At 37.4% G+C, this 71,392-nt stretch overlaps 3 protein-coding genes and 1 long non-coding RNA gene across 8 annotated transcripts in view; 1 reads left to right on the top strand and 3 right to left on the bottom strand.

The window, feature by feature from the left end:
* Positions 1 to 7,759: 7,759 nt before the first annotated feature.
* LOC131697576 (uncharacterized) lies at positions 7,760 to 8,941 on the bottom strand. The gene is made up of 2 exons (XR_009307390.1): positions 8,901 to 8,941; positions 7,760 to 8,649 (listed from the first exon to the last, which is right to left on the bottom strand). It is a non-coding gene; the product is annotated as an uncharacterized LOC131697576 (long non-coding RNA).
* A 2,866-nt stretch (positions 8,942 to 11,807) lies between these two features.
* On the bottom strand, positions 11,808 to 51,948 carry aspg (asparaginase homolog (S. cerevisiae)). 5 transcript variants are annotated; one of them, XM_034037393.3, is made up of 18 exons: positions 51,750 to 51,946; positions 50,937 to 51,219; positions 45,966 to 46,095; positions 40,634 to 40,745; positions 39,314 to 39,439; positions 36,440 to 36,523; positions 36,136 to 36,262; positions 34,524 to 34,636; positions 32,464 to 32,649; positions 30,946 to 31,059; positions 30,179 to 30,298; positions 29,292 to 29,387; positions 27,111 to 27,274; positions 19,621 to 19,707; positions 17,960 to 18,059; positions 16,950 to 17,015; positions 16,313 to 16,336; positions 11,808 to 13,705 (listed from the first exon to the last, which is right to left on the bottom strand). In XM_034037393.3, the coding sequence occupies exons 2-18, from the start codon at positions 51,214 to 51,216 to the stop codon at positions 13,655 to 13,657; spliced, it is 1,980 nt and encodes a 659-aa protein (XP_033893284.1). In that variant the 5' UTR covers positions 51,217 to 51,219; positions 51,750 to 51,946; the 3' UTR covers positions 11,808 to 13,654. The 5 variants fall into 5 exon arrangements, with proteins under 5 accessions (XP_033893284.1, XP_033893286.1, XP_058843453.1 ...); XM_058987470.1 differs by lacking the exon at positions 11,808 to 13,705 and adding an exon at positions 14,426 to 15,790 and having other exon boundaries at positions 51,750 to 51,948; XM_058987471.1 differs by lacking the exon at positions 11,808 to 13,705 and adding an exon at positions 15,797 to 15,927 and having other exon boundaries at positions 51,750 to 51,947.
* Positions 51,949 to 59,208: 7,260 nt separating this feature from the next.
* On the bottom strand, positions 59,209 to 64,470 carry LOC131697575 (60 kDa lysophospholipase-like). The gene is made up of 8 exons (XM_058987469.1): positions 64,177 to 64,470; positions 63,617 to 63,729; positions 62,692 to 63,206; positions 62,456 to 62,581; positions 61,923 to 62,006; positions 61,115 to 61,300; positions 59,535 to 59,645; positions 59,209 to 59,368 (listed from the first exon to the last, which is right to left on the bottom strand). The coding sequence occupies exons 4-7, from the start codon at positions 62,528 to 62,530 to the stop codon at positions 59,547 to 59,549; spliced, it is 444 nt and encodes a 147-aa protein (XP_058843452.1). The 5' UTR covers positions 62,531 to 62,581; positions 62,692 to 63,206; positions 63,617 to 63,729; positions 64,177 to 64,470; the 3' UTR covers positions 59,209 to 59,368; positions 59,535 to 59,546.
* Positions 64,471 to 68,841: 4,371 nt separating this feature from the next.
* Positions 68,842 to 71,392, top strand: part of LOC117973988 (C-1-tetrahydrofolate synthase, cytoplasmic-like) — a 33,696-nt gene continuing 31,145 nt past the window's right edge. The window contains exon 1 of the mRNA XM_058987468.1: positions 68,842 to 69,228. Within this exon, the coding sequence (XP_058843451.1) occupies positions 69,191 to 69,228 (38 nt within the window). The 5' untranslated portion in view covers positions 68,842 to 69,190. The remainder of the gene's footprint in view (positions 69,229 to 71,392) is intronic.

The following is a 71,392-nucleotide window of genomic DNA, read 5'->3' as shown; positions in this document are numbered from 1 at the left end:
ATGCAACACACTAATCATGGAATCATTAAAGCATTAATTGCTATAATGCTATATTCCTAATCCTATCACAAACTGCAGAGCATAGTTTAATTGGAGGTGAATTCGATTTGCCCTACTCTCGGCCACTGTGTAACTTAATCGCGTGTTTCTATAAGGAGTAAATAAACATTGATTTAAAGTAAAGGCTATCTAGACGTATTCCACTCCCTCGTACACGAGGGCTACGGGGGAAAACCCCTCCTCACGTCTTCCCCAATAAACAAAATCTGGAACCAATGGGACACGTATCATTCTTTTCGCGAGGCACCCAGGCCACATAAACGATAATTAGAATTCGTTGTAAAGATGATTCATCTTGTCCATCATCCTGCTTGAAAAGGCTGGGTCACCCGTGAATGCTGATGAAATTCCAAAGATCTTATCCCTGAGGACTCCTCACATCTGCTGCCCTCAGAGATGGAGGAAATTGCCCAGGGCGAGCATCTCATTACTAGCACCGCAATATTTTGTCAGCCAAGTCCTAGCATGTTGCTACCAGAACGTTAGAAAGATAGTTATCAAATGCACATCTTTTCAAGCAAAGTGTTGTTGAGGTCAACTTAAAAAAGCAAATAAATAATATCATGCAAACGAGAAGAAAAAGATAAATAGAAGAAAAAGAAGCTCATCTCGGGTATTTTTTAAATTAATAATGTTAAATAAATGCATACAAATCATATTCGATTGATATAAATAGAGCACTTCTCAATGTAAGTGCACACACACACACACACACACACACACACACACACACACACACACACACACACACACACACACACACACACACATTGATAAGTTCTGTTCGATTTTTAAGGAGGCTACAACTTAAATATTCACATTAATGAATGCATACTCGTTATAAAGTGATTATATTAGAGATTTTACATATTAAAGTAATACCAGTATGGGTAGCCTGGACTTATCAATTTGATTTTTGTATTGTTCTAGATAGAGGGACACTTGACCATTCATCAGTGATTTTTGCCTCGAATTCCCAGTCTCTAGTGAAAATATCTGTAGTCTTCGACAAAGAAGCCTCCTCTCAAACGAGCGCATTCTATCAGAGCCCAATCAAATTCAGATATGCAAGCCCATCGTAAACGAAGCTGGGACAGACCGTATAGGGACAGACCATTCACACACATATGCGCGTTACATTTCGCGGGTGTTGTTTGCCCAGTTGTTTGTCCAACCCCTGTATTTTATAAAGCGGTAGGATCCGCGGTGGCTTTTTTGTTTGTTTCAGAAACAGCCACAGGTCTATTTCTGTTATCGCTCTCACCAACGATCCGCTTCAGAAAGGCGATTTACTGTTAAACAAACAATCGCTGAAGGTCAGGGGGGGCAGAGACTGACATTTACTAATGAAAGACAGTTACATGCAATAGTTTGCTCAGTTGCCCGTGTCCGAGAGGCGTGTGGAATTCTGCATCTAAGCTTTTCAATTTCCATTTACAATTCATGAAGAGAAAGCCAGTTTGTAATCCTCGATCCTCCATTTAACGCTCGGTTGCTTGCTTGGTTGCGCTCAGTGTTTTTTGGCAACTGGCATTTAAACACTGCGCCTTAAACATCATACACTTATCAACAACGACATTTTATAGTATTTTATTGCTCTATTAATTTAGATTGTTGAGCTTTAATAATAGTTAAATAACCTCTGACCATTTTGATTTTGTGCAGAAGGCTGTATCAAGGAAAGGAACATATCTTTGGCATACTTTCTGCTCTGTTTGTGTACGTCTCAATGTGTAACGTGTATGCTTAGTTTGCTTAGTTTAGTTATAACGTTGTATAAGTATAAGCCTATGTATATACCATCCAGTAGTATACATTATATATTTACAATAGCATACGTTTTTCTCATATAACAAATATGTGTTGCAACACGAACATTATAGTTCAAACAAGACATTATCCTAACATTCATCCATAGTGTCAAACTCTTACTCATAAGATTATGATCCTAACGTTGCTGACATTTCCTTGCAGTATTAAGCTTTTACATTGTAAATATTAAAAACATTGGTTCTTTACTTAACACAAGCCAAACTACTGTATGCTACTGTGATCGTGCCAGCAGGGCTGAAGTGGACGAGACTGGATTTCAGCACCATGGTCAGCGCAGTCATTTCCGCTTTCATTACGTCGCCCATACCACGAAAACCTGCCCATAAACCACTACATCAATATTTATTGACTGCTTGACAAGAGGAAGCTAACCGTATCCGGGTGATTACAAGCGATTAATTACTTCCTTTTGAATAATGTGTTCGTGAATTAAAACTGTCCATGCGTTTAAAATCTGTTTTGCATGTCTCTTAAAAAAAAGTTATTTTTAAAATATATAAACTATACATTAGTTGAAGGTAATACAATATAAATGAAAACATGAATGTAAAAAGGTGAAGTAGTTTTTTTTTCAACATATACAATAATATAGTACCGATATGCTCCTAATTTTCAACGTACAGTATGGTGTTCTGCAAAACGATCTGCCCTTCGAGAACGGTGTTCAATACTTGCAATAACAAGCCGCTGTGGTACTGTGCTAGCTTTCCCCGCCAATATGCTTCAGGCTCTAACCAGCACTAGAGGGTGCACACGCCTTTATAATACTACTGACTACTTTCAAACGCTAGCTGCAAATATGGTTGTTTTGTGCCAGTTACGAGTGTGGTTGTGTGGTGTAGATGTATACTTTGTGATGTGAAGTATATTTCCAGAGTTGTTGATCTACTTTTTTTTCGCAAATTCTGTTTCTTAACATTCTTTAGTAATGGCCAGTGAATACTTAGAATGGAAACGCCTAATAATGTGATTAATTCTACTCATATGAGAAAGGTTAGGTATTGATTGACTGACACACCATCTCTAGCACATGTAACCCGGCTAAGACACTGTACTTGTTTAACTCTGTAGGGGTTCCACGTTACCGATCCAAATTCAGTCAAGATCTTTCTCTTTTGCTGCAGTAATTCACTTCCTTTCAATCCCTAGATTTCCACTTGTGATGACCACCAATTACTGCAAACCAGTTTTCCACAAACACGTTCCATTTCATGCAGATACTAGCATATGATGTGGTACATTTTCCATTCTTCCATAGTTTACTCTTTTGTGCAGTTCACCTAATCAGAAACCAGGCTTTGTTGACTGCCCAGTACCCTAAGGATAATTTTAACTGCAGTTGCTTCCCCACTTAAAGGACAAGTTACTGACAGACTTCCAGAAACACATCATTTAAAACACACCGTTAGTTGCAGGTTTTCTGTCTCTTTGAGAACATTACAGCCTTGCTCCAGCGTCCAACCCGATTGGACGATTTTAGTAAAACTCCCTATATTATTATTATTATTATTATTATTATTATTATTATTATTATTATTATTATTATTATTATTATTATTAATTTATTCAGCAGACGCCTGTATCCAAGGCAACTTACAGAGACGAGGGTGTGTGAACTATGCATCAGCTGCAGAGTCACTTACAACAAAGGCTCACCCGAGAGACAGAACACAAGGAGGTTAAGTGACTTGCTCAGGGTTACACGTTTAAAGTTAAAAAGTTAACGTTAAAAGTTAACATTGATTGATGTGTGGTTTACATAACCAATTTGCAACATTTCAAAACTGAGGGAAATTATTTCCGTTGGTATACCCAGTGGTTGCTTGAGCTTTTGTTACTTTATATTTGAACAATAGTAGAGCAGTTTATATAGATAGATAGATAGATAGATAGATAGATAGATAGATAGATAGATAGATAGATAGATAGATAGATAGATAGATAGATACAGCAGGTGGCGCCATAAATTCACCAATCATTGCCTTGGATCGTTTCAGCAAATAACCTATTTAGTGCCTACATTTCTTAATGTATATCACTCTTAGTCTGTAAAGTGATTTAAAATGAACACAATTAATTCAGATATGTGTTTTGTTTGTCTATCTACTATCGTTTAAAAAAAATACTATAAATATGAGTCGAAAAAGAACACAAACAACCTGCAGCAATTTAACACAATTCGTTACATAGGACAGTATATGTGAGTCTATTAAGTGTATTTGTCCCCCAAAATAATGTTGAATATTTAATATTGCAACAGTATTGTAATCTGCTGTCCTTTTGATTATTAAATTAGGCCCTACATGTTGCTACTATTAGCAGCAATACTATAACACAGAGGTGAGATTTATTTATTTGTTGCAGGAGCTTAAGAAAAAGCTATATTGACACTTTATATTGGGTTGTTAGAATGGCACTATGTGAAGCACTTTAATTGTATGTGTATCAGTGGCTACAGGGGTTTGCCTCTTTGATGAGCTCTCTTTGATTTTAACCAGGTGCGTTGTTTTTGTTAATTACTGTATTGGTTTGTTCTTATTGAATTCTTACATGGCACTGCTGTGTTCATTTTACTTTATTGAAAGTACATGTTTGCCCTTGTTAATCATCATTCATGGAGTTAATCTGCTTGTTATCGCTCCCCTATTTAATGGTGTTTGCGGAGAGGCTTGGGATATTAAATCATTTATCAGTATTTACTGCAGAGTTGCTGGCAATTCTTATGGCCATAGACAAAATAGGAATTTAAAGAAAAGGATATTGTGATTTTTACAGATTCTCTAAGCTCGATACAGGCATTAGAATCTGAAACAGGACATAGGATATCATATATGAAAATATTCAGAAATTACATTCTAAAATGGTAAAAATGTTCTGATAGCCTGGATTCCAAGTCACTTGGGAATCTTAGGAAATTAAATTGTGTATTTTAATGCAAAAAAGAGAACTCTAAATAAACAAATAGACATAATACCACAGAGTCCTTCAGAGGTGAATGCTGTGGCTAAAGCAAAGATAATGATGTATGGCAAGAGAAATGGGAAAACAGCAGAAAGGGAAGAATTTATCACTATAAAAATCACTCAAAAGTAGGGGAATAAAAACATATGGGGAAAAGGAAAAACAGAGAGGAAGAAACTAATATGAATAGACTAAGGTTAGGAAATACAGCATTAAATCATAATGTATACAGGATTGGGTGTCACAAGATGGGTTATGTAATAATTGTGGGGAACAAGAAACAGCGGAACATATATTCATGGAAAACAATACATGTGATCAGCAAAGAAACAGAGTAAATAGCAAGTTCAGGGATATGGAAATTGAAGTAGCAACAGTAATGTAGAAAGAGAAGTGTATATTCAAATTTATAAAAAGCATAGAGAAATGGGAGATAGATAGATAGATAGATAGATAGATAGATAGATAGATAGATAGATAGATAGATAGATAGATAAAGTTAGAGGGTGGTCATCATCTCCATTTAGATGGCATGGCAGAAGAAGAAGAAGAAGAAGAAGAAGAAGAAGAAGAAGAAGAAGAAGAAGAAGAAGAAGAAGACTCGAGTGATTGCAATCTGGTTGAGAGGGAACAGCAAGGATGGGCTGGAGTCGAGTTTGTGACGTCTGTGTTAAGAAAGTGAAAATATTCATTCTTTTACTTTTGCGTAAATAGAAGTTTGGTTATTTGTTAGTGGACCATCTTCTGTAGAGCGGCCGACCTGCTTGCGGGTGGTCCCGTAGGCTTTAGATGCGCTCTACTGAAGTCCTCTGCTGCTGTCATCTGCGCTTCCTCTCTCTCGGTCTCTGTTGTCAATGTGGGAAGGCTTCTCCCCATTGTGAGCTTGTTTAAAATCTTGTGTGTGTGTGTGTGTGTGTGTGTGTGTGTGTGTGTGTGTGTGTGTGTGTGGTTTGTGTTTTGTTTAATATTTTTATCAAGACCCAGACCTGGGATGTAAATTAAAACTTACTTATAGCCTATGTACATTTCCTTTAAAAATACAGTATTTCTTAAATAAACGCTATATAGTTAGCAGGCATCTTGGCTTTTGTTCGCCCTAGAGGTATTGGCTGGTACTGCAGCCCTGTCAGTTTCACATGTTCACTTTATTTTATTTATTTATTTATTTATTTTTGCTTTTTATATTAAGTGTGGATTTTCTTTATTATTATTTTTAGGACAATTTCTATGTGTTTTGGGGTTTTATTCACATTTACTGGAATTGAAATAAAACCTGTGTTTTACCTGTTTTGTGACCCCCACCTGATTGAATAAGGACCTGTGGTTGTGTATAATACAAGTAATTTTTCCTGGGTTTGAACTCACCCCCAGGGGGTGTAGTTGGCTACAATAACTTTTTATATGGCCCTGATTGGCCTGGTGTTATCATTATTATTATTTATTAGCAGACCTTATCCAGGGCGACTTACAATTGTTACAAGATATCACATTATTTTTACATACAATTACCCATTTATACAGTTGGGTTTTTACTGGAGCAACCTAGGTAAAGTACCTTGCTCAAGGGTACAGCAGCAGTGTCCTCCATTTGGGATTGAACCCACAACCCTCCGAGTCCAAAGCCCTAACCACTACTCCACACTGCTGTTACACTATATTAAGATTTTGTTAGGAATTAAATACATCAGTGAGCACTACTAAAATGGCATGCAAAAGGAAGTATGTCAAGAAGGTTCAGGTAAATCTTGACTTTATTGAACTGTAACAATACTATACTGAACAATAGAGGGTTCTATAGTATTAAGTTTTTTTTTTTATTTATATGATTTTTTAATAGAACCTAAACCAGTTAGGAACATTATGGTTCAATATAGAATGCCCAAGAAGTCTCTTCTAAAAGATTCCAGAATCACAAATGCATGTGGGCAGTTTTGGATACAGAAGAACCTAGCCCTGCTGTGTTTCTTGTAAAGGGAAGAAAAACAAATGTAATGTAAAATGTCCCTTACTGGGGTTGTTTTTGTGAATGACAGCCCCTTTTATACTTTTCTTATTTTACTAAGAAAAGTGATTAAGTTAAAAAATGTAGAATACGTATCATAACTTTAATGAGCTATTTACTTACAACGGTGATAAAACATTTTCTTTAAAAAAAAGTATATATAGTCCAAGGAGGGAGCTGTAGGACTACAACCCCCAGAATGCCACGGGAGGGAGTCAGGGTGGGTTCACCTGGCTCCAGCCTGTAATCATTATCACCTGCCTGCAATTAGCAGACAGGTATTTAAAACGGAAAAAATGAACCCGATATATGATATAGGTTATAGTCCTTCCTTTAAATTTAAAATAAGCAAATATTTGTGTCCTTTACTTACTTGATCCATTATTATTATTATTTATTTATTAGCAGACGCCCTTATCCAGGACAATTAATTAAAAGACCAATCTTATTCTCATCATCAATAAGAATCTTCAAAATAATACATTTATTTAGAATTTGTTCCAGCTTATTACCTCTTTCAGATGACACTTTGCTATCTTGAATAGACCATTCCATAGAGGCAAAACCCAAGAAACCAGGTTTCTAACTGATTAAAGCAATTCAAATTCATCTCAGAAATGGTCAAATATGTCATCAGATCACTTTTACACACATAGGTCCAGTTAGAAACTGATGATAAAAAAATATATATATTTTTAATATTATGGATTGCTTATATAAACCACAACTTATAGCAATGGTACGCCTGTATAAAGTCATTGATATCGAAGTTGATATCTGTGATGGCAATGACAAATTAAAAGTATATTTATTTATTGTGCAGACATATATTATACACTTATTCTTGGTATGCTAAAAAAAAAAAAAAAACTTTCAATAAAAAAATGACTACATCTTTAATCCCTGGTTGGGTAGATTTTATTTTGATTACAAGTATATATACATAAAATATAATCAATAAATAAATAACAACGCATGTTTGTAAATTAAATAAATAAAAATAAAAACACAATCAGATTTACTTCTACTGTACTGATTTTTATCAGCATGAATCTGATTTCACATTTACAGAAGATACTGTAAATGTGAAATTAAAAATGAACATGCTTAACCCATACAAATTCACCATCAACACAATTATTAAAATACGGATAATTTATGGATCAATGCTTCCAGTACTCTGGGTGCAATTTACAGTTATGCTACAGTTTAGATTTTATTTGACTAAATTACACAAACTAGGACGACAACATTAAAATGCTAATGTCAGCCTCTATGACGGGACTGCATAATGTTTAAAATATATAGTACATTATTTAATTTAAGAATCCATTTAAGAAGGTAATGTTTTTCCTTGCAGAGTTTATATTGATCCACTACTTTTCTGTATATGTTTGCTGGCATATCTTGGTTCAGTCAAATCTGCTTAGCAACTAAACATTGTATACCAGTGCCCACAGTCTTACATGTTGGGACTTTTTAATAAAAAATTAGTTGAGAGAACTACGGTACAGCTGAAGGAATATGATGCTAATCCTAATCCCGCATGTTAAGCAGCTAAAGATGGTTTATACCTGCTGCATCTCCCCTTCTCGTCACTCTCAATTCTCCGCCTGTGTCTTCTGTATTGACGTTACTGCCACCCTGATCAAGTGGTCCTAAACATTTCACAATTAAGCTAAAGAACTGTTGAACTGTTTAGAACCACTGCACCAGAAAAGCCATCCTCAATTTCCAGAGCAAGTGGACAGCAGTCTTTATCCAACATCCAAGTAGCAAAACTCTGGTTATGTCTATTTAAAAAAATAAAATAAATAAGTATAAGTACATTAGTTTAATAAATCTTATCTTATTGTTTGTGATTTAATTTTACAAAGATGACCTTTAAACTTTAAAAATAGTTGCATTATCACCATTACAGTGATGTAAAACAGTTATTAAAAATAAGTACACATTTTAAGTATCTGTAAATGCTTCCTAGTTTGTAATCCATATCTGTCATTTATTTCCCACCTGCATTGTATATTTGTTGTAGGCCACTTACCTTGCAAGAGATTAGCTTGTTGCGTTCAGATACTGCTCACCACTCAACTGTTGTTCTTGTCTGTGGCTTGCCTCTTTTTATACGTTCTCTTGATGGTAGGCAGAATGCCTTGCCCTTATAATCAGCAAAGGAATGAAGTTGTTGCTTGACGTGAGCAGTTTTTCAAGGTTCCAATGGAATTGGCAGGAGACATCACCTGCCAGGTGAAACCAAACTAAAACAGAAAAACTGTCAGACAGGTTTGGGAGTGTGCAGTACTTCCCAGGAGGGGGAGAGAGAAACCTCACCCACATATGTGGCATTAGCTAAGAGACAATGCATAGTAATTACATTTTTACAGGTACATATATAATACATTGGATGTTCAAAACATTCACCCACAGAACACTATGGGCCCATGGTGTGGGGTTAAGGTCCAGGTTAAGCTTAATGTTAGGTTAACATTACAGAGAGGACTAGGATTCTTTTTTTGCCAATATTGTTTTAAATGGGGTATTATTTCTATTGTCCTACTTAAGTACTAGTGCTTAAATATACACATACCCTCCCCCACACACGCAGCCTCACAAACAGGTCTGGCAGCCCCTTGCTAACAATTCTGCGTTTTATTTTTGGCTGCAACATTGCAAGTCTGACTGGAGAAAGTTAAAATACTATGCTACATTTTAAATTGTATTTTAGCCTCACTGTAGTTCCGGAGGAGTGAGGGCTCCCCCCAACTAAATTAATTAGAGCCCCTGTTTATCCATTGTCTGAGCATTCACATTTTGTCTGTTTCTTGTTCAGTGCTAGCTGTCCCCTACTACCTCTGCAGCTGTATCTTTCTGGGGCCCCTGGCTTGGAGCACCGACTTGATGGTGCTCCCAGCAAAACAGAGGAGACACACATAACCAACCGTAACAGCCATTGCTGCAGCCTGATGAACAGTATGTGAACAATAGTAAGACCAAACATAGATGCATGGGTCCATATGTACTAAATGCAACTTGAAGGATATTTTATGTGACAGAAAAGCTGATTATGTTACATTACAATGTAGGCACAGTGTACACGTGGTTTGTTACTTGTTTTGTAATAACACCTTGATAAATCTGGTCCATAATACCTTAAACCAATCAATGCTGTAAAGCATTAACATGATAAGACATACACATGCTCTAAAAATTGACAAAACTGAAAACAATGCTGTGTAATGCTGGTCTGTGGATTCTGATGACCTTAAAAAAAATATGCACAAGCTACAGGCCTACAGAGCACTCAACACAGATGGAAAAATAAGAATGTGGCAATAGACAAGTTCATTTCTGAAATGAACCATATGGTAGTTCAGTAAGAGTTTAAACATATTGAAATTGTGTCCATCACTTGTGGGCTAAATTCTCCTCTTATAGACCATTGTCCTTTCCCTTTAAAATTGATTGGAGATGGGGTCCTTTTACTTTTACAAGTAATTTAACAAAATATATTTTGGGTTAAAATGTGCAATCCCAGTGTTTTGCTATTCACTTTTCATTTGTATGCTGTTTTGTGTTTTCATGTCTGTCAGATACTGTATTTGCCTTTCATGTTACCAGGTAAGAACGAGTTGGGATGCAATCCAACCACCCATAAAGTTGCCCAGGGTCTTGTCACACTAATTTGTCAGTATTTTATTACCACATTTTTTGGGCTGAATTTGGGTTGCTTTTTGACCTGAACTTGATCTATTAGCATTCCGAGCATTTCTTGCATGCTCTCTGCAGTTAAACTTCCACCTATGTTGTTCCTCAGGCATTTGTACATCTTTGTACCCGAGCATCCCTGAACGGCAGCAGTGTGGAGTAGTGGTTAGGCCTCTGGACTTCTGACCGGAGGGTCGTGGGGGGGATGGGGGGGATGGGAGGGGAGGGGAGGGGAGGGGAGGGAGGGGATGGGAGGGAGGGGGAGGGGACTGCTGCTGTACCCTTGAGTAAGGTACTTTACCTAGATTGCTCCAATAAAAAGCCCAGCTGTATAAATGGGTAATTGTATGTAAACATAATGTGATATCTTGTAATAATTGTAAGTCGCCCTGGATAAGGGTGTCTGCTAAGAAATGTAATCATCATAATAATAATAATATGCATTGCGTACTATAGAGCAGATGGACTATCACAAGTTGAATTACAGTGGATATAACTCACAGGTCTGCAGTCTCACAATATGACAGATGGGGAGTCACATTCCAAATATGAGGCCACTTTTACTCTTGGCCTTTGAACAGTAAGGAATGGGTTTATTTAAACCACTGCATATTGATCAAAAGAATGAGAGTGACCAAAGCTTGTGTCTCAGGGCTTTTGTGACAGTTTAGGTTAAACAGCCAAGGCCAGATGTGTTTGCATTGATTTCATTATATTGTGTTCTCAAAGACACAGTGGACTCGCAGGTCTAAATGCTCAAAGCTTTTTACTCAAAATCATCATTAGCAATTTTTTTTTTCAGACTAGAGAAACACACCCAATAAAGACAACTACGACTTTGAACTTTTAAGTAGTCTTAAGTTGTTTCTTTTTAGTTGTGTAATTGTAATGGTGTTTTCTTCCTTTCAGATAAACATTGCAGTAATGATGATTTGGAGTAAATGGCTTTGAGAATCTAACCCAGTGTTAATAAAGCAGAGTAAAAGTTTTATACTATACTTGTCAATGTTCATGTTACTGCAGTGTACTATATTTGTATTGGCAAACACATCCGTGAAATTAATCTTATACATCGCTTGATAGATAATTCAGTTACATGTAAATTAGATACAAATTACACATTTTATTTTTAATATTAGCCCATTTATTTATTTGATCTATGCTCTATGCAGATACAAGCATTATTCATGAATCTTACAAAAGGATTCTTTCCTCCTCCAAAACCATCATGACACACAAAACAAAGTCAATTGAAATCTTTATTTTATTTTTATTTGAACAAATACACAATACACTTTCTTACGATGTAAAATCAATCCATTATAATACTAATAAAACATTTAAGTCTGAATGTTTTTATATTTGTTGGGATAACTGTGAGGTCAACTGAGGGCAAATCATAGACAGTCTCCTTGTGCATGAAAAACACAATTCTAAACATTTAGAATCATTTAGAAATAATACCATTTAGATTAAACACTCGGTTTACAGCATATAGGTGTTGAGAGAGGAACATTACATAATGAAACAGCCACACAAATTAAGTCACAGTACACAATAAAATTACTTGAAATAACAAATCTCAATAAAAACATGTTACAATCTGTGTTCACCAGTGACACAGGTCTACAGGACCAAGTACAAGCAGAAAGGGCAGTTTCTATATTAATTCTGCTGTCCAAATATAATTTACATGGTGACATCATATATAGTAGAATGTCTAACAGAATACTATGCAAGTGCAGATTTAATCCATTCAAATAAAAACATGTAGCTGACTTATGACAAGAGCTTTAGTTTTTTCAAACTTTGTGATTTAGATCTTGGCTAGTAATAGAATGGTTGCTTTTATACTAAACATGATTGTTAGTAATGATTGTCTCCAGTCTGGTAGGTTATTTTTTAAAATATGCATTAATTCTCATACTTTTACCCGTTTGACTTTTTGTGAGCAATTTCCACAATAATATACAGTAAACTCTGGATTATCCAGGGTAATGGAAGGGAGGGATACCCTAGATAAAACAAGACGACGGATAATGCAAAACCTAAAAAAAAAACATATATACTATACTGTACTTGCTTTATAGTTTCTTAAAGTAGTCAGTCATCCTTGATTTTTTCATTGATTTCCTCTTAGACAAACTGCTTGAAGAATCAGAGCTACTCGTGTATGAAATCAAGTGTTCCTTTTATAAAATCATGACCCATCTGTTCACCAATTCCATATTTCAAGGTTTTCTTGAATTGAACCACACGTTGCCAACATGTTTGAGTCATTGACCTAATAATGGAGCCCATATATGCGTAAAAGAATGCGTACTGTATAGCATGCCTGTATTTTAATTCCTTTTTTGCAAGCATGCTTAATACGCAACCTGGATAATCCGCCAATGGATAATTAAGAGTTGACTGTAATGCAAATATAAATGTGGTATTAATAAACCAGGTTTGTTCCTCATTTCTTCTGGTCCAATGGGTTATTCCTTCATAATAAATCATCTTCTTGTCCGTAAGTCCCTGCAGACTCCACCTGGCTCTATCTACTGGCCTTAATACAGAATACCTGCTTCAACTTACTGTAATTACAGCATTTAGAACTGCATGCACAATCCTTCTTTCATTTCCAAATATATATGTATTGATTTATTTGTTTATTATAACCTTCCCCTTGCAAATTCATGTTTGTAATCATTCTGAGTAGTTCCACCTGACAACAAATTTGATTTAAAAAAATAAAATAAAAACACAAGTTCAAATGTTTTACATGAACAAAGTTCTTTTTTAAAGACTTCTGTCTACACCTTGTTTTAAACAAATCAGCAAATACTGCTGCACCCTGTTTAGTTGACTTTAAGGTTATATATAACAGAAACGAAAGCAGTCTTTCAGCTTCTACTTTTTTCACAAATGGATACACAAGACTTCTATTACATTCAGTTTGGGCTTAGGATAGTGTGGCGCTGAGCAAGTATTCCACTATAGTGATGACAGCGATCTACAGTAGAGTCTATTTGAAGCTGATCTCCTATAAGATTATAGATGAACAGCAGCACGCAGATTCCATTATCTTGATGTTGCTACAGTAGGTGTTCAGGATCTTCTAGGGTCGGTGAACTCAATACATTCTCCATTCTGAAATACCTAAATGAAAAGAAAATAAAGTCAATATGAAGCAGAGAGATTTATTAGTTTCCACAGAGTCTGATCCAGGTTGTTATGAGGACCACATACATGTGTTGGGGGAAAATGTTTAGCACCCAGGATGGCACTTTGTCCTGGAGGAACTGCAAGGTGTTTCAATTGTTCTTTATTGAGCAGTAATTTGAGTAGTTTTGAATACAGAAGCCCCTGCTGACAGAATGTCTGAAACGTGTTTTTTTTTTCTTTTTTTCTTTTATATATTAGAGATTCTATTAGCACAATAATTTAGTTATGTGTGACAGAGCTCACTTACACAAAAGTATGTGCTACATAGGTCGGGTGTTTCTAATTCTTATAGGTTCTAATATTTAGAAATGGCATTAGAAATTTAGTTAGATGCAATGAGAATTGGCTTAAAAATGTCAAAATGCCATTTTGTTTTCAAGAAGTCACCCATGTATCTCTTTAGTTTCACCAAAAAAAGACAGTATCATGCCGAGATCAATGATTTAATCCCCCCGCCCTCAAGAACCCCCCTCAGATTGTACCCAGATTCCACCAGAAAATCCACCACCAACTGCCAAACCATGTTATTAACCTGCAGAAATAACATTATTACTGTATAAAATTATATATATAGTTAAATATATATATATATATATATATATATATATATATATATATATATATATATATATATATTATATATATTTTTTTTTAACTTGCACTTAATTTACTTCCATGATCCTGTCAGCTTCCCTAAACATATAGAAGAAATCTATATGCTTTTACATTTTTTAAAGCTTAAATTTTAAATACTGCACATATACATGTTTAAATTACCTATTGTAACGCTTGGGTTTTACAAATTGAACTGCATGGAACGGCAGGACCGGGACACGAACCTGCGACCACGTGGTTAAAAGACAAACGCCTTACCAGTCAACTAAAGAGCAAGATCTAGCTGATGGTAGCGTTTTAAACCCATCAGCCACTAGGAGGGGGGATCATTACAGTATCATTTGATGTCCCAGTAGATACATATTTCCGAACCAACTTATTAGGGATTCTGAGACTGTCAAAGTTTTTAAAAATACTTTGTCTGACTTCATTTTTTTTAAAAATTTAATTTAAAGTGCATTGGGAAGGCCTTGGTCATGATAGGGGCTATCAAGTGAAATGTTGTTGTTAATGTTCCACAGGCTGCTAATGTAACTACATCATGGCCTGTATTTTCCACTATGGGCAACCTGCAGGCAATCGTCCACTTCATAGCAAATGTAAAGTAAGAGTAACTGGCATAGCTACGTCTTCATTGTTGTTTGCAGTATATGTTTACCTTTCTGAAAACATCACAAGTTCTTACAAACTACAGATAGATTGCTAGAACTGTAAATTAAAGTATTTCATAAACCTTTTATCCAGCTGTGACTGAAGTACAGAGAAAAAAAATCTTTTGCCCGCCCTTACAAAAGTTTGTCATAGTAAAAGCAAAGGAAAGTTTAATAAAGCACAGTGAAAACATGGCAAAGCAGAGGTAAGCATTGCAAAGCCCAGAGAGTTATGGTAAACCATATTAATAAACATGGCAAACTATAGTAAACTATGGCAAATGCATAGTATAACCATTAGGAAATCCTGTGAAAACTGCAAAATTACCCTGAAGATAACTTTTTATAACAGCAAGCTATACCCAGTATAAGTACTGTAGCATGTAGAGGACACCAAGGCTACTTTAAAAAAAAGAAAAAAAAAATTAGACTATTAAAAGTAGCGTCGGGGCTCCCGAGTGGCGCATCCAGTAAAGGTGCTCTGCATGGAGTGCAGGATGCACCCTATAGCCTGGAGATCGCAGGTTCGAATCCAGGCATTGTCAATGCCGACCATGACCGGGGATTCCTAGGGGGCGGTGCACAATTGGCCAAGCGCTGCCCGGGTAGGGAGGGCTTAGGTCGGCAGGGCAATCCACGATTCACTGCGCACCAGCGACCCCTGTGGCCGATAGGGCGCCTGCGTGTCTGCAGGGGAGCCATTCAGATCTGTGTTGTCCTCCAGCACTATAGGTCTGGTGGCTTCACCATGGATCTGCAGTGCGAAAAATGACGGATTGGCAGAAACATGTTTCGGAGGACGCGTGTTTTAGCCTCCATTTCCCGAGGGGGTTACAGCGGTGAACCGGGATACAAAAAATAATAATTGGGCATTCCAAATTGGGGAGAAAACTGTGGAATAAATAAATAAATAAATAAATAAATAAATAAATAAATAAAAGTAGTGTAGAATCATTTAGACGTTATTACACATCAACTTTGTATAAATCCATCAAATGTTATGTTAAATCTATGTATTGGTCCATATCTTGCATCGTATTGTAAATTTCCATTTTCTGTGTACAAATATACAGTCATGTATAATAAACATAGCCTTTTTCGTATGCGTCAAAGTATAACAAAGCTATGGGTATCAAACTTTCCAGATTCATTTAGATTCCATAGTATAACCTGCTTTATAAAAGGTGAAAAAAGGCAAGCCTCTTAGGCAGAAACAGTAAGTGCTGACAGATGTTCGTATTTAGGGGCAGTATTTTAGAACAATTGTTTGTTTTACCTTGTTATTTTTATCTGGCAGTAGCTGTAAGAAAGCATAAACAAGTGTGTTAGATGTGTTGAAATCCTTCATTTCAATCTGAAGTTCCATCTTGGTACAGTGCAGAGTAACCTGTTGGACCTGATTGGTGGTTTCACTGTAAAAAAAATTAAATTCTAAGCTCAATAAGATTAAGGATGCCGTGATGTAAAATGAGGTATGCTGGTCATAGCTCAGAGTCCCAAGATTGCATATGTACAATTTGTGTAAATCTACCATGCCCTTATAGAAAACCTCACAGACTTAAAGCACGTAAAATTTACCATTTTCCACCATGCCTGCATGTGTGCAAGCTCTGGGAAAATAAATACGCAGACATCTAGAAACGTGTGGTGGGCAATCTCTTTGCAGCCACAAAAAAAACATATTCTCCAATTGTCTATTGTTACTGAAACTCTTATGCTACGGGCATTTAAGGTTTCGTTCAAGATCTGCAATAGTTCCTGGCTGTTTGTCAACTCTTTCTTCAGTTTCTTTCATTTTTGTATGACATTTGCAATGCCATAGCACTTATTTGTGGTAAATACTTGGGCTTATTTGATCCTGCATGCAAGGTCTCTATTTGATCCCCTCTATATCCCCCCACTGCTTCTCTTACCTGTCCTCTGCGCAGATGTGTTTGTTGAAAAAATGCAATCACTTCCTCATTCCCGGCTGCTTGTGCCTGTGAGCAAAAAACAAAGCACACAAGTATTCCTGTCACCAAAGCTGCACCCACAAGAAAACTTGGCCTGATATTATCAGTGCACTCACAGCTCGTTCTACAGCATCAATAATGTATTTTAAAACTCTTCTGATCTTTTCAATTATGAATACATTTAACTACCCAATATGTATTACAGAAAATGTCTTGATATTTTGCAACATTCATTGATCCTTCTACAATATAAAGGTCACCAGTGCCTGAGGAAGAAAAACAAGCCCATACCATCACACAACCTCCACCATGTTTAACACTGGGCATGATGAACTTTTCTTTAAATTCTTCTCCTCTCTTCCTCAAACATATTGTTGCTTTCTTGGTGAATAAAAGTTGTATTTTGGATTCGTCTTATCATAAAATTTGGTTGAAGAAATCATCAGGCTTCTTCAAGTATTCAAAAGAAAACTCTAATTGCTTGCTTTTGTGTATTGTTTTTAACAAAGTAATCTTGGTTTTTGCTTGTGGACATTCAGTATGACATTAGTTTTTGCATGTTATTTTTCATTGTAAGCATGTTATGTACTAATTTGTTGTTTTATTATAAAGCTGAATCTCTACTTTAATATATATCTTTAAATAGAACAATTAGAAATTCTACTAATCACTTTATTTGGGGTTTTTCTCTTTTTATTTTACTGCCCAAATACTTTTGCCTGCGACTGTAGTTATTTAAACTACAACACACGCATACACAACAATGTTAAAAAATCAACTACAATATGGTAGCACAGGTAAACCAAAGGGGCAAAACATATAGAGGTCTTCATGCCAAAAGAGCAAGATGTACCATTTGTGGAAACTGTTAATTTAACAAAACTAGTAACAAATAAAGTGGCATACTCTGGAGTTATGTCACATGGAATACAAAAAGAGCAATTACAATAACCCAGAATTCCCAAGCTTACCACTTCCAGAGGAGTTTTCCCATCGTAGCCGGTCACATCCATGCGAGCGCCAGCAAGCTCCCAAATCTCAAGCCCTACCAGGTCAGCATTTGCTGCCAAGCTGACAGAAACACATGAGGGGTATTATGGAAATGATGCTAACTCACCCAGAACCTGCACCTGATATGCACATCTGTGCTATAAGCAAAACCAGTGAACCTGACTGATCCACAACGAGCAGTTGTGGGGCAGCAAGTGATTCCCAGGGGCACATTAATTTCAATCTGGCAGTATTATTTGCCATGCTATCCTTATTCTGGGTACATAAATGAATCCCATCATACTATTCACTTACAGGTATACAACACCTAACTGCACTATTGGTCTTCTGACTCCACACTGGGGACCATGACTATTTGATCACCCTACATTCTTGACATACTTGTGATTTCCTTACCTCATTTATTTTATTGCCTAAAACGGAACAATTACAAAATACTGTACCAGTAAGAAGAGAAAGCTCTGGTAAAAATGTGTATATGGGTATGGTGTAATGAACTGGACATACAGAATGCCTAAACCCATTCAATCATATTTCGATTGTAATCATAGTAGCAGTGTATTTAGGAAACCTAGCGACTGTCTCTGGCTTACCAGCTCTATAAATTACACAGTACAATTACTAAATATAGTACAGTAAATTAATATATTTTTTATTTGAAAACACATTTTTAAAACACACCCACACTGCATTGCTGCCATGTTGCTTGACCACATTCCATGGCTTGCATAACTTCAGCTCTGGACAAGCTGGTTCAGCAGGAGGGCAGCAATGCAATTAGGTGGAACAGGCTACTATTAAAGAAATAATTGAAAGGGTTGAAATGTATTAGTCTCTTGCTCATGTATCATTCATGTTAATTGGTTTCCAATTCATGTCGTTTCTGTTTTTTATCACATCACTGAGACTTTTATTTAAAAGGTGTGAACTCTGAGAGGTTTATAGCCACAAGTCTGGCTGCTGAAGACCATTTCAACTAGACTTAGTTTACTTCTTCTTCTTCTTCGTCTTTGTCTTCGTCTTCTTCTTCTTCTTCGCAGAGGGCGAGTGGGAGGGAGGGGGTCACTACTAGCAAGTGCTTTGGGAGACAAGGCTCAGTCTAAGCCAAGTCTTTATCTGTCAATGGCACTCATTTGAAAGCCATTTGTTTCTATTAGGACTCTTTTAGCAACAGGGTTGCAAGAAAAGCATAGTCATAGCATAAAACACAACAATCCAACAGAAATTATATTTTAGATTGGAAATGATACAAAAACAGCATTGAATTAATGAAATCTTAATGAAATCTTAATTGTTAAACTGAAACATACTGAAAAGACCTAACACTGATTCTGAAAGGGTTAATGATAATGGATAGTACATATTTGGCTAGTTTCTCACAGACCCCGATTTGCAATAATCTTGGATCACCTATTGTTACTTTAAGTAAGGTAGATTAGTGCCAATTGGGGTTTGTGAAACCAGCCAATTATTGTATAATAGTAATGAAGAAAAGTTTATAAGGTGGTAGGGGAACTGATTTGATTTTCACATTTTAATTGTTCTCAAACTATAGCACTAAACTATCATGGTTTCTTACATGACAACACTAACAAAATATGACAAGATGTTGTCTGCTCACTTGCAAAGTTCTGTCCCTGCTACCTCCATCTCTTCACGAGAAAGATGGGCCCCTGTCTGCCTTAACAGACCGATAATCTCCTTGTGCCTGGAAAAAGAAGAAATAGACAAGCATGACACAGCCCCCCCTTAAAATGTCACACTACCGGATGTAATTCAGTAGATCTATATAAGCTGTAGAATTGTGTGCAACTTTTCAGCAACAATCACGTGAAAGCAAAAAGGATCTTCATGAGTTGTGCACTGTAGGCTTCTGTAGCAAGTGTTTTGGTTAGTGTAGATAAGATAAAACTAGTCAAATATTTTGGCCAATGTCTTCAGCAATGTAATTCTTCAATGATTTACCACAACAGATTACACTTTTGAAATGCTTCTAGGATTACAATAAATGAAAACTGTAACCCATCAAAATAATCCTGCTACTGTGGTTGTTTACATGGCAGTGCAGCCATATAAATATTTAAACACAAAGGGGACGATACAAACCAACCAATTTCTAAGACAGTTTCAGATGCAGTGCTACATAAATATAAAATGACAGCATTTCTCCCTATTACAAAAAAACACTCCATTGAATCCATTTTAACAGCAGCAACTGACTCAACTACAAATCGCTCATCACAGCACAATTATCTACAGGGAAGTAGACACAAGTGTTGAAGGGCAGACTAATAATCAAGTTAGTCTCTTACTCTTTACTTTTAGTCTCACATTGATGACACAATCCCTTGTGGGATTAATGTATTTTTTGTTTACGACTGTAAGTCGCCCTGGGTAAGGGCGTCTGCGAAGAAGAAGAAGAAGACGAAGACAAAGACGAAGAAGAAGAAGAAGTAAACTAAGTCTAGTTGAAATGGTCTTCAGCAGCCAGACTTGTGGCTATAAACCTCTCAGAGTTCACACCTTTTAAATAAAAGTCTCAGTGATGTGATAAAAAACAGAAACGACATGAATTGGAAACCAATTAACATGAATGATACATGAGCAAGAGACTAATACATTTCAACCCTTTCAATTATTTCTTTAATAGTAGCCTGTTCCACCTAATTGCATTGCTGCCTTTCTTAAGGGTAGTGAGGAGGTGCAGAGGCCTAGTGAAAATCCCCCTGCTGTGATCATTAGAGATTCATTTCCAAACTTTCTTATTTCATCTTCCATTTCTTTAATAGTAACTCTCTTAATCTTGGCTGTCAGGCAAGAATTTAAATGATCAGGACATTCAGATGATCTCACAATCTTGCAGAATCTAATTTAGAGAAAGTAGTACAACAAAATGCCCCCACACAGTCAGTAATGGTTTAACAAAAAAAAAAAAAACCACTATGATACATATTAATATTTAACCATTTCAATTCACTAAGGTCCTAAAAATAATTATAGCCAACAAGGAATTAATTAGCATTTATTTAGGTGTATGTTCAAAGCTGTCTTTTTTCCCCAAACTAAAGTTTCAGACTTCCAATTGAATGAGAGAACATTATTTGCTATTTAAACAAATTGCAAGTCATTTGTCATACTTTTTAAAATAGACACCTGCTTGACAGAATGAGTCATTTCAAACCATGTTCTGACATGTGGGGGTTTTCGTGCCAAATAAACCACCAACAGCATTCCAGTCTTGGCTGCAGGGAGGTGTATTCCAGGTTTTGGTATGTCAGAACACCTCTTTGTTTCAGTCAATCGCAGGCGTTCTCTGTGTTTTTCATTCCAATCAAATTTATAGCTGCCCAGCAACAGACGAGTCATTAAGGACCAGAAACACACCGGCTGCATTCTATTCATGAAAACTGCCACTGATTTACGATACAAAAGAACGTTGTCATGACAGACTACTGTTGCTAACACTGTGGGCTCTCTGTAATGACCTCAAAGTAGAATGTTCTTAACACAGGAGGATCTGCACAGATCAACAAAGTGAAATTGACTTTAAGGCTGCATTCACACTTAGACCGTTTCAAATGGACTCTGTCTGGTTCGTTTGGTTTGAAACAACGTATCAATTTGCTTGCTGTTCACACTTATCTGCGAGCAAAGGGGTTGAGATCATTTGGTTACAATAGCAAAACCGGGACAATTTAACAATGTTACTGTTTCCAAACAGGACAAAAATGAAGGTGAAGTCTGATAACCCTAAGCGAGTTCCAGGAGACATTTTTGTTTTTGCTGTACGTGTTTCCTCAGAATATGAACTAAACTATGCATGAAGTGTTTACTTCCGAGTGAGGTTACCTTGTATAGTTTGTTTCCTACGTGCAAAAGGACAGAGTCTCATTGGGGTTTAGCAAGCGAACCAAACTCGGTGCGTTTGCCAAAACGGACCGATACCACCTCTTTAGGTGGGCAGGGAATGGTTTGTTTCCTAAGCGGACTTTGTTGTTCACACTTCACACCAAACGTACTGAACCGTACAGAGTGCGGACCAAACCCTCTAAATGGATCTAGTGTCAGCACAGCCTGTTGAGCTGGTTTTTATATCAATCTGGTCTCAAGGGAGGAGCTTATTGTTATGTGTTTTTTGTAACTGCACTAAAAATCAGAATTTAGGCAAAAGCAATTAGCATTTGCTCTAAACCTTTAAAAGGTGTGTGCTTTGTCGTTCTGCGTCATGTTTTTGCCATGTGTAACTCATTGTATTGAACAAGCTGGGACCTGCTAGAACTGATCTGCCTAGAATGTATTATTTATTTATTTATTTTTTTTTTTTTTTTAAATTTAGTCGTCGCCAATTATTTTTACCCCGGTTTTCACCCCAGTTTAGCATGCCCAATTAGTATCTGTATCCCCGGCTCACCGCTCGCAACCCCCCCGCCGACTCAGGAAACGGAGGCTGGAACACGCGTCCTCCGAAACGTGCTCCTTCCAAGCCGTCATTTTTCGCACTGCAGATCCACAGCAATGCCACCAGACCTATAGTGCCGGAGGACAACACAGATCTGGCGGCTCCGCTGCAGAGCCACAGGCGCCCTATCGGCCACAGGGGTCGCTGATGCGCGGTGAGCCGTGGATTCTCCTGCCGACCTAAGCCCTCCCTACCCGGGCAGCGCTCAGCCAATTGTGCGCCGTCCCCTAGGAACTCTCGGTCACGGTCAGCTGTGACATAGCCTGGACTCGAACCTGCGATCTCCAGGCTATAGAGCACATCCTGCGAGGAGCGCCTTTACTGGATGTGCCACTCGGGAACCCCTAGAATGTATTTTTTAATGTAAACTAGCTTTTAAAATGCTGTGCATGCTACGTGACCAATGGGAGATGTGTATTCTCCGGCGCTTACATAAACCAGGAAAGGGTTAGAAACAGGGGGTAAATAATTGGTGCAAAACCCCAAATCATAGGGAATACTCTTTTTAAAGAATTTATAGTATCTGTTAAAAGCAGATAGCTTGGTTTTGAGTAGACTGCTGTTCCTGAGAAACCTTCCGCAAAGTTTATGGTGAAAGAACCTGTGAATACCGACTTTGTGAATGGGGTAGTGTGTATTCCAGAAAAGGAAAACTATAAAAACAAGCTGAAATCTAAAACATCCCCAGGCAGTAAATTAGACAAATTTGGGAAACACTTTTATCAATCAGAGGTATAGAATTCATGGTTGAGTGTCTGAAATGAAGACTTTGTGAGTTACATGGCATGTTAGCACATGAATAAGGTGGCTGTGGTGGAAAGGACATCAGAATGACTCATCATAATAATTGCTTTTCACCAAACATGCAGACACTGGCTAAATGATCCTATTGATATTAATATCCTGGGTTCTGAATCATCCTTAATGTTATAATCTTGTTTCCACCTGTTATTGGTTGAGTAATCAAGCTCAGTATAATGATGAGCGATTGTGCAATGGTTTTGACTTTGTGTGACGGGGTACACCGCGCTCCTGTGTGTGTTTTGTATGTATGTGTGTAGTGGAGCACGAAGTGTGGGTTATGTAGCACAGGTGATTTAAAATGTATATTTGTATTTAGGCACAGGGATTGCACAATCACTTCACGTGCAAATTAAAAAGGTATGTTGGTATGCGAGCATGGGGATGTGCGTGAGTGTTTGTGTGTGGAATAATGGGTCACAGGGAGGAAGTTAGAATCCTCCCTGCAAAAACATGTAGGAATGTGGCTGGAGCCATGAATTGAAGTGATTAAATGATTAATGAAGGCTCCAGCCACAGATGTATAAATAGGGTGATCAAGGGTGATACAAGGTTATGTGTTCAGAGGTGGAATGAGAGAAGTGTTGTGAGTTAAGGAGAGAAAGAGAAAAGATCAATAACAATTGCTATGCGTACTGGTTCTACACCAGCACGATACTTGTTTGTTCCGTGTTTGTTAGTCTGTCTGTTTTGACCACTGTGCCATTTTGTTTTGTTCAGTGTTTTGTTTGTTAAAACCTTTTATTTATAATAAACCAGCGCAACAGCACAATTCACTCACAAAACTGTTGTGTGTCTACTTCCTGGCCTGACGTCACCACAGAGTTATCCGTGACACTCTGGCATTGAATTACGTGTTATCTTACTGCTAGGTTAAAGAAAGCACTGTTTCCACATCCATGGTCATTTCACCTGGATTGCCTCCACCTCTCAACCTGTTATTTCTTGTCATTAACTAAACAATTGCTTCCCTTATTGACTGACATGTTCTGCAGGCAGTAACTCCAAAGTATTTTCAGCAGCCCTGCGAATTTGTATTTTGTATACAGAGAACAGAAATAAAATAAAAATATTTAAAAACACATTACTTTGATACAAATACCTTTTTTATAGTGGCCGGAATAATAAAAGGATAGACTCACGACAGTCCTTAGTAGTTTTATCTTCTTTACTGCAGACGCATGCAGACCTTTTCAGTGAATAAACAGACTTATTACAGCCAGGTACTGTATTACCGATCCTGTCCTTTATAGCTGTGGTGGAGCCTCATGAGTGTTAATCAGTGGTAGGCCATTTAGTAACTGCCGCTGGTTGACGGCGCACATGACCCAAATAACGGCTGTCTACAATAACACAGAGCCTCCACTTAGCCAGCAGATGTGCGGGGAACACTCTGTCACAGTCATACTACAAATATAATAGGGGACAAAATCCATTAAGTCATTTCTTCACAATATTAGAAATGTTACCACAAGCAAAGGGCAGTCATAGTGGATAGGAAGACAAGGTTAACCAACAAAATACCCCAAGGGCGTAAGTTACATCAATAAAAGTTAGTTCAACAAAAAGTTCCAAGGGATATACAGTAACCACATTCCATACAAGCACCGCCCCTCCCCCCACGTTAGGATGCCAAACTAGAAAAATTACCTTCACTACCTATGAAATAACTTGCTGTGCTTCAACCTAGGTTTTCTTCTTGGTAAATAAGTAAACTGGCATGTTCACGCATGTATAAGGAAGGTGGAAGTGGAAGGCTCAATGATTAATATTGGTTCTTTATTACACAAGAGCTGGGACACAGCTAATCATACACATACTTTTTTAAACTTTGCCCCTTTCACCATAGCAACAACTAGTGGGAGCGGCAGTGCTGGAACAGTTTAGAGAGTAGGCCTAGCGACTGCCTGTCAATGCCTGTTCTTGACAATGTAAATACAAAAGCACCAATGTTCATCTTAACTTAAACCCAAAGTTTAGTCCAGCCAACCGACTGCAAGGAGTTTTTTTCAGAAACTGCAAACGTGGGTTCAGATTCTAGTTCCTGTTTTAATATTTTAACCATTCCACAAAACACTGCAAAATAAGGTGTGAAATATATTTCTGTCAACTCTCCCTAGAGGGCGACATCAAACATCACAACTCTTTTGAACACAAAGTCAGTTTCTACCAATAAGGTAACTGTTGTGGGTTTTCTCATAATCAGTAAGAATCAGAAAATGTATTCAATCAAGTTCTTAAAAAAAAAAAAAAGTGGGAACGTGTGTGCAGAAAAAACAAAACAAAACGTCCGCTTTGCAAGAAGCGTGTCTCTTTCTGTCACAGCTGATGTGAGACAGTAATATGCGATGTAACAAAAGAAATCATACCGAACGTAGCACTGCCTGTTTTATAAAGAATATTCTTCTCACTGGTGAAATTCCTATTGCAGATACTTTCTTTGAAATACATGCTTACATATTTGTGAATAAAAATGTTTTTGGTATATTATTTTGGTACTCTATTTCTACATTGAAAACAACACACTACGTACTTTCAAAACACTCTACAGTACATTAAGTTCAAAGCACATCGTTGCTTTTCACAGTTATGCAATTTCCACACACGTTTTTCAGCTAAAGCTAACCAAAATAACAATTTACTACTAGAAACTGCAACTGTACAAACATACTGTATATCAAAGCAAAATACCACAGTACTAGATTCAGAAACATACGCGCACACACACACACGAATAAAGTAAATTGGAATCTATGGCTAACGGATTATCTTCTTTCAAGCAGACTGGTTTAAGTTATTTTGCTCCAAAAACAACAATCATTCTCGAGGGATTACAAATGTTTTCACTATACAGCATGTTTTGAATATGTTATCTTGTTTCATAAAACTTTTTTTTAATGAACAAAAAAATAAATATATTTCATTAATATTATAACAAATACTACAGTACTTGTTATTAACATACTAAAGCGTAACTCTTGTACATACTGATAGAACGTGTCTATTGTGGCTCGCCTTTATGGTTTTTTTCTGTGTACTTTGTGTTTCTACATTAGTTGGTCATCTGTAGTGAAAAAAACACTGGCATTGTCTCCGAATATTACCCTTTCCGCCACTGTTCCCTTCAGATTGACGAAATAAAACTAATAGGCTAAATTTATTAAATGTAGCTGTTTTTGTTTATTTAGCAGTCATTAGAAAATATGGTATACGTACGTATTAGTATTAAACTGTGTATTGATATGATTGTGTTCAAGGAGTGTTTTCGGCCTACGTTGCTATAGTGTTCTGGTCTTGAAAGGAAGTGTTTTGAATGTGAATTCAAAGCACAGCAGAGTGTTTTATACTGTGGAGTGTCTTAGGTGTCCTACACCAGGACCTGAAAACTTATCAATTCATCTCAACCCGAAAAAATACTGTGTCACTAAAATAAATAATATAGTCATGTTTAATAATGTGCAAGTGTGTGTCGTTGTCCATCAAAATCAACAGTACAAAGGTCACTCTTGAAATCAGGACTTAAAGGATGTGTTGCAGTAAGAATACCTCTGTTAAAAAGGGAACAAGACTAGAAGGCTAAAATATGCACAAGAACAAAGAAATTGGACTATGGAACAATGGTCAAAAGGTGCTTTGGACTGTTGATGGATGGACAAGGACATCTATCTATATCTATATCTATCTCTATATATATATATATATATATATATATATATATATCTATATAAACACTTTTCTTTCTCCTCAAAGACTAGGTGAAAGTTGCTGGAGAGACGGGAAAAAAACAGAAGTGAAACTAAAATATATCAAGATTTTATTTTGATTTTAGTGCCGTAAAATGGTTGTCACACCTGAACTTGACAGCATTGCTGAGTGGTGTGTCACTGTAGCGATCCTTGGCATGGACAGTGGCTCCGTGACCAAGCAGGTACTGAACTACCTTCAGTTGGCCCTCGCATGCAGCGACATGAAGTGGAGTCCGTCCGTCATAATCTTCACTGCTCAGATTACTGCCCTGAAAGGATAGGAACATCAGCAGGCATTTACATAAAACAGCACCTCTAGACCTCAGCAGTAATACTAAAAGAAACATCAGTGATTACAGTATACAGTAGCATAGAGAAACACCTGTAGTTGAAACGTTTATCATACTTTTGTTCAGCATTACTGCATATACCACCATTGACTGTTTTATAGGCAAGGATGTAACCCTGAGATCTCAGCAACCATACATCCTGCAGCACTAATCCTACAGTAACTGCAGTGCTTGTCTTACTTCATGGTCCATTACTTTCTATGAGAAATCAATGTAGTCATTTACAAGGAATTCAAAGCAGAGTAGTCAGCATAGTAACCTTTTAAAAGAGTTATTTTATTGCTGTTTGTGCTGTATAAAACTGCTTGGAATAACAACGTTGAGGTCAATTGTCACTTTTCTTTTTGACCAGTTGACTTTTTCAGTGCTACCCCTACTGTGGTCATTTGCCTGCTTTTACACATTTGACATTATTAACTTTAAATACACTTTCAGCACAGACAGATTCGTATTTTATAGTGGCAGATCAAGTTTTTCGAATTGACAATTTTATAAAGCAGATAACAGAAAGCACAGTGTTTTACAGCTAACAAATAAAAGATACCCAAGGATGCAAATTAGTCAACTGATCCTCTGCATATCAGTCCATCCTCTATAGCAGGGCTTCACAAACCTGGCCCTTGGGACCCCAGTATCTTCTGGTTTAGTTATCTCAGTTACTAACTAATTGAACTAATAATTTGCTTAATTAGGGTTTAGTTAAGTAACTGAGAGCTAATAAAAAACTGAAGACACTGTGGTCCCGAGGGTGAGGTTTGGGAAGCCCTGCTCTATACATAAAGTTCCAACAAAATTTTAATACCAGCCAAAAATTCAACAAAACCAAACAGAAGCCAAGACACACATTCTCAGCGGTCCCCCTAAGAGGCCAGGGCTGAGCTCTAGAGGAGAGACGAACTGGTTTATCATGAGCAACCTGCTTCACAGTAATGACAGGGTGCAGCAACAAAGCTAGGAGATGCACTGAATCACAATGTGAGTATTCTTTCTGCTGCCTCTCCTGTCACGAAACAAGAGAGGGCTGTCCCTTCAGCCCATATTCCTTTCACTTGAGCCTGAACTGTATTCTTGGTTTGTCTCTGAGCAGTTTCCTCAGTTTGTGTAGATAGTTTTACACATAATAGCTAGTTTCAATTGTTTAGAAATCAAACAAAAGCTGCAGCCTTTTGTATTAAGTTTTACTAACTAATATTTTACTAACATTTTTGCTGAAGTCTGTTCCCTTCTCTTGGCCACATACTTGCATACCTGAAACTTGCCTCATAAACAGCTAGTCAGACTATTTCATTGGCACCAATTAGTTTATTTAGGGAAAAGCATCCTTAGTGCTGTTTTATAGTAGGTATGAAACTAAATGTTTAGTTATTTTTTTTTTTTATCTCAAGTTCTGCAATTTCTGTCCAAAGACCCCTTTGGAAGGTTGTTTCAGGTGTTCACTCCAGTTGAAAGGTTTGAAAGCTGAGTTTGCCCTGTTGGTGTTGGAGACTCCCTGGCAGTCTTCAGGATAGACAATGTTTGAGGGGTTTAAAATCTCAAGAACTGCAAGGATTAATTACTGATCTGGGGCCATGCAGAACATAATTTGTGGCACAACTTGAATACTAATTAGTGGCTTGTATTATCCCCCCCATGGTGGTTACAGTATACAGTCTCTTGAGGACAAAGAAAATTGGTACTCACATACCAGTGAAATAAGATACAGTAAGAGTATTCATATAAATTCACAATGAGCTCCCGAAAATGCCACTGGTGTGACTCGATGCGCTTTTCTTTGTATAAAAATGCCGGTACAAGGTTCGGTTTGGTTTGATCATTATCGTTTAGTTTGGAATTTTATAAAAATGTTGGTTTAGATTTGGGTAAATCATAACTGTTGCATACCTAGTTTGAAGTTAGACCTATGCATTCCTGCTGAGAACATGATAAAAGATCTCACCATTTCCCGAATGGCTTCCAGGGCGTCGATATCTCCAATTTTAGCAGCTGCACAAGCCAGGGCAGGCGTTAAAGCATCACGGACTGCCTCCAGCTCCTGAAGATGGAGAAACATGAATACAATATGTGTAAGCTAACCAAATTCATTCAAATGGTTTTGTTCAACAGAAATTTGTGAATAAAATGAGATTATATCACATCTCATTCATAAGAATGTCCTCTATTTTAAAATATGTAAAGGTTGGACCACCATAATTATTATTTATATAGACCCTGTGCTCTTACCTGTGCTGGTAGTACAGAGGGAGGTTGTTATACATAATGATTGTTAATGTTGACAGTGATACCAAAGCTAAAGTTTTTTAATGGCTTTTAGTATAGCTTTCAAAACAGAATTAGTGTGAGGGATTACTCTTAATTTGACAATTTTGCATCACCTCACCTTTAATTTAGAGATTTCCTAAAATAAGAAAAGCACCCTCCCCAGTGTTTGCACTGCAATACCCCCAATTAAGTGGACAGACATTTTCTCTGAGGTGTCTCTCCAACGACAATGTTTTTTGGTATCATTATTTCTTGTCAAATAGCCGCAGAGACAGGTTTGGTAGCACACAATCATCAGAAACTTCTTTTTATATGGTCATCTTTCTTTAATTATAAGATGACCATATAAAAAAAGTGTATTTTTAAAATATAAAATAAAATAAAATAAAACAAAATAAAATAGACAGAACCCTTGGTTGAAAATTACTGTGGGTTTAATTAACACATACTTGACAACTACCACTGTACGTGCTAAAAGGGAAGCAACATTCTTAGTCAGAATTGCAACACTGCCATTGGCACTGGGCAGGCTACTTCAGAGACCACAAAAAAGGCATCGCTTACCTCTTTACAGCTCACACTGAGAGACTTAGCTATGACCTGAATGAATCTGCTGTCTCTTAGTGAGAACGTAGCTCCTTTAAGTGGTGCGAGCATCTCTCCCCTTAAGTTTTCACTTAGCATCTAAACACAAGAGAAACAGATCTTAGAACAGCAAAGGACAATGAATAATTTAACAGGCAACACTTAGTCAGAGTTAACAAAGTACTTGGACTTTCACTGTTTATTTTAAACAACCAAGCCAGCATTACACTTTGTTTTTTGAACTTTCAAGTAAGAAGAGTCAAGAAGATTGCTACTCACACGGTTGATGTATATCCTCTCGAAATACAATAAGATAAATATAATTTCAAAAAGGTACTGTGCAAAAATGATGAGTTCACCAATAACCCAAAAAAATAATTTCTCTATATACAATACATTAAATTACAATACTGTTAATTAAGTGGAATCTTTTTGCCATATAATTTCATTGTGATTCCAAATCCTGTTATCCTCGCATAACGTGACACTATACACTTTAATGTCACAAAGGCTCCCATTCATAGCACAGCACAGCCTTTGATTCAGTCGTGTCTGACTCAAAACAGCACCTAACTGATCTTAAATAAAAGAAAAGACCACACTTGTCATTTATTTTCATTGAGTAAAGTCTGCCTTACTGTAACTGTACACCATTAAATATCTGTAAACATACAATTTGTATTGTTCCTTATGCTGTATTGTGCTTCGTGAGGTCTGTGGAGGTATATCATTCACAGTCAATGTACCTCTCGTTTCTCTTCCATACTCAGATTGCTTTTACCCAGCACGTACGAAAGCTTGGAGAGGGCCGCCTCTGGTGTCATGTCACCCCCTGCTATCACACCTGCTTTGCTGAGGGCCTGCAAAGAACACACCATTCAGGTCATTAGAAAAGTACAGACAGCAGACTAGGTGGACGAGCGAAAAAATGAAATGCTCAAAACTAGCGCTCCAGATAAGGTTTTGGGTCTGGGAGTAACTTACCCTAATTTTAACACAGAGAGTCAAATGTATTTTCAGGGGGTAAAATGCAACGTTACCTTAAAGTCATGAGTAATCTTGATAAATACTGTACTGCCTTTAATGGTAATGGGTAGGCATTAAAAAAGAGCCTTCCATTTTAACTGCAATGTTACTTTGAACTACTGTACAACCACGCGTGTGTTCTACAAGGTTCTTATCGGCTCAGCACATTTTTCGGAGGTATCACATTGACTCTGCAAATTAATCATGTTACTTATATTTTTACATGAAATTCTTAAACTTAGTGAACATGTTAAAACTTCAATAAAACAGTTTGTTTAATATTATAGGCACCATTTTTTTAGCGGTTGCCTCTGACGATGGTTCCAGTTGGATTTGTAGCTGAACTGGGGTGTTTATGCTTCAACCTGTGTCGTTTACTGGCAATTTTTTCTTATTCTTACTGTGACTGGCTGCAAAGATTGGATATTTGTTGGGTTGGTTTTTGTTTTTGTACAGTTTCCTAGTAACTGAAGACATTGTATTCTGGGAGATGTAGTTGTTAGTGGAAGTTTCAGGGGAGACAGACAAGCTGTGCAGAAAAATTTCTATGCATTTTTTTTACACATTCAATATAAATTTAGTGCATATTTCAGATTTTTTAACGCGTAAAAATGGCAGGTACGTAGCTTATCTGGACTGCTGCTCAAAGCTATGATTTTGTTAGTTACTATGTTCTTTCTCTCAGTCAATGCTAGTTGATGAAATCCAGAGTTATCTAAAATACATTTCTATGTCTTCCACTAGGATAGTGTTAGATCTGCAACATGCTTAGACAGTAAACTATGACATTAATCTATTTAGTGACTTTTCTCATTTTACCATCTTGGTCAACAACATATTTTTGGACCGAAAAGAAACGTTGTCAGTTATGGGTCAGAGAATATGATTCAGTTATCTTTTCTCTTATCTCTAAATACATTATAGTCAACCTTTCTTCTTTACGCAGTTCTGAAGCAAAAAGTGGACTTTCCTGTAGTTTTAAAGCTGAGTGGTATAATTTATATGTATATGTATATTCCTTTTTGCTGCCAGGAGCTTATTAATAAGGCTGTCAGTTTTAAATATACTCAGGGTGGGGCAACAGCAATGTTATATAGTTAAAAACATTACAAAAATGTAGTTTTTCTGTACAACACAATGGGCCCTGTGTGACCATCATCTATAATGGTTATTGGTTGTGTTCATTTGGAACAAATAAAAAACACCACAACCCTTTCCAGTGCATTTTCATCTCTTACTTTTCCCGTGGCGTAGGTTTCTGTGACTGAGCCCCGCAGGCACTGGGTGCAGTTGATTATGAGGACCCCTCTGTCGGTGGCCTTTTTAATCTCTTCCAGCAGATCAAAACGGTTGTCAGGTGCATTCCCACTGCCGTACGTCTCCAGAACTATAGCTTCCATGGGGGGCTGCAGGAAAGCACGGACCTAGGGGGAGAAAAGAAAGGTGTCAATGTGGATCATCGGACTAGCATTCAATCACTTGCTTATGGTAGTCTTGCACATCACTTCAGCTAGATGGAGAAATGGCCTCTTCATACCTATCAGTAACCAACCAACTGCTTTCCCTATTGATTACTTTGCAGCCAGTAACATTTGACTCTGAAGACACTACCGAGAAAACTAATACAGTAGCAGATTACCCCAGATAAAGCAAGCAAACTGGGAGCTTTCTCAAGTATTCTATAGTACCAAAATATTTTTTTTAAATGACAATACATTCTTTATCTTGTTTTTTCCAAAACATTTGAGACCTCTGGAGGTGCACAGCAGATAAGAATTCATTTTAGTGTAATAGCAATGGCAAGTTAAATCACATAATTCTTATTGCTGGTTTGCACATCGTATTTCTTTTCAAGATTGTGAATGGAAAAAAAGCAGTTAACCAACATAATCACAAATCTTAAGACAATTCATTTAATCTTCATCAGTGTTATCATTTAGACACAGACCTAGTATAGAACATTAACGTATACTGTATAAGATTGAAGTATTTTGATACCTCTTGCATTTCATTCTTGTTTTTTTTGTATCAAAAAGCTATGATTCTGCACGCACGTGAGCCAGTGATATGGCCCCTCAGAGGAATGTTATCAGTTGAGTTTTAATACAAATCTGCCACCCACTGGTCTTCCATCTGTTTGACAAGATCATTCATGAGCACAATTAAGACGTGTAACCAATCCTGTTTGGTGCAATAAAATCAGGAAATTAAACGCCGGTTTTACGGCAATACAAATCAGTAAAACAGAAAAACCTTTTACAATTTTGTTGCTGCCATTTCCTGGCACTTGTCTATAGTGAGCTGGTTAGCCGGCTGGCAGATCACTCTGAAAGATACATTCAATAAAACTTCCAATCACACTGTTCCCCATCTGGGTTTTTAAATTGAAGTATTTAAAGTCATGCCTGCTGTATAGGTGCTCTGAAACTTACTGGCTGTGGAATAACAGTGCCTCTCAGGGACTTGGGGAATGACTGCTAAACTACTACTAGACAGAGACACCACTCTTCTACATTCATGTCTAAAAGCACTCGCTATACAGCAAAACAGTGCACTGAGAGGGTCAATACTGTGTATCACTGTATTAAACAAAATGAGTCAAGTAGACAAGTGTTTTAGATAATGCCTTCATCATTAGTGTCTCAGGATTTACAATTAGGTATTTTTAGTTATTGAGAATATATCACAGTACAACATACTAAAACATATCCTGCAACAATGTTCTGATTATTTGGTCCTGTCAATGTAGTGTCTTGCACTTTGATGATGTAACCATGTTTCTGCACTGTGTTGCTGTGGTATGTGCTTCAGGCAAGTCATTTTTTGCAATGTGTGAAAGCTTCTTTATGAGTACAAAAAGCAGGTGTTAAACTTGTCAGACAAAAAGTTGCCACAATGTGTGATATGAAATGGAAAAGTGCAGAAAATAGACCTGAACATCACTAAGAACACTTGAGTAAAAGAGAATACCAGTACCAGGTATTAGCATGACTAATGGAACAACCTTTTAGCTGTGTGGAAGGACAGTGAAATAAGAGAGAACCGCTGTCAGATAGAAACACAAGATGCTGGTTGGGAGATCCATTTTTTTTTTTACCTAATGAAAAGAAAAACATGCAGAAAACAAATAAAAACTTCCATGATTGAGAAATATTAAAGGAGCTTAGTGATGCAGCAGGTTAATTACTATCCTTTTATGTATTTAATACTGTATTAACCAATACCACAAAACAACTATACAATTCGGCACAATTGCCAGGCCTACACTACAGGTGTGAAAGCAGTATTTGGCACTTACAGTCTCAGAAGTAATTCCAGGGAAAATGCGCAAGAGTCCGACATTCCTGTTCATGTTAGTCTGAACCAAAAACTTTTTGGTTGTGTTGGCTCTCCAAACCGTGTCCCAGTTAACTAGAAGAGAGAGAAACACCAATTTAATTTGGAAACAGTAACTTTGCAGTAGAACTGAAGAGAGCATTATTCATATATTACTGCAATAGGAATTCCTTTTTTAGCACATGATTTTATAATCAGGCTCTTCTGCATTTGTGGGTAGCTTTTAACTATAGCTATATGGGTCAGAATCTGTGCATCACACAACACTGCCTGTTACATATGCAAGTGATCTAAATGGCAGCAGATCTAAATACCACTGTTCCAATAAAAAACATGCTCTCCCTTTCTATGTATTCTTATTGACAAATGCATAATCTTGGTATACATAGACCCGTTTTAATAATGACAGTGAGAGATGTGAACAAACTCAAAAGTATGTGGTACTGCTTTTTGTCTTCATTTCAGCAGAATAAATAATTGATTGCTGCTATACTGTACATCCCCAGTCCATCCTAGTTTTGCAAAAAGGACAGACTAGATCATAAACAGCTGGGTTTCTGATGCAGGGAGCTCAGTTTCCCAGTTCAACAGCACCCTTTTTGCATCACGATCAGGCAGTACAGACTGGAAAGCCCACCTGTAAGCAAGCTAGTCATAAAAAGCAAGCTATTGAATAAGGAATGCATTCCTAAGGTGTGGCGAGTCCAACTGTGAAGCTCTGAAACCAAACAAGAAGCACAGCTTTTATTAACAGATATAGAACGAAGTGGACTGCAAGGCAACCAGAGCTCAGTGTTGATGGTCAAGCCATTGTAGGTTAATGAATTGTTAAGTTTTTCTTGTGATAGTTCTGTTGAATAAGCAATAAGACAATGTTTAACATCAGTGTTGAAGGTATTAGCTGAAACATTGGTTTACTCGGCTTAACCTAGGACTGAATTGGTGCAACTATTAACTAAAAACATTATTATTATTAATAATAATAATAATAATAATAATAATAATAATAATAATAATAATAATAAATAATAATAATAATAATAATAATAATAAGATAAATGTTATGCAGTGTAAACAGTTAATATCATACAGTAATCATAGTTTTCAATTGGTACTTTTTAAAAGCCGCTTTAAGAATATTTGTACTTTTTTGCATAATCTAAATAACATTGTTAGCAGTTAACTGTAACACTTTCATTTTATTTTCACAGAGAATAATGCAAATTATATTCCCATAAGGCTTTTACATTTAGCATAGAGAATATCATATTGAAATGTCATTAAATATTAACACTTGTTGGTGAAAGATGATTTCACAGCCTTTTTATATTCAAGAGTACATCAACAGGCATTAATCTATTAATTAGGTATGTTTCATTGACAAAAAAGTCCCATGATTGTTGATATAGGAAAATAAATATTCCAGCAGGTGTTGCTAATTTTTGATTGAGCCTAAAAAATCCTGAGATGGCTTGAACCACAAACTCTGTAATGGATCTCACAACCTTCGGGTCACTGGGATAGGAATGGAACAAAGGGCTATCAATAAAAAGGAATAATCAGATTGGCCTTACTCTTTATATCAACTTCAGCATTTGCCAGTGGAGGGAGGTTAGGAGAGGAGAAAGCGTTGAAACTCCCAGCATCCACCTTGGTGACACGATTTCCTCTGTATAGTTTGTGGTGAAAATATAGACAGACCTAACCAATAATAAGACATTTCGTGCATTTAAAACCAAGCAGGTCAACAAAGGAATATAGAATAAACAGACATTACAAAGACATTACTTAGTCGTGTTGTAATAAGAAAATGTCATGAAAACTTTTTTAAAGGGATTGCTGTGTCACTTCTGGTGCTGGTTTCAACAGGACGCTCACCTCTGGAATCACAAACTGGCCAGCGATAAGCAGGGCACCTAACAGGTTGTCACGGCCATCATTCTTCAACTCATAGATCGGCACCTAAAATAAACACACGCGGTGGACTGAGTGCAGTACTGAAGACACTTTTGTTCCAAAATACTAAAACTGTCTGACAGCAGCTGATAATGTATAGTGCGCTGCAGGTTTAACTGTGGAATAATGCATTAAACCAGTGCTGTCAACAGATGGCTCACGGAACACCACACTATGATTTAGAGCTGAAGGCTGGACAATCAGGAGTTTTTGTTAAAAGCGAGTAATTATTATTATTATTATTTTATTTATAAATGATGGTATAAAAGTTTAAACCTGGAACAGGGTTAATGAGCACAACAATACTGAAGTGATGTATAGTCCAGTTAAACAATAATTTTTGTCATTTTTGTAATCTCATGCCGTTTATTATTACGATTTTTCAAAAAACACTCACCACGCGCCACAGGTTCTTTGAGAAATGAGTTCTCTTAATATCATCTCACAAACCCGCTTATTGTCACGTTTTGTGCAGCCTATCAAATGCTACGTGGCCAGGCTTTACTAAGTAACCACAAGATTTCCAACGCAACTAACAACCAATAACCATCTCGGCTGATAAACGGACACTTTGTGCAGCCTGTCAAATGCTGCGCAGGCGGTCTAACAGGATACAGTGCAGTTACAAAACACCAACCTCACTCACACTGCTCTTTAATTCACCACTAGTTTTCTTTCTTTTTTTCCTCGCACTCGTAATGTGCCGTCATGGGCAAACGTGAAACTCAGTTTATATCATGACCCGCATCATATCATGAATCATGCCTGCACAGCAATCATGATATAAAGTGGGTTCATCTGTATATATAAAATCTGAAAAAAAGAAAACTGCTGAATAATTCATATATACATACACTACCGGTCAAAAGTTTTAGAACACCCCCAATTTTCCAGTTTTTATTGAAATTTAAGCAGTGAATAACCTGAAATGGTACAAAGGTAAGCGGTAAACTGCCAAAGTTTAGGTTACCAAAAACTGGAAAATAATGTACATTTCAGAGTTATACAAAAAGGCCTTTTTCAGGGAACAAGTAATGGGTTAACAACTTACAGCTGTTCTGCAGCAATGGAAGTAAATTAAGCCTTGAAAGTTGATGCTAACAATTCCTACAGGTGTCCCAACTTTTGTTGATTACTTACAAACCCTCTGTCTGTATAAAAGCAGTGTTGGAACAGACTGTGTTACTACACCATCTTAAGCATTATTTGGACAGTATTGTACTGCAGGAAGTAGTATATTGCTCTCATAATGGCGAGAAAAAGGCAATTAACAAAGGAAGACAGACAGACCATTATAACCCTTAAAAGTGTAGGTCTTTCCTTTAGAGAAATTGCAAAGAAAGCCAAGGTGTCAGTGAGTACAGTTTCCTACACCATCAAAAGGCACTTGGAAACTGGAGGAAACTCTGACAGGAAAAGGTCTGGCAGACCCAAAGCCACAACAGAATCAGAAGACAAGTTTCTGAGAGTCAACAGCTTGCGTGATAGTCGGCTCACAGGACAACAGCTTCAAGCACAGCTTAACACTGGTCGAAGTAAGCAAGTCTCAGTTTCAACTGTGAAGAGAAGACTTCGAGCTGCAGGTTTGACAGGTCGAGTGGCAGTAAGAAAGCCATTGCTAAGGTGGCAAAATAAGAAAAAGAGGCTTGCCTGGGCCATGAAGCACCGCCAGTGGACTACTGAAGACTGGAAGAAGGTCTTATGGACCGATGAATCAAAATTTGAAATCTTCGGTTCATCACGCAGGGTTTTTGTACGCCGTCGAGTAGACGAAAGGATGGTTCCTCGGTGTGTGACACCAACTGTCAAACATGGAGGAGGAAGCGTGATGGTCTGGGGCTCTTTTGCTGGATCCAGAGTCGGCGACTTGCACAGAGTGAGTGGCACCCTGAACCAAAACTGCTACCACAGCATTTTGCAGCGCCATGCAATACCCTCTGGTATACGCCTAGTTGGTCAGGGGTTCATCCTACAGCAAGATAATGTAATGACCCAAAACATACCTCCAGGCTATGTCAGAACTACATTAGAAGAAAAGAACAAGACGGTAGGCTTCAAATCATGGAATGGCCAGCACAGTCTCCAGACTTAAACCCCATCAAGCTGGTTTGGGATGTACTGGACAGAAGGGTGAAAGCAAAGCAACCTACAAGTGCAACACATTTGTGGGAACTTCTGCAACAGTGTTGGGAAGAACTTTCTGAACAATATTTGATTTCCATTGTAGAAAGAATGCCACGAGTGTGTTCGGCTGTTATATCTGCAAAAGGTGGCTACTTTGATGAGTCAAAAATTTAGATTAAATTTTGTTAAACAAAACGATTACATGATTTCTTTTTTTTATCTCCAATTGCTTATTTGTTCTATGCTTTAATTTCAGAGTACATTGAGACATTAAACTGCGTAAATTTCAATAAAAACTGGAAAAATGGAGGTGTTCTAAAACTATTGACTGGTAGTGTGTGTGTATATATATATTATATATATATATATATATATATATACACACACATACACAGTATATATATATATATATATATATATATTATATATATATATATATATATATATATATATATATATATATATATATATATATCAGTAGATACATGCTTATACAGTACATATATACACAAAGTACATATACACCGACCGACTGACAGGCAGGCTCCTGAGAAACTCCCTGGTGATCGCTATGGACAGCTCTGCATTAAACTTTTCTTTAATATAAAACTCCCTGGACAGCCTCATTTCTCCATTGTGCCAGATTCTAATTGCCACTAAGGGCTAGTATACCTGAGAGCCTGTAAGGATGATAGTCTTTCCCAGGTGTTCACACATGAAGGACAGGGCTGATGCTGTATAAGCCATTGTGTCAGTGCCGTGCAGTACCACAAAACCATCGTATTGTTCATAGTATTTCTGGGGGGAAAAGCAAGATAGAGAGACTTGTTAGAAAAAGCTTGATTTTAAGTTGTTTTTATAATAAACTCATAATTTCCTGTTCCTTTCCTGGTCTGCTCTACATACATGTTTTCTATTTTCGTTTGGAAATTAATTTTGCGTTCTATGGATTTTTATAGTAGTATTCATAATGCGAAACCGCCTGCACATTGTTCTGTTTGATAGAACGTGTCCACTGCAAGAACCTGCATTCTGTGTTTTAGTTGTTGTGCGTATTGGTTGAAGTATTTTGGACCTCACAATCCTCTGCAGCTACTGTCTTACACCATCGGTCAACTTCTCTTGTCATTTCTTACAGACCTTCACCCTGTGGTCCTACTAGTTGGGCATATTTTTGTATCAAGTACTACTTAGCAATACATGTGTTGTATCACTGTCAATAGGGAATAACCGATATCCACTACTACTGCCATACAAAAGCTGGAGCCGAAAAACAGTGCTAGTGTGCCACCTAGTGGTATAAATGAAAAGCTAATGAAGTTCCCAAAAGCTATGTTTCTACTACAGTACGCTGATTCAAAAGAAATCAGACTGAACTTCAGTCATCATTGCTGAGTTTTTCAAAGATTATGGCTAGCATTTCATTTTACAGGATGTTGTACTGTATTTTATTCTATGTCAAGGATGGCAACGGATTAATCCCTTGACCTCCTGATCTGACGATAACACAGCATCTTGTTGGAAAACTCTCACCTAGAAGCCAAGGTATGTTTACTCCAAAAGGAGACACCACATCAAGGATTTGCATTCTTGTTTTCTTTATACATCCCTCAACTCAATTTACATTTTATTGTTAATTCAGAATTTTAGAAAACCTGCTATTTAGATTGCTTTAACAAGCCTTAAAAAGATGAGCGCTTACTGGAAACCTGGTACACTCTGGGTCTATTGATCAAAACAGTGGCTGATCTAAATGCCTAAACTGTTCAGATCATTCAAATAAAGCCAAGATTATGAAAATCAAACGTCTAACCCTGCATGTGAGTCTCTCGAGTGTATTTCTGTCTATAAAATATGTAAAAAACCAAGGAGTGTTGTGTATTTAATGATTTCAACAGCATTACTAAGATCAACCGAACAGACCCCAATATCAAAAGAGTTTGTAGATAATACAAACCACACAGATCTGAGGTAACAATCAGCAGAACTAACATATAAATCCTTAGCGATCGTTGCCCAGTCATCCGTCGTCATGTTGCAAGAGTCCAAAAGAGGACAATACTCGATCACTGTGTAGATAATTCTCTTATTCAGGTTTGAAAGCCTGCAGCAGATTAAAAAAACAAAAGCAAGTGAATATTCACTGATGGATGAACATGCAAAACAAAAGACAAGCGGGACACATACAGGCAGAGAAAACCAAGCAATTTTCAGCCTTTAACTTTCTAAAAAACGCCAAATAAAATAAGATTACGACAAATTCAGGCTCAATACAATAAAATAATTGTATAGTGCAACATCCTCTTCAATTTTGAAAAAAGAAAATCTATTATGACATGTTTGCTGAACTGTTTTGACAGGGGTGGTAAATTAGCACAGTGTTTCCCAACCGTTCCTGGCGGCACACTGTGTCTGCTGGTTTTCCTTCCAACACAGAGCTCAACTTGCTAAATTCAAGCAATTTACTCCTGGCATTAATACTTTCATGTTACAAAACTATAAACCACTGAGCAATTAAATTCAAGGACCCTTAGCAATAAAGGTGCTTATTTCTAGTTCTGTAACATTAACAGGTGTTTTCTACTGTTTTTTACTCTGTTTTTGGGGCCAATGAGACTTTGGAGTAAAAAGCTTTGTGAATTTCCCCAAAGTGAAGTTTATTTGGGGAATTAAGTCTTAATATTGGAGCCTCAGTATGTGGGGATGAGGTATTATTTATTTTTTCTTATTTTTTTACCCAGGAAAGGTAACTGATGCTTGGGTATAGACGCGTTGGTGTGGCACTGTCTACTGCGTATCAAAATAAATAAATAAATAAATAGCGATGCGACGCGAAACGCTGGTGTGTTCACGCCCTTTAAGGGTGCTAAAAGGCATGGTGCAAACATAGACACACAGTAAAAAAATGTAGGCATTAATACAAAATGCAAATGAAAAAATGGAATACATGAAAAACAGAAAACAAAATACAGCTTATGGCTTGCCTTTTCTGTATTCAAATTTTCTACCAATTAATACTGCTTCTTATCTTTAATTTAGAAATTGCTTCACATTTTTATCTTCTTTCTCTGTATTATAGCATCTATATAATGTGACATTGTTTGTTTTTGTGCCTGAAATATAATTTCTGTGTTTCATTGTTGTCTGGTTCTGTCTTTCTTTCACCACTTTTTCTGTGTGTAATTACTGCAAAACCAAAACGGAGTTTGCTTAAATATGTGGACTTTACTTACTTTGAGAATAAGTTATATACTTATTTTGAATTTTGGGTCCCTATTAAGGTACATATTTAGGCCCAGGATATGCAGGACTTAGACCCCTGCAAAACCCTGTAATTCATTTTCAGTGGGGGGCGTTGCCACTTGCACCCGCGCTGGGGGAGGACCTCCATACCCCCCCTGCCTTCTACTTGGGATTTCTAGCCTCCTACTTTAAATGAAAATGAAAAGACTGCGTGGTGTTCTCTGGTTGTGCTGGGCTAATCATAATGGTTAAGCAGCTGTGAAAAGCTTTTTTTCCTTAATCTCTACAGTACAAAAACAAAAGTGCCGACAGTTCATTAGCATACTCCATCATAAACAAGGAAACAGACAAACCATCTTTTTAGGGTTTCAATAGAGCAGCAGGGGGCCTCCCCCAGCAGATATAAAGCAAGCAAAGCCTGCCGACACACCGTTAATTAGCCTCTGCTTGCAAGGCGATCCTTCAGCATATGTTGTTCATAATCTCAGGGCAGTGGGAGGAGGGGCTTGGGGGGGGGGAAGGAGGTGCAAATGATATTCAAATCACCAATTATTTATTTACCTTCTAGTGCTGCCGCTGGTGTTTCATTGGAAGAGATGGATATTTGCATACTTGGCTGGGTTATCTGGGGGCACATTTATAGAGATTCTGAATTGTGTTTCCGAGTGTGATTAAAGAGGCTACAGCTATAGAAACAATTCCACAAATCTGCACTACAATTCACTATGTAGATTTCATATGCACCGTTTTGAAAAAAGCATTAGCAAAAAATATGTATTTTCTTTCTGCAAGCTCGGATTGGCTGGGATTTATCACCTCATGGAACGCCACTATTTACCCCTATCCTTGACCTCAGTGGCCAATAGCTGATACTAGAATTACCCTTTCCAACTCAGGTCTCAATCCAGAGTGTCAGCAACCGAGGAACCAGATTTCTGATACTTCTGACTATTAACTATAGAATAGTTGCGGACTAACTACCAACAGCGCTTCTGCAAAAAAACACACACCCCTTTGTTATGTTTCCTAAATAAGACCTCAGAGAGTAGTTGGGGTCAAAATCAAGATTTATTGATCACAGAGAGATAATTATTTGCTATGCTAAGAGATGGTTTACACATTACTCGTATGCGTATATGCTTTGTTTAAAAGAATGAAATTCAGTTCAGAGATTAAACTAATGCGATTAAACTAACGTTAATGCCAAATGATAGTTTGGAGCATGTTTTCCATTGTATTATCCTCCACACACAGCACTAAGTATTCTCCTTCCATACAATAAGTTGCATGTAGGAAGGGAGGAAGAAATGTAATTACCCATCTTCAATGACATACTGTATATAATACACTTTGCACAAAGGAGTTACAACCAGTTTCAAAATCAGTCTGTAATAATCAGAACAGTGATTCTCATAACGTCTACACTGTATATAAATACCTCATTAATTAATGAATTGTTATTCTTCACGAATATCAATAAATCACATTAAATCCTGCATCACAACACATCAAGATCACACTTATATACTTAGGAGATGGGAAAAAGTTTGTCTGACATTTATTACATCAAGCAAAACACGACTCTCCGTATTAGTGCTCACTGAAGCAACATATTGTTAAAACATGTTACAATACATATATACATACATAAATAAAGCAGACAAATAAGACAAAAACTTGTGTCGCGGCCCATAAACCACGCTACCTAAAAAGGACTGTACCTGTAAGATTGTTTGCATATTTTCAATTACTCGCCAGCAGTCTTTCCCAAGCAGGGTGACACATGGTCACCTCTAAACAACACCCCCCCCCCGTCCCGTCCCCCGTCCCCTTTTAGCAGAGTTGTATTGAAAGTGGGTTAAGTGCACTTGCTAGAACATGATTCCCTCCCACAGGATGCCCCCTTTCAATTAGCGAAGGGCTCTTTTGCCTCCTTATCTGTTCCCTGTGTCGGTTCTTCTTTTCACGGTTTTGCAGAAGCCCTGGGCAGTTAGGGCATGCTGAGAGCTCCAGGCCTAACCAAATGGAAAAGAGGGAGGTAGCCCCCACTGCTGGTCTGATGCCATCTGGCTGGTAAATATTTAGACCGGCTACCCCCTACACCTTCTAGTCATGGAAACACATGAAAAAATGTTTATTTAGTTTTGTCTCATGTATCCCCACTCCCCTGTAGACTGACCAGGTGCCTGCGGGCCTGCCTGCAAGTTGCCCAGAGCTGCATGGTCCTCCGACGCTGTAGCTCTGAGGTGGCTGCATGGCGGGCCTGCAGAGTGAAAAGCAGCGGCCGGCTGACGGCACACGTTTCGGAGGACGCGTCGTCTCTCCCGAGTCAGCACGGGGGTGGCAGGTGTGAGCCGGGTTGAAATAAACAATAATTGGGGAGAAAATGAGAAAATGAATTGGCGATTCCAAATTATTAAATAAAAAAATAAAAAAGAAGAATAGTACAGGGACAAATAGCCAGATGAATATTTTTTGACATGTATTCAGATACAAAAAATCAGATGTTCGTATTCGCTAGAAACAACAAAAATATCTTGCACTTATTTACCACCTCACCAGAAGTTGCGCGACAGTTTAAAAAAAAAATGGCAAATGAAAAAGAGCGCCGCGTGATGTGAAAAAAAAAAAAATAGGAGCAACACAGCAGCTCTTTGCTTCTATTTAAAAGTTTTAGACAGCAAAAAGTAAACAAACGCACACAGAAATCTCCATGGAATAATGAGCGCACAGGAGCTATGCCAAACAGAACAGATCTTAAATCAGCAAAACTAGTGTTGAAAGTTTGTTTTGTAGGATTTATTAATACTAGGGGGAAAAAAAAAACATTGAACAATTTACGCTGTTTTCAAAGGTCCATAGATTGACCACTGTCAGCTAATCCGGATAATAGACTTTGCCGCAGATTTCCACCCTAAACCGGCCTGAAGGAATTAGAGGCAGTATTCATTGAGGAATGGTCGTATCCATCCGGAACAAATTAAACACAGCTCTGCCCTGGCTGTCCACCCAATAGGAGTATAACAATACATTAACGTCACAATACAAGCCACAATATGCAGGTCTCAACACAATATGTATCACGACACCTGTGATGATCCTGATAGGCTACTTGCATAATGCCTTGGATAACGGTATCTGCCAAATAAACCAAGAATAATAACATAATTTAATGATAAGACTTATATTTGTTAAAAGACAAAAATTAACCCCGAGTGGCTCGCCTAGTAAAAGCACAGCCAGGGGAGTGCAGGTTCACGCCCTGGCAGTGTGAAGTATTTGCTGGTCATTCAGGAGGGAGCATCGCATTGGCTTTGGCACTCCTGCAGGTTAGACTACAGCAGACCCTACCTGCCAGGTGCGCAGAGAGCTCTATATTTCGAGTCTTATTGGTGAACTCCAGAATTGTTTATAACCAACATTCAAACACAAGCTAAGTTCATGGTTCATGCCTCTTGGAACAGGCCAAGCTATCAGATTTATATAGCACCAAGTCACACTGTCAGCCATGCAATGGGAAAACTAAAGGTATTACAAGACCCTGTTACGAATGAGGGATCCTCATGTTGTTGTTTCCTGGTAAAATAAATGAATACAAGTAAATAAAATCAATTTAAAAAAATGTACTAAATAAACCTTGTCTGGGAAAGTGACATTGCTGCTCCCCCCTTGTGGATGACTGAGGATGGGTACCTCAAAACAGATCACTGACTTGCATCTGAAGGTTTGTGATTGGTCATGCAATTGTTATTGGTTAGGCAGTGTTGCCATTCACAACTGCCCTAAAAAGGGTTTACTATATTTATTTATTTTTTAAATATATAAATATAAAACAAAGGGCTACTATTTTGAAACCAGTGCAATGTCTGTACCAAGTTATAAAACCTGCAAGAAAAAAATTAAGCTGTTAATTCTTGTAATAATATTGTTATTTCTTATGGCTCCTTAAGAACTTTCTAGTTGTCAAAAAGGTTGGTCATCTCTCTGCTCCAACCTGCACTACTTTCAAAAGGAAGATCTCAAAATGGAAACACAGCTTATTAATGAGGCACTCAACCTTCGAAATGGTATCTTTACTTACGGCAGGACCAGAGTGTTCTCTGTGGCATCATAATAGTCATAAAGCCTGGTTTGCTGGGCGTACAGTTCATCATGTAGGGTGGGCAGCTTCCGTAGAGCCTTTACAAATGCGTTTGCCTGCGGGGCGAGCACTGTGGAGACAGGATAAACAGAACAGCAGGGTTCAAAACAACGACCAGCGCTACCACGAGGAACACAACATGGACTGAGACTCAATCCCTCAAATATGTCACTAGCTAGCGAGCGTTAGAGAGGCCTGTTGTGTTGCTTTGAATGTTACCTTAAATAATAGTCCACAATTGCTCCTTTTGTCAGGTCTTCCAACCTTATGTTTTTTTTTTGTTTTTTGTTTTTTTAAATATACACATTCCAACACACTCAACATACTGTGTAACAGAGAGGGTTGAATTATTGAACCAGTCACTGACATCATTATACAGCATATAGTTTGTATTTATACTTTAATAATGCTTCATAAAGAATATTAACATCAGCAATATTATCAGTGTTATAAATAATAATAAAAGTACATACAGTACAATGTTCTGCAGCCTGTAATAATTAGCTTATAGGGTAATATTGACTCTAATATATATATATATATATATATATATATATATATATATATATATATATATATATATATATATATATATATATATATATATATATATATATACATATATATATACATATATATATACATACACACACAGCTCTGGAAAAAATTAAGAGACCACTGCAAAATTATCAGTTTCTCTGGTTTTACTATTTATAGGTATGTGTTTGGGTAAAATGAACATTTTTGTTTTATTCTATAAACTACTGACAACATTTCTCCCAAATTCCAAATAAAAATATTGTCATTTAGAGCATTTATTTGCAGAAAATGACAACTGGTCAAAATAACAAAAAAGATGCAGTGTTGTCAGACCTCGAATAATGCAAAGAAAATAAGTTCATCTTCATTTTTAAACAACACAATACTAATGTTTTAACTTAGGAAGAGTTCAGAAATCAATATTTGGTGGAATAACCCTGATTTTCAAGCACAGCTTTCATGCGTCTTGGCATGAAAGGAAGCAAGTTTTCTTCCAGGACAACCTTGCACTTGGCTTGATTCATGCGTCCTTCACAAAGACAAATCTGCCCGATTCCAGCCTTGCTGAAGCACCCCCAGAGGAGTCCAATTTTCAGCTTTGCCCAACATCGTTGATGTGGTAAACTTACTTTCTAATCACCCTGTATATAATGCCATATTCGCTAACCAGTGTAACCCTTGTAATGATTGGTATTATGCTGCCCTCTAGTGGATTCAAATGCAAATATGTTCTAAAAAAAACCAGATACAGCTTACAAAGGCACTAGGGTATAGTAAGCACAGGTTGTCATCCTCAGCTTGTTTGTACAAGTAATAAAATGCAGCTGATAAAACTCTTGGCATAAAAGGAAACTTTCTACAAGGCTTTCTTAGATCTGTAGAATACTGTATTTGTTTTAAAAGAAACAAGAAAAATCACTCAATAAAATATGTTGCTTTCGGCTTACAAAGTTAATCACGCCCTCCTTTTAAAGAAATAAATAAATTAAGATGGGAGACGTTCTGACCTCTGTTGGCAGGTGGGTCAAGTCAAGTGGCGCAGTGCTTCAGGGGCAGCAGTGTGGAGTAGTGGTTAGGGCACTGGACTCTTGACCGGAGGGTTGTGGGTTCAATCCCCAGTGGGGGACACTGCTGTTGTACCCTTGAGCAAGGTACTTTACCTAGATTGCTCCAGTAAAAACCCAACTGTATAAATGGGTAATTGTATGTAAAAAAGAATGTAATTGTATGTAAAAATAATGTGATATCTTGTAACAATTGTAAGTCGCCCTGGATAAGGGCGTCTGCTAAGAAATGAATAATAATAATAAAATAATAACATTTCATTCATACAACTATTTTATTACAAATATAAATGCATTTTATTTCAACATTTTCTACTTAACTGTGCACCATTTTCTAATTTATCCAAGTGCTGTAAAACAAACTTTTTATGTGTGTGTGTTCCCTTTTATCAATGTGTATATGGTACATTTCAGGTACTAGCTGGTCAGGATTAATATTTGATTCAATCCAGTACAATAGATGGATTCATATTACAGTAAAAGAAAAAAGAAAAAAGGCAGTACACTAAATGCAGTACCCCATCAAATTACCTTATAAACAACAGAGAGGAAGACTTCACTAGAGCATGTGTTATTTATTTCAGACCTCTTTGATGCATTGGTTTCCTTTCTTTTTTTCCACTAAATATATTTGAAGCAGTGTTTGTTTGAATATTAGATTATTTGCAGCACTAATCTATATTATATATTCTAAGTTAAAGTTTATAAAACTGGTACGATCAAGGCACAACAAACCTATTAAACATGATCCCACTTGCTAGCTGAAAGGAAACCACTACATGGTAGACCGTACAGCTTTAAAACACAAATGCCATGCTACAGGACCCTCAATTAACCCTGACACACTGTATGTATTGTGGATGACACTGTATAAAAACAAACAAGCCAGGTTTTAAAATGCTGGGGCTGGCTGGTTTCAGTTTACACAGAACTTGTTTACCTGCCAGACAAGACCCTTTTCCCTGTTCTGAACTAGATCCGGTTGTGTCTGGTTTAATTTGGTTCTTTTTGTATCACATACTTATTAGACTCACCCCTTCCTTTATTTTACTACTTCTTCTGCACACCTGAAAGGTTTTTGGTCAAATATAGGTGCACTCAAGATGGATATATAATATTTAACAGCTTGGTAAAGTATGTTTTAAACTGTTATCGTACTCAATTCCCACATGTATACCAATCTTTGCCAGCTGTACAGTTTTGTATTTAAAGTGTACTGTACCAACTGTTTCAAAACTGTTTGATACAGAACTGTTTCTAAATGTTTACTTGTGCTGTGTCGTGATTTGTGTAGGATTTGAACCCAGGCCTCCAGAGATAAAAGGCAAGAAGGAGCTAGTTAAGGAGCTTGATGCATGTCCTTGTTCAAGTATTTTATCATTTTTATTTGAATAACAGCGTCACAAAATAATCCAGCAATCCCCCAGAAATCTGGGACACCGATGTTAGCAAGCTGAACCATGTTTATCGAATCCTATGTAGGCCCACGTGCAATGTTGCTCATTTAAGTCATTTTCCTGTACAAATGTTGCTTTAGGTATTTTATCTAATAACCAATTTCACTTTGAATGTTATAATGTGCATGCATGTGGAGTGTTCTTTGAATAGTGATGCATCTGAGACACAGGGTTTGTGTCATGCATATTTAAAAATCAGTTATCATGCAGACTACTCCACACCAGGTCAATAGGTAAAAATAAATAATTAAAATACTTCGCAACCTGCATGCGTATTTAATTGGTGGAAATAACAAATGTGCCTACCCTTGGTCAAGGACAAAAATAAATATATACAAAATATCTTCTTCCCCATGCCAGTAAATATTTTGTATTGGGAAGCATAACCAGGCCAGTTCAAGTCAGTTTAGTCCCTTCTATAATCTATCCTTGTCAGTGAATTACAGGCACAACTGTTTACCCATCAGACACCCCGACGTGGACTACAGATTGCTTCAAAGGACATCAGCAGAAGTGTAATGAACTGGTTCAGCTGTGATCGGTCTGGCACAAGGGTACCTAAAGACGGTGCCTTTAAATGTACCATTATTCCTTCAGTTCACATCAGTGAAATGTACCATATGCACACGGCATGCCTCCAACAAGTACTGACCATGTTGCTGGGTCATTTGTTGTCAGTTTTACCCAACTCAGACCACTTAATACATCTTTACATTTGAATGTGCCTCACAAGTGCAGTACTGTATGTGTACCCCTCATTTCTGAAAAGGTGACTGGTACCATGTACAAAGTGCAACTGTATTAGTCTTGAAGGAACCGATTTTTTGGTGGTAAAATTTAGAAAAAACGTCCAACCCTGTTTTGCACTGGTAGTAAATAAGGCATATGCAGCTTTTATATATTAAAAAATAGATCAACGCGTCAGTCACAGTTAACTTAGTGAATTAGACGAAAAACAAATCGAATTTGTACCATATTACGCTCCAATTTCTGATAACTATTCTTTTCAACTTCAGGTACTGAAATTAAATTAAATTGGCACATTGCTATGTATGTAATATATATGCTTAAAGGGTGACTTTATATCACTTTTAAAATATGTTTTATTTGAAAATGTACTGTAGAATGCATCTCTATTTCCACAGGAAGTGTATTATAATAAAGTAGACACAATGAAGAAAAATATAAGAAATTGCCTAAAATAAATATTGGTGGACTATGCTATACAAGAATACAGCACGCCTCGTTCTCTTCTGTACCCCCACCCCCACACATACATTTTGCATTTTCCCCACACACTAGGAGGCTGCCAGCGATTAAAGAAAATGGCTTCTAACAGTTTCCATATCTTACAACTTACTGTTGTGTAAACATCATTTGGAGAAAGACTGGCTGCAATAGTATTGCCTCCCATTTTGAACATTAACACAAACTTCAAATACATTTTAAATAACCTTGTAATGCTAAGCCAAGGGTGGAATTGTGTTACTGTAACACTAATGCATTCTACTGCATTGCCATACTGTATCCTGATACCATGTTCATCTTACTTTTAATTACAGGGGCTTCCCTAAAATGTTATGCAAATGTATTCTTTCATTGCACCACTGCTGTAGTACACTGGGGACTTGGAGCAACTTTGGGTAATGTATTCATCCTAGGGAAGAGATACTGTAAAGGAAACACGTCATTTCATGGAGTTTCTGGAATTTAGAAAAATCGGACTACTGGTGATGCTACTGCTAAACCACATTTTATGTCAATGCGTCATACCTGGAGGAAAAAAACACATAGTATATTAGCCATGTTAACTAACGATATATAGAGGATCAGTAAATGCATTCACTTACCATTGTCATGGTACATCATACCGATAGTTCCTCCGGTGTTGATAACCAAGACGCGCGCTTCTGCAGCTGGGCTCAACACCGAGTCCAGCGAGTCAAGGCTCTGCCCGCTCGACAGTCTCCTAAGGAGAGCACTCTGTGTCGCACCGCACCGGTGAGCTGCAGCTGGTACTGAAGAGAAATCAGCGTCGAGCACGTCCAAGCGGTTGTGTGACAGAGCCTTCCCGAGCGAGGAGACTCCAGCACCTGCAGCTGAACGCACATCATTCCTCTCATCCGCCATGACCTGAGGAAGTATCAACACGAAATAGCACTGGAGGAACTTAAAGAGACAGGGCACATTTCAGCACTCAAAGGAGTAACGCAGTCGGTAATGTACCCTTTCATAATGTTGTTAAAGCAGTGTTGTTGAAGCTGATAATGTTGTTGAAGCTGACACCCTGGGCTTCTTCAAGAAGCTGCTTGATGAGATTATGGGGTCATCTACATTGGCACTGGTGAGGCCCACGTTAATCTCACAACTCCTCTCGTTTGTAAACTTTTTTATGTTCTTATGTACAACAATTCATCCCGTATGTTTTCTGTCAACATATTATCATGCTTAAATATAATGCAGTTGTATTGATTTTGATTATAAACACCAAACATATGCTTGCTACAATACCGGTGCAAATTTGTACTTCAAGGGACGAAAAAGCAATGTAATACTGATGTTACATTGCCTTACAGCACATCTCAATCTATTGTTACTTAGTTACCAATGCTATGCACGTACAACACATTTTACTAAGGGGGAAAAAATCCGACAGGACTCACCAAAAACACAGATATCTACCCAGCAGATGGAACTAGTTCTCACGAATTCTACCTTGTGGTGCAGCTACGTCTGTTATTCCATGTTCTTGATAGCATATACTACGGTACAATGAAGGACGTGAAGTCATGTAGGAGTGTCGAAATCAGCCAATAAGTGGTCCTGCAAGCCGCAGTAGGGATTGCGCGCATAGCATCCTGGACCTGAGCTAAAAATACTTTCGGCCAATGGAGAGTTCCGAAGTGATATTATACGTCATAATACAGCGCAATATTATGAACTATCCACACAGCACGAATTACCACAGTACTTTCTGGAGTTTTTTTCTTTTTCTTTATTTTATTTTAAGTCTATTATTATTACCACATTAGCAACAACATTGTGTCTGTGCAACAGTACTTGAAACAAATACAATCATACAGTGAGCAGGCCTTATACAGAGATTGCAATAAACAGATCCCCCCCACACACCAAATTATTGTAAAGTAACAAATGTAGATATAATGCTTACTTTCAACTGACTATTCAATACTGAATATAAAAAGCATACACTCTTGTAAACAGTCCGACAAAGCGACCCTACAAAGGGGTTTCCAAACAACAGAAGCAACTAGGCATTTTTAAATGACTGTTGTTGTTGTGCTTTACTTTGATTTGATTTGATTAATGATTTCTTATATCAAGATTTTTTATATCAATTTAGGATCTGAAACTGGTGTGGGGGGCACTGGGAACTGGACAGGCCAGGCCCCCTAAAGCCCTCCCATAACGCTGGGCCTGTTTGAATGGGTGGAATTGTAGCTAGGCTGAAGTAATCCATACATTGATTTCTGAGTAAACTGTAAACAACAAAGATATAAAGACTCCAGGGGTTGGGATTAGACCTGGAGGAATACACATTTGAAAAAAACAGCACAGGTTTACAGCAATTAAATTATTTCAATGTGGTAACAGAAATGGACAGATAGTTAGTAGACAGCAAAGATACTGGCAGAGACAGTCCATTAAAAAATATATTATGTTATTTTATAATCTGTTTGGTTAGTTTCCGAGCAGGAGCAGTAGCACTCAGAACCACATTCATGGCGTGTTCCATTACTGCCCGGAAGAATATGTAAGATAAGAATTCTTAAAATTATTACATGTGGGGTTGGGCGCTGGAGATTAAACACTCAAGAGATTTTAAAAATAAAACTATTTTTAGTGTGTTTTTGTGAGGCTGAAACTTTTGCTGGTGCCAGGCATTAAAACTTCTAGATTTCTTAATCTTAAACCATCTCATGTATCATGTAACACACGGCCAGATGTGTTTGCATTGCTTTCATTATATTGTGTTCTCAAAGACACAGCAGGTCTAAATTCTCAAAGCGATTTAATCCAAATCATCAGCAGCACATATTTTCCGGAAAGGAACACACCCAATAAAGATAATACTCATACTTTTAACTTTGGAACTTTTAAGTAGTCTTAAGTTGTTTCTTTTTAGTTGTGTAATTGTAATGGTGTTTTCTTCCTTTCAGATAAACATTGCAGTAATAATGATTTGGAGTAAATATCTTTGAAATGAATCTTATAAAATTGGTTGATAGACTATGTAGTTTACATCTGTACATCCAAAATATTATTTTTAATATAAGTCATGTGTAAATTGCATATAAATTATACATTTTATTTTTAATATTAGCCCCATTCTGACTGTTTTGTATATATGCTCTATGCAAATAATCCAGGCATTATTCATTAATCTTACAAAGGGTTCTCTTCCGTCCCCCAAAACCATTATGACACACAAAACAAAATCAATTGAAATCTTTATTTTATTTTTATTTGAACAAGTACACAATACACTTTCTTACGATGTAAAATCAATCCATTATAATACTAATATGTGAAACAAAAATAATGACATTTAAGTTTGAATGTGTTTTATATTTGTTGGGATAACTGGATGACATCTGTCCTAATGTAGCTCTTTGAATTCAGTGAGGTCAACTGAGGGCAAAACATAGACGGTCTCCTTGTGCATGAAAAACACAATTCTAAACATTTAGAAATAATACCATTTAGATTAAACACTCGGTTTACAGTATATAGGTGTTGAGAGAGGAACATTACATAATGAAACAGCCACACAAATTAAGTCACAGTATACAATAAAATGACTTGAAATAATGAACTTCAATAAAAACACGTTATAATCTGTGTTCACCAGTGACATAGGTCTACGTGTGAGAAGCATTAACAAGTAAATACATTTAAAATACTGAATCGAGTTACTACCTGATATGTGTAATGGTTTTAATTAGCACTCTTAATTATTAATTACTTCCAACCAAGCTCAAGATCTGGAAAGTGAAACACATTCGAACAATAACAACACAACACAGTTGTAGAGTCTATAAATGTTATCAAAGTTAGTTCAGTACTACTAAAGTAAAAAAAAGTTGTGTCAAAATAATCAGTGTATTAGGTTTAACAATGGATAATGTTCAGGTAATACTTCAGCTTCAATGTGACATGTCAATTATGAGTAAAAGCAAGCATTCATCATCATTTATATTTGTCTTTATATAATACTAGCAAGGTGCTTAGATCAATGATCAAATAACATGAATAAAACATGTAAAAAGGATAATGGTTTGAATATATATTTATTCAGAAGAATTATCAAAACACAAACTCAGTAAATTCTATAACAGGCTATTATGAAATCGCAATCAGTCGTTAGCAATTTGTTTTTTGTTTTTTTCTTATCTGTCCTCTGTGCAAATGTGTTTGTTGAAAGAATTAAATTGCCTCCTTCTTCCCAGCTGCTTGTGCCTGTGAGTCAAAAAGTCATTGTGAATACAGAAGCACCTGCTGACAGAATGTCAAACATGGGAGTTTTTTTATATATCTATATATATATATATATATACAGCTCTGGAAAAAATTAAGAGACCACTGCAAAATTATCCGTTTCTCTGGTTTTACTATTTATAGGTATGTGTTTGGGTAAAATGAACATTTTTGTTTTATTCTATAAACTACTGACAACATTTCTCCCAAATTCCAAATAAAAATATTGTCATTTAGAGCATTTATTTGCAGAAAATGACAACTGGTCAAAATAACAAAAAAGATGCAGTGTTGTCAGACCTCGAATAATGCAAAGAAAATAAGTTCATATTCATTTTTAAACAACACAACACTAATGTTTTAACTTAGGAAGAGTTCAGAAATCAATATTTGGTGGAAGAACCCTGATTTTCAAGCACAGCTTTCATGCGTCTTGGCATGCTCTCCACCAGCCTTTCACATTGATGTTGGGTGACTTTATGCCACTCCTGGCGCAAAAATTCAAGCAGCTCGGCTTTGTTTGATGGCTTGTGACCATCCATCTTCCTCTTGATCACATTCCAGAGTTTTTCAATGGGGTTCAGGTCTGGAGATTGGGCTGGCCATGACAGGGTCTTGATCTGGTGGTCCTCCATCCACACCTTGATTGACCTGGCTGTGTGGCATGGAGCATTGTCCTGCTGGAAAAACCAATCCTCAGAGTTGGGGAACATTGTCAGAGCAGAAGGAAGCAAGTTTTCTTCCAGGACAACCTTGTACTTGGCTTGATTCATGCTAAAGCTGCCCGATTTCAGCCTTGCTGAAGCACCCCCAGATCATCACCGATCCTCCACCACATTTCACAGTGGGTGCGAGACACTGTGGCTTGTAGACCTCTCCAGGTCTCCGTCTAACCATTAGACGACCAGGTGTTGGGCAAAGCTGAAAATTGGACTCATCTGGGGGTGCTTCAGCAAGGAAGATTTGTCTTTGTGAAGGACGCATGAATGATACGTAGGTCAGGTGTTTCTAATTCTTACAGGTTACAATATTTAGAAATGCCATTAGAAATGGGAGTTAGATGTAAGGAGAAATGTGAGTTAGATGTAATGAGAATCAGCTTCAATATATCAAACTGCCATTTTGTTTTCTAGAATAGGAGGTATTCACCAATTGGTTCTTGAGTGATGAAAGAGCGGGATTGACAGCTGTCTCGTTTTAAGTTGTGCTCTTTATCATTTTTATCTTATTACACATCATTAAAAAGTAGCCCCGGGTCCATCACTTGTATGTTAATATGTACTGTATTGTAACTTGAATGCAATGATACATACTGTATATACGTATTCAATAATAGGATGCATTTAAACATGAACTTCTTATAATAATAATAATTTAGTTCATAAACTGAATTTTATTTGGTGAGTGTGTGCGATACATAGCAAGCAGCCCATGTTATATCAATTACGCTACAGGAATTTAAGGTTTTGTTCAAGGTCTGCAATAGTTCCTGGCTGTTTTTCATTTTTGTGTGACACTTGTAATGGCATAGCACATACTGTATGTGGTAAAGGCTTGGGCTTATTTAATCATGCATGCAAGGCCTCTGTTTGATCCCCCCTATATCTTGCACCCCACTGCTTCTCTTACCTGTCCTCTGTGCAGATGTGTTTGTTTCCCTGCTGCTTGTGCCTGTGAACAAAAAAAACATTTAGAGGTCTTCATGTCAAAGAGCAAGTTGCACCATTTGTGGAAAGTGTCAATGTAACAAAACTAGAAATAAATAATGTGGCACACTCTGGGGTTATGTCACATGGAATACAAAAAGAGCAATTACAATTGTTTTCAGACCTAACCCAGAATTCCCAAGCTTACCACTTCCAGAGGAGTTTTTCCATCGTAGCCGGTCACATCCATGCGAGCGCCAGCAAGCTCCCAAATCTCAAGCCCTACCAGGTCAGCATTTGCTGCCAAGCTGACAGAAACACATGAGGGGTATTATGGAAATGATGCTAACTCACCCAGAACCTGCACCTGATATGCACATCTGTGCTATAAGCAAAACCAGTGATCCTGACTGATCCACAACAAGTAAGTGCTTTGTGAGACAGGGCTCAGTCTAAGCCAAGTCTTCTCCTTGTGCCTTGAAAAAGAAGAAATAGACCATTTCCTTTGTGAGTTCACACCTTTTAATTACAAGAGACGAATACGTTTAAACCCTGTCAATTATATATTTAATAGCAGCCTGTTTCACCGAATGGCATTACTGCTTCTCTTAAAAGGTAGTGAGGAGGTACAGAGGCCTAGTCAAAATCCCCCTGCTGTAGTAACTCTCTCAGTCTTGGCTATCAGGCAAGAATTTAAATGATCAGGACATTCATCCGATTCCGTTAAAGAGTATAGTACATACACTACCCTTCAGATGATCTTACAACCTTGTAGAATCTAATTTAGAGAAAGTAGTACAACACACACAGCAGCAGTCAGCAATGGTTTAACAAAAAAAAAAACTATGATACATTTTAATATTTAACCATTTCAGCCACAAAAAATAGAAACTCGCTAAGGTCCTAAAAATAATTATAGCCAACGAGGAATTAATTAGCATTTATTTAGATGTATGTTCAGAGCTGTCTCTTTTCCCCAAACTAAAGTTTCAGACTTCCAATTGAATGAGAGAACATTATTTGCTATAAAAACAAACTGCAAGTCTTTTGTCATACTTTTGAAATGTAATAAAGACATCTGCTTGACAAAATTAGACATTTCAGACCAGAAACCGGGGTTCTCGTGCCAAATAAGAAACCACCAACGGCATTCTAGTTAAACATCACAACTCTCTTTGAACACAAGGTCAGTTTCTGCCAAAAAACAAAAACTGTTTTTTTGGGGTTTCTCATAATAGTAAGCGGCAGAAACTGTATTCATTCAATTTCCTTATATATCAGCAATGAAAATAAATGCAAATCAATGTAAGAAACATCTTTTCGCGCCTTACATCATCTTTAAAGATATTGCAATGTAGGCAGGCCGAGAACAAAACCAGAGCATTGAATGGCTTATGCTTTTTAAGGAGATTTAGACTCTGATAGGTGATCCATATCCAAGAATAAAATCATTGGGGAATGATAAACTCAAATAACATTTTCATTGTTTATTTATTTTTTTTAAATTATTATTTTTACTATATCCTTGCCTTTGTATTATGTTTGAGTAGTTCTTATTTCAATACTCAAATATTGTGTGTTTTTTAATCTTTTTGGTGCTGTCTGTGTTGAGGTGCTTTTGCCAGCATTAATGGGTTCAGGAGCTGCTCTCCAGTTCTGGTTGCCTGCCAGAGACATGTATTAGATGTTCAGCCAAAAGGGTTTTTATATGAATAAGTGCCAGCACCATCTAGTGCACTGCAGTGTATTGCCATCAAAACAGAATGAAGCTTGATCCAAAGTGGCTTCGAGAAATCAGCTGCGACGCGCAGCACGAGACGCGTTGCTAAGCGACCAGCTGAGTGATAGGTTCGTCCAGACCTGTGCAGATCGGGAGGTCCGGATTGGCGGGGGGGCGTGCTCGGTGATGCTGCGCAGAGCTCAAAATCGGCTCGGGGCGATTGCAATGCCATTGATACACAGACAGGCGCTGTGTGTTTGTTGACATCAAGGAGAGGAGCGTCCGCTCTGCAGGAGCTACCACCACAGAACTCTTTAACTGCAAGACGGTGCCTATGAAGGCGCTTGCCCAGCCAGGACCGTCAGGACGGCCCGGAGTCACTGGGAGGACGGGACTTCAGGAACAACAGAACAGAAGTAGGTCAGTTTAAGAAAGATGATCCCAACACAGTATAGAGAGGGTTACGTAGAGTAGTAGGTTCTTGGAGCGGGATGCTCCTTGTAGTGGGACTAGCGCTCGCCATTTTGTGTGGCAACCTTTTATTTTTAAGAACATAAGAAAGTTTACAAACGAGAGGAGGCCATTCAGCCCATCTTCCTCGTCTGGTTGTTAGTAGCTTATTGATCCCAGAATCTCATCAAGCAGCTTCTTGAAGGATCCCAGGATGTCAGCTTCAACAACATTACTGGGGAGTTGGTTCCAGACCCTCACAATTCTCTGTGTAAAAAAGTGCCTCCTATTTTCTGTTCTGAATGCCCCTTTATCCAATCTCCATTTGTGACCCCTTTTTCCAGGTCAAAAAAGTCCCCTGGGTCAACATTGTCTATACCTTTTAGGATTTTGAATGTTTGAATCAGATCACCGCGTAGTCTTTGCTTTGTTTTGTTTTGTTTATTAAATGTGACACCAGGGTTACCATTGCTGGTACCCTAGTGTCAGTACTGTGTTGAAATTAAATCTGAGCACCTGAGCCACGTATCAACACCAATGCTGTGTGTCTGTGTCAGTATTTTCCAATGTCTACCCATACGCGTAACACATCCCATTAGAGTTACAAATATCGATGGCAGGTTAGAACTGAAGAGCAGTAATACAGTTGTCTAATTCTGGGGGTAAGACACACAGTATAAACACTTTCTTTCCCCCTCAAGCGCAGGTGAAAGTTGCTGGGTAAAGAAGGAAAAAAGAACCAGAAGTGAAACTAAAATAGAGATTTTATTTTGATTTTAGTGCCGTAAAATGGTTGTCACACCTGAACTTGACAGCTTTGCTGAGTGGCGTGTCACTATAGCGATCCTTGGCATGGACAGTGGCTCCGTGACCAAGCAGGTACTGAACTACCTTCAGGTGGCCCTCGCTTGCGGCAATATGAAGTGGAGTCTGTCCCGTCATAATCTTCTCTGCTCAGATTACTGCCCTGAAAGGAAAGGGAAATCAGCAGGCATTTACATAAAACAGCACCTCTAGATCTCAGCAGTAATACTAAAAGAAACATCAGTGACTACAGTATACAGTAGCGTAGAGAAACACTTGTAGTTGAAATGTTTATCATACTTTTGTTCAACATTACTGCATATACATACCTCTCGTTTCTCTTACATACTCAGATTGCTTTTACCCAGCACGTACGAAAGCTTGGAGAGGGCTGCCTCTGGTGTCATGTCACCCCCTGCTATCACACCTGCTTTGAGGGCCTGCAAGGAACAGCAAATTAGATATAAACATCAAAGAGCCCATCACACACCATTCGGGATGCATTTCTCTCATTAGAAAAGTACAGACAGCAGACTAGGTGGACGGCACCCATGCAGTTATCTAAAATACACTTTCATGTCTTCTACAAAGATAGTTTTAGATCTGCAACATGCTTAAAACAGTAGACTGACAATAATCTATTTAATGACTTTTCTCATTTAATATATTTTTAGTCTGAAAAAGTGTGTCAGGTATGGGTCAGAGAATATGATTCAGTTATCTTTTCTCTTATCTCTACATTATATATTTTGGGCTTGAAGTTTTCGGTTTTACCTGATTACCGAAAAAAACACCCCCGAAGGCCTATTTAGAAGATTCGGTTTTTATTTTTTTTAAACCGATAAATGTGTGTGTCAGAAGGCAGGCAGTGTGCAAAGACATTGCAACTGACCAATCATCAACTTTGTGCACAGTGTAATACGCGTCATTTGCGTCAATGCATCATTTGCTTAGCAATGGGCTTAACGACCACAAACCCAAACAAACCAGCAACATGGTGTTGCCAGTTATTTTTTATGCTGTTATGGTTTTATCCAATGATGAACAGAAAAAGTTATTGTAAATATAAAACTGCTGCACAGTTATGCTTCGACTAATGCATATTAAAGTTTTTCTTGTGTATAACAACTGTCTAATATTATTATTATTATTATTATTATTATTATTATTGCTACATAAATGTTAAACTTTAATCAGAGTAACAATGTTTAATCCTACAAAAAAATGTACAGAACTTCTTGTATGCTGAGATTAAGTACTACAGTATGTTAGTCATATGATGGGGTGGGCAGAAAAAAAAAAAAAAAAACTGTTGTGTGATAGATACGCGGATGGTAATGGCCATAAAATGAAATCTGTTACTTCAAAATGTGGACATCCTCACTTCAAAACAGCAGGTTAACGTTTGTATATGTATTAGTGCAACTTACATTGAATGTATTACAGAAACTGAAAAGTGAGGTGTTTCAGTGGTGTTTATTTTTAATAACCAAAAATATGATGTTGCCAAATAATAAAAACTGATAACCCCCCCGAACTGAACAACACATAAAACCTGAAAAATTCAAGCCATAATTATATTCAACTTTCATTCTTTACGCAGTTCTGAAACAAAAAGTGGACTTTCCTATCGTTTTAAAGCCCACTGGTATCATTTATATGTACGTGTATTTTCCTTTGAGCTGCCAGGAGCTTAATAATACAGCTGTCTGTTTTAAATATACTTTCAAACACTGAAATTCATGGTGGGGCAACGTCAATGTTGCATAGTTGAAAACATTTAAAATCATGTTTTTCTGTACAACACAATGGGCCCTGTGTGAGCACCATCTATAATGGTTATCGGTTGTGTTCATTTGGAACAAATAAAAAACACCACAACCCTTTCCAGTGCATTTTCATCTCTTACTTTTCCTGTGGCGTAGGTCTCTGTGACTGAGCCCCGCAGGCACTGGGTGCAGTTGATTATGAGGACCCCTCTGTCGGTGGCCTTTTTAATCTCTTCCAGCAGATAAAAATGGTTGTCAGGTGCATTCCCACTGCCGTACGTCTCCAGAACTATAGCTTCCATGGGGGGCTGCAGGAAAGCACGGACCTAGGGGGAGAAAAGAAAGGTGTCAATGTGGATCATCGGACTAGCATTCAATCACTTACTTATGGTAGTCTTGCACATCACTTCAGCTAGATGGATAAATGGCCTCTTCTTCCCTATCAGTAACCAACCAACTGCTTTCCCTATTGATTGCTTTGCAGCCAGTAACATTTGACTCTGAAGACACTACCGAGAACACTAATACAGCAGATTACCACAGATAAAGCAAACAAACTGGGAGCTTTCTCAAGTATTCTACAGTACTAAATATTGGGTTTTTTTTAATGACAATACATGCTTTCTTTATCTTGTTTTTTCCCCAAAACAACTGAGACCTCTATTACAAACGGAGGTGCACAACAGGTAAGATTTATGGAATTGTGAACTGATGCTGATTTAATATTGAATTAAATCAGCATCAGCCAGCCTTTTAAAATACTAGTTAATTACGCAATTATATTATGGGTTCAATATTTTAAAATATGTAATTAAACATCATGATTGTCCCCCAATAAAGACATTACTTAGTGGTATTGTAATAAGAAAATGTCATGAAAACTTTAGGTTTTTCTTCTTAAAGGGATTGCTGTGTCACTTCTGGTGCTGGTTTCAGCAGGACGCTCACCTCTGGAATTACAAACTGGCCAGCGATAAGCAGGGGATCTAACAGGTTGTCACGGCCATCATTCTTCAACTCATAGATCGGCACCTAAAATAAACACACGCGGTGGACTGAGTGCAGTACTGAAGACACTTTTGCCCCAAAATACTAAAACTGTCCAACAGCAGTTGATAATGTATAGTGCACTGCAGGTTTAACTGTGGAATAATGCATTAAACCAGTGCTGTCAACAGATGGCTCACGGAACACCACACTATGATTTAGAGCTGAAGGCTGGGCAATCAAGAGTTTTTGTTAGAAGCAAGCCAATAATAAATCTTTGTTCTTTTTCAAATACATATACTTACTACATGAATGCTGTATATATACTGACCGACCGACCGACTGACAGACAGGCTCCTAAGAAACTCCCTGGTGATCGCTATGGACTGCTCTGCATTAAACTAATATCAACGGCTTACTTTAATATAAAACTCCCTGTACAGCCTAATTTCTCCATTGTGCCAGATTCTAATTGCCATTGAGGGCTAGTATACCTGAGAGCCTGTAAGGATGATGGTCTTTCCCAGGTGTTCACACATGAAGGACAGGGCTGATGCTGTATAAGCCATTGTGTCAGTGTCGTGCAGTACCACAAAACCATCGTATTGTTCATAGTATTTCTGGGGGGAAAAGCAAGATAGAGAGACTTGTTAGAAAAAGCTTGATTTTAAGTTTTTTTTTTATAATAAACTCATAATTTACTGTTACTTTCCTGGTCTGCTCTACATACATGTTTTCTATTTTCGTTCGGCCAAAAAGTTCCACTTTTGACTCATCTGTCCATAGAACATTGTTCCAGAATTCTTGAGGATCATCCAGGTGCTTTTTGCCAAACTTGAGATGAGTATTCATGTTCTTCTTAGTGAGCAATGGTTTCCGCCTTGCTACTCTGCCATGAATCCCATTTTTGCCCAGTGTCTTTCTGATGGTGGAGTCATGAACACTGACCTTAGCCGAGGTGAGAGATGCCTGCAGATCCCTGGATGTTGTTCTAGGGTTCTTTGTGACTTCCTGGATGATTTTACACCTTGCTCTTGGAGAGATTTTGGCAGGACGGCCTCTCTTGGGAAGATTCACTTCTGTCCCAAACTTTCTCCATTTGGACAATATGGCTCTGATTGTGGTTCAGTGGAGCCCCAGAGCCTTAGAAATGGCTTTGTAACCCCTTCCAGACAACTTGGTCTTCAGGAATTGATTTTGTTCGTGGCATGATGTGCCTAGAACCTGTGTGCTGACAACTTCACTCTGTAATGTCCAAAGATAGTCAGATTTATATTGGGCAGGGCTGGCCCAACTCAGGCCTGGTTGTTAACCAAAGTACTCAAACAGCTGACCCTAATTATCCCTTTAATTGGGTTGAGTTAACTAGGGGGGGCAATAACTTTTTCACACCTGAAGATTGCATGTTTGATTACCTTGCACACCAAACAAATGAAAGAAGCACCAAACTCTGGTGTCATTTATTCTCTCAGGCTCCCTCTATATACTACTACAATCCACAAAAAAATCGGACCAAATACAATGTGAAAAATGTGCAAAAATGCAGAAAATCAGACAGGGGGCAAATACTTTTTCACGGCACTGTATATTATATATAGAGACTGATATGAAAACCTTTATCTTTAAATAGAAAATGTCTTCCTTTCTGAAACTACCTTTCTCTTTCCTTTATTCTGTATTCCTCTAAAAGCTCAGCACTACTGTAGATCTTTCCTCTGTGCTTCTGTACCGTTGCTCGTGCAGCTGCTCTCTTTCTTACACTGTCAATCTAAACAAAACAATGTTTTTAATGCCTAAATTTAAAAAAGCTAAAAATAAATAAATAATTCACCAATAATCTATGATGCGATGTATATATAATACTATAAATGCAACTGTTTTGTATAATATGCCTTATAGTTACCATTACCGTAATTCTACCTCTCATTACTGTAACAGGTCTCATAACTGACATGGTAATGAGAAATGAGTGTAACGGTAATGAGAAGGCCTACCTTAATTCTGTAAATAAAATGTGTCAGCCACTTTGACTTAGACAAACTTTTACTTTGAAACCTCAGGCATTTTTATGGCTCTCTTATACCCTGTTATTTTTTTCTTAAATCTAATTAATTTCTTATATTTTACAAATTACGGTAATGAGATTCAAAACTGTAAAACATTGGATATACCAAGGTAAACTGTGAATTTAAAAGAAAAAGACACATGTTCTCACCTTGTGTATTTTGAAGCTTGCCTCCTTGCTGGTGCTTCATGGGTAAATAACACTTTATTTAAATACTTCCTGGATTCTCTGGAGAAACTTGAACAGTTGTTACGGTAATGAGACAAATTGCTTCGGACACCTAGTTTTTCTCCAAAAAAATCAATAATTTTAAGGTATACTTTTTCAACCCAAAGATTATAGTAAATTATGAACAATTCTGAACAAGATACATATTTATGTCAGTGACATTTCTTATTTTTTTCATGAACAAATGCTTAAGAAAGATAAAAAAAAAAAAACTTTGGACTCATTACGGTAATGAGATTTAAAGTGGAAAAAGTGTTAAAAATGGGAAAAATTAGAAAAAAACAATACATTTGTATTTACTAATAGCAAAGAATTGTCCTTCTCCTTTGCAATGATTATATTTTTTTGTTACAATTATGCATTCTTAAAAAGATATCCACCACAGACATGGTTTTACAGCCAGTTGGTGAGAATCACCCCACTATAGAATCTGATGGGATTAAACTTCCTTTCATATATTGTGTGATCCAGTGGTTAAAGAAAAGGGCTTGTAACCAGAAGGTCCCCGGTTCAAATCCCGGCTCAGCCACTGACTCATTGTGTGACCCTGAGCAAGTCACTTCACCTCCTTGTGCTCTGTCTTTCGGGTGAGATGTAGTTGTAAGTGATGTATAGTTCACACACCCTCGTCTCTGTAAGTCGACTTAAATAAAGGCGTCTGCTAAATAAACTAATAATAATAATAATACAGTACAGGTCACAGAAAAGCCAATACAGAAGCGCTGATAGACAGGCTGATTAAAACATCGTTGTCAGTAAACAAGAAAGTTAACCGCTTTTTTATGTTAAGTTCTTTTTTTTAATATATGATGACGTATTTTTATAAACTAACACATAACTTCTGTTTTCGATGTGATTAAGTATTTTTCATAACGTCTGGAATAATCTTCTGCCTAGCTACAAGTGACACACCTACATAAATATTTGTGAATACACTTGCACCGTATTTAGCCTACTATACGGGGGGAATCCGGAAATTAAACAAAGTCACACACAGTACTCTCACCAAATCACAAATCTCGAGCCAGCAGATGGAACAACACAAACGCAGCGCAGGGCAGTCATGTACAGTAGGGGGTCGAAACCAACCAATGAGATGCCAGAGCCGCAGAAGGGACTGTGCGGTCGTAGGGCAATGGGCTTCAAGTGCAATAGAAAAATAGAGGTCGCAATGCCTTTTCACTGCGAGGTGTTTTTTTTTTTTTTGCCATAGTATACGTCTTTATTTTCAACATGTGCAGGTTAAATTCTCCTACTCGCAAAGCCTTTCAGTTGAAACGCCAATTGATTTTCCGGTTCCTTAACTGTCTGCACTTCCATTCAATTAGAAAACAACGAGGCAGCGCACATTTTGTCGCAACAACGGGAAAAATAAAGGAAAAATACATTCTTAGCCACCCAAGTTGAGATTGTGCTCTGTTTTAGTACGTAAAACTGTTATTTTCGGCAAAAGACCCAGAGCCACTGCTAAATTGGGTGGGATTTGAATCGGGGACTTTCTGGTTATAAGCCCTTTTCTTTAACCACTGGACCACACAGCCTCCTTGTACTCATGTATTAATGCAACAAGAGCAAATCTACGTCATCTTATGAACTGGACCCAATAATTCCGTGACGATCTTGCATATAAGGTGCTCCAATCAACTGTTTATAACATCCTTCCTATTTGCAACATGCACTTTGAATGAGAGCAACAGTTGCGTAGAGCATAAATTATCTACGCAACTGTTGCTACACATTATCACCAGCAGGTGGCAGATGTATTTTCGGTCACTCGTTTGCTATACAGGCTAGTGCAGTACAGCATGCTGTAGTGTAGGCCAATGACACACATCCCAAGTTAGGAAAACAAAAGCACAATACAAAGTACAACAAATCCTGGCAAGTTTTCACCATGATAATGAATCATTTGTAAATTAATCAAAACCTACCCACCTGCATGATAAAAAGTGTTGTTTAGATAGAGTTGAGAGCAATAGTACAGAGGTGAAAGGTCAGATTGTTGCAGTGCACAATCTATTAAATATATTTGTTTACCATGCTTTTGGGTATAGATTCTCTGCAAGCAGAGGTTTTAGTAGCATTTTGCTACTACGCTGTCATGTGAGTGTGTTAGAGAGAACTTAGACAGATTCACACAGGTCCTGTTTTATATATCCCACTTGGGTAATAAGTAAGTCAGCCTTGCCCAATTGAAATCATACAACAAACAATAATATTAATATTTCTTGATAAACACACTTCTGCAGTTATTGATAGCCTACATCAATTAATAGTTAAAAAATTTTTTAAGTATGTTTAAAAAAAAAAAGAATTGAATGTGCAAAAACAAGCATTACTTAAATACGTTAAGAAAAATGGTTTTAATCTTAAATGCCACACATTATAAAAAACAAGGGGGATCTTTAAACCAGGTAAATTATTTGACATCTTCTGTAAAATGACCTTGTATTGTTCCTCTTTTACTTTAAAACAAGAGGTCCTCAATATTTTTCAAAATGTATCACAAACAAGAAAGCAAGATAGTAGTGCAGTGTAAATATGTTGTGTATTGTCTGTTAGTATTAGACCTGTGAATCAACATAATTGAGAAATGCCACTTTATGGAAACTATGTTGTGTTTCTAAAAGGGGAAGCCCTTTTTGGTTCTCCTCCTCCCCTGCCTCCACCGTGCAGTGTGCCTTGTCCAGGGAGAAGGTGGCCCAGAGTGTCACTTGTCCAGCCTGCTGGCACTATAAGCTATGATTAATCATCATTCATCATAGTTGGGCAGCATATGGGGCAGCTATCAAGCTGGACAAGGACAAATTATATTAAGTTTCATTATGGACATAAGAAGGTGACATGGTCATCTGTCAAATACAATAAAAGATTGTTCATTTTAAATATTGTGGATGTCTCCTTTCTGAATTGTATATTAAAACACATATCCTATTTTACACACACACACACACACACACACACACACACACACATACATATATATATATATATATATATATATATATATATATATATATATGGTTTTATTAAAGCTAGTATAACAATTAACCAAAGGGACTCTGTATAACTTTCTGTCGCTTTACATTTTCTGTGTCATAAAACCAAACGTCTGGAGCAGAATATTGATTATTATTATTATTATTATTATTATTATTATTATTATTATTATTATTATTATTATTCTTTGAACAGACATCAATAAACCGTGGTTTCCAGATTGTGGATCACCTTCCATCAGATTCAAGTGACAGTGACAGTGATGATGAAGTGACAGTGACAGTGATGATGACTGATTAGAGGGAGAAAGCTCTAGTAACACCAACATGACCATGGTATCTAAGCAACAGGCACAGGCCGAGCAAATAGGCTCATGGGATCACAAGCTAAGTTAGAGTGAGAAACAACTAAAGGATGAAGGTAGAGGTGCAGTATCAGTTGTTACTAATAGTTACAACATCACCATTACAAGATGGCTGGACAGTTCTGTGATACACATTGCATCAAGCTGTGCAGGCACGGAACCAATGGATTCGGCTCTGAGGTGTAGAAAGAAAAAGCAGGAAATGATCCAGATCGACCATTTGTTGTTAAGCTGTACAGCACACATGTGGGGGTGTGGATCTTATAGATCAGTGTGAGGTAATGTATCCACACAGAAGTAGAAATAAGTGTTAGTGTTTTCTTTCCTCTAAAGCTCAGGGCAGTATCAAAGGCACCCCCTGAAATCAGGCTCAGTGTGGGAGATCACTGGCCAAAGTTAACTATTGCAAAACATGCCAACAGGTGCCATGAAGCTACTTTCACAAGAAAATCAAAGTATATTTGCATGAAGTGCCAGGAGCCATTGTGTCCAGGTTGCTTTGCAAACTTTCACAACAAGCACTAACATCCACAAAATTCACATGTAAATATTAAACTGAAAATGTATGGTACGCTGCACTAAATGAAGCATGCTTTGAAGAAAAAAAAATACTTTAGCTTTTTTATATATATATATATATAATATATTTCTTTTTTTTACATTGAGGGTATTTTTTAATGTACAATGTGGATGAAAATGTTACCCTTTGCATTTATGTTTTCTTTATTTTCACAAATAAGAATTTCAGAGTTTGCTTTACAATTAGCTGTGCCAAGAGCATGGAGTAATTTTTTTATTTCCCTAATGCATGTTGTCCACTAAAATGGACACTTCTGTAACTTCGTTAATTTGTACTTGTCTTCCCTATTTTATATTGCATAAAGTGTAATAAAATATATTTGGAAAAAATGTTGTTTGATGCTTTTATAATTCATGCATGAGAGGGCTAGCTTATTAGGAGCGGCCTCTAGCAACTAACACGTTAACACAATTCCATTACCTGAAATACAATATTTAGAAATATTGTATGACAAGAAAAAATACATCGCAAAGCTCCAATTTGAGAGACGTGCACGGCTTTATAATGTTACAAAACTATGTAAACATAAAGGCAAAAAACTCTGATCTGCAAAACAGCTACACCTGCATTCACTTACAAAAACACTACAATACTTTTCCGATGCGGCGTTTCAATAATGGCAGCGCCCACTTCACCGCGTGGGTTTGCAAAGAGGTAGAAGCCAATTCCAAACTCTTGTAAACCAGACGGCACGCACTTCCTGAAACGTTGGTAAACCCTTTGCATGTAATCAGCCTTCTGATTTGTTGGAGCACTGTAAAATATTCATCGAAAAATGAATTACAAAACCCGATTGGTTAAACATTTCAGTCAACTTTTCTTGCTTAGCGGGCTGCGCCAAATTCTTAGATATTCAGATAAGCCTGTAGGACTACGATTGGGCAAGTTGAACGGGAGTATTTAGTCAGAAAAGTTTGTGTAAGAATTTTGCTACTCGTAGAGTGAAGTTGTAGCTTCTGGGTCTGCAAAGGTTACAGCAGCGGTGATCAACAATGCCTGCAGAAGTTCTCAGCGGTAAAACTGTCTCGGCGTAAGTTAATGTATTTTTCTGCATCTGCACAGTACATGCAGTTAGTTAATACGAATCTTGTAACTAAAACACATGTTTTTTTTTTTTTTTTTTCAAATGTTGATGTTAGTACTGCAGTGACATCATAAATACGATTTTCAGCAATACAGTATTCATCAAATCTTGTAAAATATAGAATTGGGGTGAATTTAAATTATATCTGTCATTGTGATGTGTTTTGGGCGATCACGTGCAGTCAAATCGGTACACCGTCTCGAGGTAGGGTACATGACAATGATAATGAAGAGTCTTAAATGCTGTTAGAATATACCTGGACACTGCTCTAGCCCAAAGTATAACCCCAATGACCTCAAATAAAAATGGACAGCAGCCTCAAAAACACATTTTCCGACCGTGCTCGTGGTTCTGCATGAAAATTGACCATATCATGATCAAATGAACTGTAAGTGTAGACATCTGTTTGCAGATATGCCTGAAGAGTAAGAGTAATTTACAGTGTCTCATAAAATGTTGTAGTTCTGCACACAAAGCCAATACTGCAGTGCATGCAAAATGCTTATCCTTTTTACGAAATCATAATTGGAGATTTGCATACATTTGGTCTAAACAATGTGTACAAGGTGAATGGAACCTACCTTCGAATGCGTGGGTTTGGAAATATTACAATAAACTAAAATTCAGTGACACATTTTGATTTGAAGTCTTTGTCCAGTCATCAAACGTTGAGTTTGAACAAAACAGTTGTATTCTGCACAAATGTTGAAAGTGGTTGACTGTTGAGTATTCCCATACTGGCTACTGTAGGGTAGGTGGTGTAGAATGAGTCCAAGGTCACATATTTGGCCCTTGTTTCTCAATACTGTAATGAGTAGAGTGGAGATTTAAATAATCTGACAAATGCAGGAATTGCAACATTGTTTCAAAGCCAAGGTACTGCAGTATAAATGGATTACAGTAGTTTGATTTAAAGCTGTATGCTGTCTCCCATGTTTACACCAAATGCTCATTGTTAATTTGTAAATATTTTGCAGTGTTTCAGTGAAAAGAGTCTAAAGTTTGCCAATGCCACTAGCACAGGACGGTAATTATTTTTTAAATAGCAGGAATTAAGGAAATATTAGCAAGGGAGACTGGGGACTGAAAACAGAAAGGTAATTGAAAAAAGGTATTTTTTTAGAGAGGAAGAAAAACCTAGCAGGACATGCCTTAGTTGCAATTCAGGTATTATTCTGAGAAGGATGAGTGTGAGTAGAGCATTTTGTTTGCCCAACAGCAGGCTTGAAAATGTACTTTCTATGTAAATTGGTCGTCAAATAGGAAATGATAATTTGATACTTGTTTGCAGCTGTTTTCTGTAGCATTGTACTTGAAAGTTCAATATGCATATATTATCAATGAACTATGAGGGGGAGGGGGCACTTGTTTCATCCTTAAACTGATATGCCCTGTTCAAATGAATTTATAAAATAGCACACAAGAGGATTGTACTCTGAGTGTAGGGATAGATTTATGTTGAGAAGTCTAGTTTGAGGTTTCCTATTATCTACTTCAGTTTCTATATTAAGTAATTCGATTACCAGTTGTGACTTCGTAGTACTAGACAGACATACCCTGGATTTATTACATTAAGGTCACATGCTTAAATGGTAATACGTTCCTTATGATTTCAGAGAAATCTGCAATAGGGGACTATAGAGTATTGAGGTTGATGAGTAAAAGAAAAGCAGCACTTTAGCACAGGCACAGCTAAAATGACCCATATATCTTGGACCATTTAAACCAAGACCAAGTGCCTAAAAATGTACTTTACATTTACAATGTCCATATACGTTCCCTCACCGCAGCAGCTCCGCACACAGCTCAGGAGAACTGAAGGGCCTCCTCCAGTCCCACGACCAAGCCAATTGCCACCTAGGAACTGGAGAGTGTCAGACAGCCATTGGGCTCTAGAGGACAAAGGCCAACGAGCACACCTGGCGCCTGGCCAGTAGGGTCTGCTGTAGCATGATGAGTAGCAACAGTCCCTGTGTTTTGCCTCCCTAACCCACAGACGTGCCAGAGCCAATGCAACGCTCCCTGTGGAAACTCCAGAGAAGTCCTGTAGACGCAAACCCCCTGTTAATATTTTATTAGCACCTTTCACCTGCCTAGCCTAAGCAAGGCT

Source organism: Acipenser ruthenus, chromosome 15 (assembly GCF_902713425.1).
Source record: "Acipenser ruthenus chromosome 15, fAciRut3.2 maternal haplotype, whole genome shotgun sequence".
Lineage (NCBI taxonomy): Eukaryota > Metazoa > Chordata > Actinopteri > Acipenseriformes > Acipenseridae > Acipenser > Acipenser ruthenus.
Note: the sequence above shows the minus strand (reverse complement) of the source record. Positions and strands in the feature narration are given on the sequence as shown.

Bases quoted from the DNA above. Each gene is read 5' to 3' on its own strand.
- LOC131697575 (XM_058987469.1), bottom strand. From the start codon at position 62,530: ATGGCTTATACAGCATCAGCCCTGTCCTTCATGTGTGAACACCTGGGA. The intron at 61,301-61,922 runs GTGAGCGTCCTG...TTCTCCCCCTAG, and splicing joins GCCAGTTTGTAATTCCAGAG to GTCCGTGCTTTCCTGCAGCC. The intron at 59,646-61,114 runs GTAAGAGATGAA...TGTTCCTTGCAG, and splicing joins AGACCTACGCCACAGGAAAA to GCCCTCAAAGCAGGTGTGAT.
- aspg (XM_058987470.1), bottom strand. From the start codon at position 51,216: ATGGCGGATGAGAGGAATGATGTGCGTTCAGCTGCAGGTGCTGGAGTC. The intron at 31,060-32,463 runs GTAAGAGATGAA...TGTTCTTTGCAG, and splicing joins AAACCTACGCCACGGGAAAA to GCCCTCAGCAAAGCAGGTGT. The intron at 27,275-29,291 runs GTGAGATCTTTT...CTATCCTTTCAG, and splicing joins TGGAAGCCATTCGGGAAATG to GGCAGTAATCTGAGCAGTGA.